General features: G+C 38.8%; 5 protein-coding genes across 5 annotated transcripts in view; 2 read left to right on the top strand and 3 right to left on the bottom strand.

Annotated features, from left to right (window-relative positions):
- The window catches only part of slc26a11 (solute carrier family 26 member 11), an 11,648-nt gene extending 1,014 nt beyond the window's left edge, over positions 1-10,634 (bottom strand). The window contains exons 1-15 of the mRNA XM_052124203.1: positions 10,487-10,634; positions 8,939-9,424; positions 7,502-7,694; positions 5,190-5,275; positions 5,000-5,079; positions 4,592-4,734; positions 4,325-4,503; positions 2,339-2,411; positions 2,187-2,237; positions 2,053-2,113; positions 1,897-1,952; positions 1,679-1,819; positions 1,471-1,598; positions 1,202-1,301; positions 871-1,004 (exon numbers count right to left, since the gene is read on the bottom strand). Of these exons, the coding sequence (XP_051980163.1) occupies positions 871-1,004; positions 1,202-1,301; positions 1,471-1,598; positions 1,679-1,819; positions 1,897-1,952; positions 2,053-2,113; positions 2,187-2,237; positions 2,339-2,411; positions 4,325-4,503; positions 4,592-4,734; positions 5,000-5,079; positions 5,190-5,275; positions 7,502-7,694; positions 8,939-9,136 (1,623 nt within the window). The 5' untranslated portion in view covers positions 9,137-9,424; positions 10,487-10,634. The remainder of the gene's footprint in view (positions 1-870; positions 1,005-1,201; positions 1,302-1,470; positions 1,599-1,678; positions 1,820-1,896; positions 1,953-2,052; positions 2,114-2,186; positions 2,238-2,338; positions 2,412-4,324; positions 4,504-4,591; positions 4,735-4,999; positions 5,080-5,189; positions 5,276-7,501; positions 7,695-8,938; positions 9,425-10,486) is intronic.
- A 70-nt stretch (positions 10,635-10,704) lies between these two features.
- On the top strand, positions 10,705-16,200 carry LOC127641239 (N-sulphoglucosamine sulphohydrolase-like). Its single transcript, XM_052124072.1, has 7 exons — positions 10,705-10,865; positions 11,904-12,064; positions 12,145-12,250; positions 12,426-12,772; positions 12,857-12,938; positions 13,157-13,360; positions 13,652-16,200. The coding sequence occupies exons 1-7, from the start codon at positions 10,775-10,777 to the stop codon at positions 14,209-14,211; spliced, it is 1,551 nt and encodes a 516-aa protein (XP_051980032.1). The 5' UTR covers positions 10,705-10,774; the 3' UTR covers positions 14,212-16,200.
- A 680-nt stretch (positions 16,201-16,880) lies between these two features.
- On the top strand, positions 16,881-19,296 carry npb (neuropeptide B). The gene is made up of 2 exons (XM_052124416.1): positions 16,881-17,669; positions 19,151-19,296. The coding sequence occupies exons 1-2, from the start codon at positions 17,400-17,402 to the stop codon at positions 19,277-19,279; spliced, it is 399 nt and encodes a 132-aa protein (XP_051980376.1). The 5' UTR covers positions 16,881-17,399; the 3' UTR covers positions 19,280-19,296.
- Positions 19,297-21,555: 2,259 nt separating this feature from the next.
- Positions 21,556-56,508, bottom strand: gnav1 (guanine nucleotide binding protein (G protein) alpha v1). Its single transcript, XM_052124415.1, has 9 exons — positions 55,891-56,508; positions 53,801-53,892; positions 46,582-46,674; positions 43,648-43,808; positions 36,285-36,413; positions 27,298-27,427; positions 25,718-25,789; positions 24,722-24,809; positions 21,556-21,757 (listed from the first exon to the last, which is right to left on the bottom strand). The coding sequence occupies exons 1-9, from the start codon at positions 56,018-56,020 to the stop codon at positions 21,567-21,569; spliced, it is 1,086 nt and encodes a 361-aa protein (XP_051980375.1). The 5' UTR covers positions 56,021-56,508; the 3' UTR covers positions 21,556-21,566.
- A 6,106-nt stretch (positions 56,509-62,614) lies between these two features.
- The window catches only part of LOC127641258 (ethanolamine-phosphate cytidylyltransferase-like), a 9,556-nt gene continuing 81 nt past the window's right edge, over positions 62,615-72,089 (bottom strand). The window contains exons 1-13 of the mRNA XM_052124099.1: positions 71,951-72,089; positions 70,776-70,864; positions 70,475-70,636; positions 69,972-70,038; positions 69,786-69,870; positions 69,655-69,696; positions 69,078-69,216; positions 68,672-68,754; positions 68,494-68,571; positions 66,250-66,315; positions 64,506-64,571; positions 64,322-64,410; positions 62,615-63,766 (exon numbers count right to left, since the gene is read on the bottom strand). The exon at positions 71,951-72,089 is cut by the window's right edge and continues 81 nt beyond it. Of these exons, the coding sequence (XP_051980059.1) occupies positions 63,625-63,766; positions 64,322-64,410; positions 64,506-64,571; positions 66,250-66,315; positions 68,494-68,571; positions 68,672-68,754; positions 69,078-69,216; positions 69,655-69,696; positions 69,786-69,870; positions 69,972-70,038; positions 70,475-70,636; positions 70,776-70,864; positions 71,951-72,078 (1,236 nt within the window). The 5' untranslated portion in view covers positions 72,079-72,089 and the 3' untranslated portion in view covers positions 62,615-63,624. The remainder of the gene's footprint in view (positions 63,767-64,321; positions 64,411-64,505; positions 64,572-66,249; positions 66,316-68,493; positions 68,572-68,671; positions 68,755-69,077; positions 69,217-69,654; positions 69,697-69,785; positions 69,871-69,971; positions 70,039-70,474; positions 70,637-70,775; positions 70,865-71,950) is intronic.

Here is a 72,089-nt window from a genome sequence, read left to right as displayed (position 1 = left end):
CCGAATTAAAACTCAAATTTAAATTGCAATTATACAAATATTAATGACTTAAACTTGACATATAAATATTATGTATAAAATGATATATATGTATACTGTTTAAAGCAATTACTATTTTAAGGAAACCACAATATTTATCTAATTAATATTAAATCACATTTTATAAACAAACTCTCACACTTAATTTGACTTAATTATTATCATCAAATAAATATGTTAACTTTGGCATCTTTAACTACTAATATCTCAAGCACATACGTATAAAACCGTCACCTGATTTTATAGTTATATGAATAATTATATGAATATATGATATACTGTACATAAATGTATGATGCATTATATAAATAATTCATAATATCTAAATATTCATAATAATTTATTACTCTCATTTGTAAGTCACTTAACTGACATGTAAAGGTAAATATATTAATAACTGGACTATCAATAGAAAATAATTTAATCACTAGTAATTTATAAATACATTTTGAATCATAACATCTTTCATAAAATGTGTAGAAATATAATTCATTTTAATATGTAATACTTTGTTGCTTAATCTGACCTTTAAAAATGTGGTATTATATATAGTTATGTATTTTGTATATTATAATAATGAATGCTTTTTAATGCAGTTCTTAATATAAGAAAACCATAATATTCATTTCAGTTATATTAAATAATATATTAAACAATAGTTTTAAATTATATTTCATAATACAAATCCTCTTAAGTAATATTAATCATATATTTTATAATACACATTTAAATACACATATTTAATTATTCTCATAAATTAACAAGTTAAAACTGGCATCTAGAGCTAATAATATCTCAAACATAAATATCAGTTCTTCAGATAAACTTTACCTTTAGTCCTGCAAAGACCAGCGATACTCCTCCGAGTTCAAACTGTTTGAGCAGCTCTGCGAGTTCATGGACGACAGTGTAGTCTATAACGCTGATGTGAGAACAATCTAGAACCAGACAGCGCGGAGGAGAAACTAAGAGACAAAATACAAGATTAAAACTCAAAGACATCAGCAGTAGGAAACATAAATGTGTCTCTTGCACTGAAAATGTGAGTGTGTGTCTGTGTATGTACTGCAACAGCAAGCTGACAAAAACCTCTCTTGGTGGACATTCTGGGACAAGCTCATTTAGAAAAACAACTCATAAGCATATAATGCAAGTGTCTCACCCTGAAGCGCATGAGTGTATACGAGTCTGCTGAGATGTTCAGTGACAGGGTAGTTCAGCCCACTGTCCAACTCCAGGACCACAACACCATGATCAGACACCTGAAAACATCCAAAGAGGACAAGCCGTCCAAGTGTCACGCTTTCAGATGAAGATTTTCAATGAAGAATACTCCGTCATGCCTTTTTGCTAATTGTTGCATTACTTCACAGTGCTAAAAGTGCCCAAAATTTAAGAAACACCCTTAAATAAATTCAAAGTTCTACTCACTTTGACTTTGGGTCTGGCCATTACGTACAAAAGCATGAAACTAGAAACAACAACACCTCCCACAATGCCGTATTGCACTTCCCAGAAGCTGACCAGAAACGTGATCAAGAAAGGCAGTAGATCAAGTCCTGAGGTAGACAGAAAGATAGACTCGGTGACATTTTTCTAAAAATAAAGGTTCATGCAAATATCAGCTAAAGTGTCTCACTCTTGACTCTCCAGAGCTGGACTGGCACACTGAAGTCCACCATGGGACTCACGGCACAGATGATGACGGCAGCGAGTGAAGCTTTAGGAATGTAGAAGAACAGCGGCATGAGGAATGCCAACGACAGCAGCACTATAACACCTGCAGAACAAACAAAGTGATCATGGAGCACTTCAGACACATTCAGATCATCCATGTCATCATAAAGTGTGTGTTACCTGTGACTATCCCACCAGCAGGTGTACACACTCCAGTCTGAGAGTTAACTGCAGTTCTGGTAGACACGCAATAAACAAACAGACACTGTTTTCAGTTCAACTATTAGGGCCAAACGGGAATTAATATTAGAGAGAGAGAGAGACAGGAAGACCGACCTTCCGAAACTGCCTGTGACGGGATATGCCGACACAAATGAGCCCATGATGTTAGTTAGCCCTGCAGAAACATCAGAGTAATGAGACAGTCGATTTACACTTCGTTAACATTTGATACGGTAGGAAAAACTCACCAATGGCGAAGAGCTCTTGGTTAGCATCAATTCTGTAGTTGTTCTTGCTACCTGTGTGGAGAAAAGACAGTGAATCGTATATATAAACAGTGCCCGTTTTGAGATATTTAAAGTGAAGCATGCTTCTAACTAAGTTAGCGTGCCATTCTTACCGAACGCCTTAGCAATAGCGATGCTTTCTAGAACACCCATTAAAGGAATGACAGCCAGACCGCCACCCAAATCCTGAAAACACATTTTGTTGGTCAGTACTGCTCAAGTGTGCAAAATGATAGCAGCTTAAAGCAATAATACACTACACCACACATACCACACTGTACTACCAATACTACACTATTTAGTACTATACTTTGCTATGCCACATACTATAATTTATTAGAGTGTAGTGTAGTATGATATAGTATAATGCATGATACTACTGTATATAACGGCTCAGTACTATACTATAGTGCACTACAAGATAGTATACTACCATTCCATACCACATTAGAATACACCAAACTATACTTTACTGCAAATTAGTACACCACTACACTGCACCACACTTTACATGATACTAGTGCTGCACGATTAATCGTATCGCAATCACAATGTTAGCCTGTGCGATTATATGACGGCAAATGCTGCGATTTTATTAAATAAATAAGTGCATCTGTGGACGTGACAGCCCATTCTCTCTCAGAGCTGTTTGCCCATTTTCTACACCGCTAATAAAAAGATGACCAGTCAGTCGCAGTTTAGGGAGTGGCACGTGTGGTCATGTGAGTTTCCGGTGTTCAGTGTGGAAATCAGGTGAAGATGGACGCCGAGCAAACCGACACTGAACTGGTGGTCAGAAAAAATAACACAGATCACAGCTTGGCGATATGACTTTATTTAATCAATAATTAAAGTTAATATAATACGGGAGCGTGACATGTAAATAAACACAAACTCCAAAACTGTCATTCTCTGTGCGGTCAGAGCTGCTTCAGCCAGTCGCGGAAGAGACCCAATCTGAGTGGGAGTCGAGACCGGGAGAGATTTAAAGTTCCGCCGGCTGATGCGCACTCGAACACGAGACGCTCGTCTCTCACCCCCGCGGTCTGCAGCTTGCGACGTGTTGCATCACTGATGAAATCATCATAAGAGTAGGATGACAAAATATTCTCTATATTAAGACACAGTGTCAAACTGAAGACAAACTGATAACCCATAGGTGCAGTTAAACTTAATGTGACATTTTTGGTTATTTCATCCATCCATCCATCCATCTTCAACCGCTTATCCGAAGTCGGGTCGTGGGGGCAGCTGCTCCAGCAGGGGGCCCCAAACTTCCCTATCCCAAGCCACATTAACCAGCTCTGACTGGGGGACCCCGAGGCATTCCCAGGACAGTGTGTAATCTCTCCACCTAATCCTGGGTCTTCCCCGAGGCCTCCTCCCAGCTGGACGTGCCCGAAACACCTCCCTAGGGAGGCGTCCAGGGGGCATCCTAACCAGATGCCCAAACCACCTCAACTGACTCCTTTCGATGCAAAGGAGCAGCGGCTCTACTCCGAGCTCCTCACGGATGACTGAGCTCCTCACCCTATCTCTAAGGGAGAAGCCCGCCACCCTTCTGAGGAAGCCCATTTCAGCCGCTTGTACTCGCGACCTAGTTCTTTCGGTCATGACCCAACCTTCATGACCATAGGTGAGAGTAGGAACAAAAATTGACCGGTAGATCGAGAGCTTTGCCTTTCGGCTCAGCTCTCTTTTCGTGACAAAGATGCAATAGAGCGAGTGCAATACCGCCCCCGCTGCCCCGATTCTCCGGCCAACCTCCCGCTCCATTGTCCCCTCACTCGTGAACAAGACCCCGAGGTACTTGAACGCCTTCACTTGGGGCAAAACCTCCTTTCCTACCTGGAGTACGCACTCCATCGGTTTCCTGCTGAGAACCATGGCCTCAGATTTAGAGGTGCTAATACTCTATATATAATCCTGCAATTATTTCATATAATTATTATTATTATTACTCATTAAGGATCGATATCGTTCAAATGAAGATGGTGATGCTTTTACCCACCCCTATAATATACTATATTTTAATACATGATTCCATACAATACTATAATACAAAATACTACACTATTGTCTTATCACTTGGAACTCACCTTCACAATGTCACTAAAAGTGACAACCGTGCCATTGGATATTGTCTCAGAGACAGGCGGAGCTTTGAATGGAGGTAGTCCTTCGGTGGTTTTCCCTGTGAGACTGAAGAAATGGCACCCCATGACCTCTGCAGAGTATGCAACGCCCGTCGCTGCTATGACCACCAGAGCGTTACGGACTGTGGACAGAAGAATGTGCATTAATAACTGTTTTGCAAAATTTCAGATCTCTACAATGTGTTTTCAGAGGGCTTCTCAAGCACTCACTAGTAGCTAAACTCCACACCATTCCTCTAGCTGCTCGGACAAGGCGAGGAGACTCCTCTTCAACTAAAGGTAGAGAATTCTTCATCACCATCATCATGACCAAGAAAAACAAGCAGCATAGGCCGAGAACCACATCCCCTACTCTGAGAAAACAAGAGCAGAGATCATTTAGCTAAGTACATAAAAGAAGTTTGGTATGCAAAGTCCATTATGGACAATCTCTCAAGTGGAACTTTAGGTGGATCAAACCTTGCAGAGTTCAAACATTCAACATTATGGTTTTCAGCTCATATCATTAACCAGTAGACCACACCAACCAGGTGCGAGATGCTGGTTTGTATCTCCAAAATGTTTATAAATAGCTGCAATTATGTATTTGCATGTCAAACGAGAAAAAAGGGAGCCCACCTGGCCTGAGGTATCTTGTGAAAGGTGTAGTACACTTGTAAAAAGAACTGCTGTGGGATATCCTTCAAACCCAGAATATTCTATAGAAAATAATGAAAAAGATCTCTGAAACACACCAACATTCACAACAATAAATATCTAAAAATAACCTAAAATAAGAGATGGTTAAACTACCCAGTGAGAGTCTTACCTTGACCTGTCCAAAGCCGATGGTGACCGCTGCAGCACAGGTGAACCCTTTAATTACTGGATATGAGATAAAATCCAAGAGAAACCCTAAACAACAAAAACAGAGTATGAATCAATATCAAATGAGTTTGGAGATACAACGTCATTAAAATAAAGTTGACAACACACCTATTTAATAAAACATGAAGCTTAAAAAAAACCTTAAGTTAAGAAAACCGTTAGCGTCAAACACCCTTACAATTATAATGAAGGGTTTTCTCAATTTAAGGAATTTGTCCCAACTGGGCGCCATTTTCTGTGTACACATTACATTTATTTTCATTCATTTGAAAAGCAACTTTTCAGCTATTATTGAGTTATTGGGGGTTCATTTTGAGGTGGGGATTAATAGTTTAAACCAATCCACAACAACAAAAATGTGTTGCTGCATTTTGGGGTGCGACTTCACAGTTATGAACAGGAAGGTGTACAGGAAGTCATACAATCTGATAGTTATATGACAGTGCCAAAACCACCAACTTCCTGTTTTCAAGACCGTTCTGATTTACAGACAGCTGATTAAGCGTTCTCTTTAGTTCCAAGAAGTGTCATTCAAATACCTCAAGATATAAATCTTTACATCTGAATTAAGTCATTTACTGCAGAAAGTCTAGATTTGCTCAATTTTATTTGTTATATTAACACAAGTCTGTTCATGACAACCTACAATGGCAAGAAAAACAACGTGAACCCTTTTGAATTCGCTGGTTTTCTGCATTAATTAGTCATAAAATGTGATCTTTTCATCAAAGTCACAAGTATAGACAAAAACTATTTGCTGAAGCTAATGACACAAATAATTACAATCTTTCATGTCTTTATTGAACAAACCCCCCATTAGACATTCACTGTGATGTGGGAAAAAGTAAGTGAACCCTTGGATTTAATAACTGGTTGATCCACGTTTGGCGGCAATGACTTCAACCAAGCGTTTCCAGTAAACGAAGATTAGACCTGCACAACGTTCAGAAGAACTTTTAGACCATTCTTCCTTACAACTGCTTCAGCTCAGCCATTTTCTTAGGATGTCTGGTGTAAACAGCTCTCTTGAGGTCATTCCACAGCAACTCTATTGGGTTAAGGTCTGGGCTCTGACTGGGACACTCCAAAAGGTGGATTTTCTTTATTTGAAGCCATTCTGTAGTGGGTTTACTTCCATGTTTAGGGTCATTGTCCTGCTACAGCCACCCTTACAATATCCTGTAGGACATCTTGATAAACTTGGGGATTAATTTTTCCCTCAATGATGGCAAGCTGTCCAGGCCCAAAGCAGCAAAGCAGCCCTAAATCATGATGCTCCCTACACCGCAATTCACCGTTGGGATGATGTTTTCATGTTGGTATGCGGTGCCCTTTTACGCCATATGTAGTGCTGCGTGTACTTCCCAAACATTTCAACCTTTTCAAAAGTTTCACCAGTTCACAAAACATTTTCCCAGTAGCATTGTAGATTGTCAAGGTGGTCTTTGACAAACTTCAGGCATGCAGTAATGTTTTTATTGGAAAGCAAATTCTTCATTCAAGCTGCCTACCATGGACAAATTGCCTGTTTAATGTTTTCTGTATAGTAGATTCATGAACAGAGATGTTAACCAGTTCCAGTGAAACCTTCAAGTCTTTATCGGTCACTCTAGGGTTCTTTTATTACCTCATTGAGCATTCTGTGGTGACCCTTTTCAGTCAACTTGGCAGGACGGCCACTTCTAGTGAGAGTAGCTATAGTACTAAATCATCTCCATTTATAGACAGTTTGTCTAACTGTGGACAGATGAATATCTAAACTCTTAGATATAACTTTGTAACTCTTTCCAGATTATGCAGAGCAACCATTCTTGATCATAGGTCTTCTGAGATCTCTTTTTTGCAAGGCATGGTCCACGTCAGCAGATGCATCTTGTGAATAGCAAACTCAAAATGTTTCAGTGATTTTTACAAGTCAGAGTAGCTCTAACCCACACCTCCGATCTCGTTTCTTTAATCGGATGCCAGGTTTGTCAACTCCTGACTCTAATAAGATTTTGGTGATGTCATTAGCCAAGGATTTCACATACTTTTTCAACCTACACTATGAATGTTTGAATAACGTATTCAATATTTACCAGAACAATACAATACTTTGTATGTTATTAGTTAAAACAGATTGTGTCTGTTCATTATTGTAACTTAGATGAACAACAAAACCAGATTTTAAGACACATTTATTTATACATAAACGCAGGTAACTCCAAAGGGTTCAAATACTTTTTCTTGCCAATGTAGTTTACTCTGTCTTACCCAGCCTCAGTAAGGCCATTCCTGCCTGGATAACCCCGCACAGCAGGGTAAGCACCACGGCAAAAACAGGATCTCCACCAATGTATGATGAACACAGCAGAGACATGATGGCAGTGGGACCAAGTGTGATGTCTTTTGATGTTCCAAATATACAGTAGATGAACCCGCCCATGAAAGCAGAATACATGCCGTACTGTAGAACAATACAACATAAGACAGGATGAGCATATAAGAAAATTTTCTACAGGATGTTCAAAGATTCTCAACTTTCAAGATGCTGTATTTGTGCATATAACTGTGGTTGAGGGAGAAATTATTATTAGTGTGTATGTGGTCATGGGGCCAGTGGTGGCTCAGCGGTTAAGGCTCTGGGTTACTGACCAAAAGGTTGGGGGTTCAAGCCCCAGCACTGCCAAGATAACACTGTTGGGCCCTTGAACACGGCCCTTGATCCTATCTGCTCCAGGGGGCGCCGTTTCATGGCTGACCCTGCGTTCTGACCCCGCGTTCTGACCCCAGCTTAGTTGGGATTATGCAAAAACAACTGCATTTCATTTACATTTATGCATTTGGCAGATGCTTTTATCCAAAGCGACTTACAGAGACCTTATTACAGGGACAATCCCCCCGGAGCAACCTGGAGTTAAGTGCCTTACTCAAGGACACAATGGTGGTGGCTGAGGGGCTCGAACCAGCATCCTTCTGATTACCAGATTACCAGTTATGTGCTTAGACCACCAAGCATTTCAGTGGCTCTGTACCTGTACTCTGCACAATGACAATAAAGTTGAATCTTAATCTTAATAGGAGAACATTTTTAAGTTCCACAAATAACATTTTATTCTCTAGTTCTTTGGAAAACCATCTATGCACTAGTGTTTTATAAAACCAAGAAACCATTACACCGATCATGATTCACTCTTGGCCCAATTTTACATTCGGTCAATATACGCCTATGGAATTTTTGGCCAATTTGAAAGTCCAAAACAGGAAAACTGATCAGTTTGGACCAAATTTGGTGGGTGTAGCTTGAAAGCTCTAAGAGGAGTTACAGTCCAAATTTTGGGATTTTTAAGAAAACTGAAGTTTGTGGAATAATACTTGGCTTTGCCAAGCTAACATTATGACTGTTTTCAAATAGGCTTCCTAAACAATACCCTGTCTTTCACTGGTCAACCAAATGCATAGTCCCTCCCAAACTCAAATCATTGGTTGAGCCAATGTTGTTTTGTCGGGTTGGACGAGCTGATGCAAGTTCTTCATCTAAATCCATTTTATTCTTCTAAAACTCTTGCAAAACAGCTACTGTAAGGAACAGCATGATGCATTAGCTTAATTACATATTAATTATCTACACATTACATTTGACATGGAAGTAAAAAATGAGTAAGGTGTCAGATATCTGCTTCACACACCATGTTAGGTACATGGTCTTACCTGCACAGGTAAACCAGCCACCTCTGCATAAGCCAGGGCCTGAGGAACCACAGTCAACCCAACCGTCAGACCAGCGATCAGGTCCATCTTCAACCAGGTGAGACTGTACACGGGCAGCCAGGTGAGAATGGGAAAACAGGTGCGCAGGGTGCCATATGAGCAGCGGGCAGGTGAGCTCCCACACGTCAACGGCTCCATCAGAATTCACATTCACAACAAAGATACAACGTACCTATGACCTTGCTCTGAAAGAATCAGGTCTGCCAATGTGTTGCTTTAAGTCAACACTGGTTTAAGTTTAGAGTCAGTCAGAAATAATGAATGGAGTTGTTGATCCAGGGTTAGTGTTTTATCCAGGATGTTCAAAGGAAGGGTGAAGCAATTACGGATCTCGTGCTCAGACAAGTTCTCCTGGGCCATGACGCAGTCAAAACCCTGAGATCCATAAAACCTTGATTCTTCTCCATAAGTGTCATATGGATGTACCTACGGACAACACAAAACAATAAAATAACTACAAACTACATAGTATGATCACAAGTAGAAGTAGACTGATATATCGGTTTTACCGATTAATCGGTGCAGATAGTTGCTTTTTGGAACAACCGGTTTAAAGGCAAATATCTATGCCGATAGTTACCGATAGTTTATTTGTATTCCTGATCAATAAACCTCATCTAGTGAAATTATTATAGAGCATTAACAGAGCAAAGTCTCACCCCAGTGCATTTCAGGCTTGTTTATAGTTAAAAGTCCCACGTTATGCACTAAATCTTACATTTTCGGGTTATTATTCGAATTTTGATTGCACAGTAAACTGCTTTTGGGACTTTATTCATTTTGGACGTAGTAAGGAAAGACAATAAATCGATTTTAAAATACTATCGGCCTTTTCCACCACAATCGTTCGACCTCGAATCACAAATATTTTGTGTATCTACTCTTTGAAACAAGTCTATGGCTCAAAATGTATTAAAAAAAATAAAAATAAGGAATTGTATTTTGCATAAAGAAAATGAAGCCTTTTTCATGCCCATTAAGTGAAGTCAATTTTTTGACATTCTCATTATTCTTAGTGATGATTCTTATTACTCTAATAGAGTCCTAAAAATCATCCTGACACCTGAAAGTGACATAGCATAAAAACAATACTACCAAAATGTAAATGTATTTTATTCACATTTAAAATCATATTAATTTCATGTTCCTGTAATAAAAAAATTTGTGTGGAATTCTTTTAATTGTTCTTAACTGTCATTCAAATAATATTACAACAAAACACCTTAAAACAGACTTAAAACGAATTCGTACAGAGTTTTGAGAGGAGTCACATGACATAAAAAGATCCCATGATTTGATGGTCAATATTAAACCAAAGACTGAATAAAAGGTATTGACACAATAAACACTGAGGTAACAATAACCATGTTTCTGTTTAAAAGAAAAACTGTTCTGTTTAAAAATTGTTTAATAATCCTATTTTGCTAGCCAAACTGAATGTTTAAACAAAGTAAAGCCAAAATGCGAATGTAAGTTAAAGATACAAACCTTATAGACTATTTGGCGCCACAAGCTTCATTACGCGGGACGGATCTCGTTTATAAAACAGAATATAAAGATACAATGTAACATTTGTAGAATCACAGCCCGTGACGTGCTCGCGGTTTGTTTGACACGCTGAACGACAGCTCCCGCGATGCAGCGACGCGATTGGCTGAGCTCCGCATCAGCTGAGAGCAGTCATGTGATTGGATCACATGGCGGAAGTTTGTTGAAGTCTGCGCGTAAATAAGTTTTGCAGGTGTTTAGCAAGTGGAGCAGGCAAATGTTATTGAAATGTCCTGTTTGTTTGCATGGCTTCCCTTGTGTCTCTTGGTTTGTTGTGGTGTTGGACAGTGTAAAAGAAGAAATGTGCTTTTAATCATAGGTATGAAACACCATTGTCTGTAAATACTTAACAATATTACCTATGCGTGTTGCTGTGTTTTGTATTGTTTTAATGCTGAGTTTGTATAATGTTCGTGTTTAGTTGAATTTGTATGGTGTGTTATTTTTGTGTTGTATTTGTAAGTTTTTTGTTTTGTATTGTGGTATAGTATGTTGTGTTAAGATGTTTGTATTTGTATGATGTTTGTGTTGTGTTATGATGTTTGTATTACGTTGTTTGTTTTGTATTGTGGTGTAGTGTGTTGTGTTATGATGTTTTGTATTGTGTTTGTGTTGTATGATTTTTGTGTTGTTGTTTTTGTTGTGTTAAGATGTTTGTATTTGTATGATGTTTGTGTTATGTTGTATGTTTTGTATTGTGGTATAGTGTGTTGTGTTATGATGTTTGTATTATGTGTTGTTGTTTTTGTTGTATTGTGTCAGTATGTTGTTGTGTTAAGATGTTTGTGTTGTATTTGTATGATGTTTGTGTTATGTTGTTTGTTTTGTATTGTTGTGTTATGATGTTTGTATTGTATGATGTTTGTATTATGTGTTTGTGTTGTATGATTTTTGTGTTGTTGTTTTGTTGTTGTGTTGTATGATGTTTGTGTTATGTTGTTTGTTTTGTATTGTGGTATGTTGTGTTAAGATGTTTGTGTTATGTTGTTTGTTTTGTGTTGTGATGTAGTGTATTATGTGTTTATGTTGTTGTTTTTGTTGTATTGTGTCAGTATGTTGTTGTTACAATGTTTTGGGTTGTTACTGTATATTGTGTTTGTTTCTGTATGCTGTTTGTGTTGTAGTTGTGTTATTATGTCTGTTGTGTTTGTTATTTTGTGATTGTGTTTGTTTATGTTCTATTTTGTTTGTATTTATGTTTGTGATGTGTTCTGCTATGTTGTGTTTGTATTTATGTTTGTATTGTGTTTCTGTTATGTCTGTATGGCATTTGCAGTCAATCTGTTGTGCTAATGCGTTGTATTTTTTTGTGTATATATTGTTGTTTAATGTTTTTGTGTGTCTGTGTGTAACACAGCTGATGATGGCGGGTTCGAGACAGACGTTTACAACAACACTGTTGTCCAGACTCCTCATCTACGAGCTCTTTCTCAGCACAGTGTGATCTTCAAAAATGCCTTCACATCCGTCAGCAGCTGCTCTCCAAGTCGTTCCACCATCCTGACCGGATTACCACAGGCAAACAATTCATATAATCTCTCTTACTAGCCAAACTAGTGGATAAACATGCCCTAATGGTCTTTAATTCTGATCAACAGCACCAGAATGGGATGTACGGTCTCCATCAGGGAGTTCATCACTTTAACTCATTTGATGGAGTGCAGAGTCTTCCTCTTCTGCTTAAACAAGCTAACATCCGTACAGGTACATTGAAACTCCAAAACATTCCTAATGTGAAAAGCTGGACGTGTTATTTGTTAGATGCAAGTAGGCAAAAGACCAGTATAACTTTGATTTGTTTAAAAGGAGACTTTTGGCATTAGATTGAAATTTGGGGAATTTTATGGAATTCCGATGTAATTGTTCTCCTTTTGGAAAGGTATCATCGGGAAAAAACATGTCGGTCCAGGCTCTGTCTACCCATTCGACTTTGCCTATACAGAAGAGACCAATTCCGTGCTGCAGGTGGGCCGCAATATCACCAAGATCAAGCTTCTTGTCCGGAAGTTCTTCCAGAGCCAGAAGTTAGAGGGGGAGGGGGAGCAGAGGAGAGGAACAGGTGAGGAACGTCCCTTCTTCCTCTATGTGGCGTTCCACGATCCCCATCGCTGTGGTCATTCCCAGCCTCAGTATGGAGCATTCTGTGAGAAGTTTGGAAACGGCGAGAGCGGAATGGGGAGAATTTCGGATTGGGAGCCGAAGTATTATACTCCTGACCAAGTCAAGGTGAGCCACAGAGGTAGAAACTGTTTCCCTGGACAGAGTTTTTTGGGGAAGTTCTTAATGTTTGGTGTCTTGATTGTTGTCCAGGTACCGTACTTTATTCCGGATACTCCTGCTTCCAGGTCGGATATAGCAGCTCAGTACACGACAGTCAGCAGGCTGGACCAAGGTTTGACCTTCAACCGTGTTTTTTAAACATTAATTATAATATTTGCTTGTTTGCATCTTCTGATAAAATGTTTTGTCCATTTGCCAAATATCTGGAATATCTGGGATTCAAAATCTAATTTAAACATGGAAAAAAAAGGCTAGGTAGAGAAGTAACATCATACTTTAACTGGAGAATTGTTCAGCTTTTATCTGGTGTTGGATTGGTTTTTTTCCAAGGTATCGGTCTAGTTCTGCAAGAACTGAGAGACGCTGGGTTTGAAAACGACACTCTGGTGATCTACAGCTCGGATAACGGAATTCCGTTTCCCAATGGCCGAACAAACCTGTACGGCTCAGGTGTGATGGAACCCATGCTGGTCTCCTCACCTGAACATCAGTTGCGCTGGGGACAGATCAGTCAGGCATACGTCAGTCTGCTGGGTAAGAACATCCAATAATTGAATAATCCAGGTTGATGGCAGTTTATAGAACAATCTGATCAATGTCATGATTTTTCACACATTTGGACAAAACCACACTTGTAAATCAGCTTGTGCTTCATGGTCTTGAGTTATGCAGTAACTGTTTTAACCACTAGGTGGTGTGGGAAGTCTATCATTGTCTATCAGTGTGCTGCATTGTTTTGCAGGCCAGATAATAGGAAAACTACCTTTCTACAAAATAACAGATTTGTACCAATTTAACACCAATGTACCCTATATTTTTTTCTAGATATCACTCCTACTATTCTGGACTGGTTCTCCCTGCCATATCCATCTTACAGCCTCTCGGGTGATGGTCCGGTAGAGCTGACGGGTCGGTCTCTCCTCCCGGCCCTGAGCTCGGAACCCTCCTGGATCACGGTCTACGCCAGCCAGAGTCTCCATGAGGTTACCATGTATTACCCCATGCGCTCCATCCACCAGGGCCCCTACCGGCTCCTCCACAATCTACATTACCGTATGCCGTTCCCTATAGACCAGGACTTCTATGTGTCCCCAACATTCCAGGATCTGTTAAACCGGACTCAAACGGGTCAACCCACAGGCTGGTTCAAGACTCTAAATGAATACTATTACAGGGAGAGGTGGGAGCTGTTTGACATCCGGTCCGATCCGATGGAGAGGCGGAATCTGGCTGGCGATCCGGCTTATGACACCGTTTTGGAGAGCCTGAGGGCTCAGCTGCTGAAGTGGCAGTGGCAGACGGATGATCCGTGGGTGTGCGAGCCAGATGCGGTTCTTGAGACAAAATTAGAACCGCAGTGCAGACCGCTGTACAACGGACTATAAGTGCCCAGACTTTATAAAAGACTGCATCAGAGCCTTTTGATATGGCTTGTTTTTAATGTTTAATTGGAATGTTAAAAGATTATTATCTCTATTCTTTGAACAACAAGACGTATTTGTGTCTTTCAGTTGGTTATTGTTTATAATAGTTTCATATGATCTTTTTTTATTCTAATAATGATGTGCAAAAATTTGTGTTTAATTATCTTGATTTTTCTAAATAAAGGAAATGAATCGACCATTTTATTAGGTACTCCTGCACACCTACTTAGTCATGCGATTATCTAATCAGCCAATAACGTGGTAGCAGGTCATAAAATCATGCAGATATGGGTCAGGAGCTTCAGATAATCTCCACATCAACCATCAGAATAGGGAAAAAAATTTGATTTCAATTGTGGCTGACAGAAGTGGAACCCGACGTGGTCTTCTGCTGTTGCAGCCCAGCCGCCTCAAGGTTCAACGTGTTGGGCATACTGAGATGTTATTCTGCTCACTACAGTTATACAGAGTGGTTATCCGAGTTACCGTAGCCTTTCTGTCAGCTCGAACCAGTCTGTCCAGTCTCTGATGACCTCTCTCATCAACAAGGCATTTCTGTCCACAGAACTGCCGCTCACTGGATGTTTTTTGTTTTTGGCACCATTCTGAGTAAATTCTAGAGACTGTTGTGTGTGAAAATCCCAGAAATACTCAAAAGTCTGGAACCAACAATGATGCCACGGTCCAAATCACCGAGATCACATTTTTTCCCCATTCTGATGGTTGATGTGAAGGTTAACTGAAGCTCCTTTTGTTGGAAAGCTCTCAAAGAGTAGAAAACAACCAGCCTATTTGTTGTAATCGCAGACAAAAATTTAGCAAGTAATAGCTAAGTATATTCTTTTGACAATTATGTTGGTGTTTCTTGTAGGCTGTGTTTTCACTTATAACTTCTCAAAACATAAATGGAACATAAAATATCTTATACATGGCATTATTTAAAGGAGGCGATTATCTTTCAAACGAGCCCACACACGAGGGTAATCAGATGTATAGATCATTAGATAATCCACATGAAGCACAATGTTACATATGGCCACCAGGAGATGGCGCCATGTAAATGACTCGTTAAGTAAAAAGTCACACATTCTGTTAAATCTCATCACTAAAATCATGTCTGCATGCTATGCAAACCTTTAGTCATTGTTGTGTTTGCATGTGTAATTAGTTTTTGTATTTACCATTATTATTATTATTATTAGGGCTGTCAATCGATAAACATTTTTAATCAAATTAATTACATGGTGTCCCGACTAATTAATCGCGATTAATCGCATATACAAATATTTGCTGAGAAAGCCCCTCATATAACAATAATTCAATATATAATGATGAAATAATCTTTAAATATTTAAATATCTTTAAAGTGAATTTGTCAATCAATGGGATTGTTTAAGGACACCTGCGTCAGACATGCTTGTGTAGCGTCTCGGGTGCGTTTCGCCATAAACATGAAATCTTTAGGTCAATGTGTCAAATATAGTTTAATACTCAATCTTTAAACACATCTTGAGATCCCTTAGATCGGATTTGCGCTCCAAGTGTTTTGAACCCAAGAACGTAACGCATGTCTGTGTTGTTGCTGCTGAAGTGTTTCTTCACTGTATAAACTGTGTGTTGCTCATACAGCTGAAGTTTCACTTACTGCCCTCTGGAGTAAACAGGTGGTACTACAAGCTTGCATTTCTCAGGAATCTTCCATATTACGGTCCGGGGGAATTGCGATTAATTGCGTAATTTTATTTTATGCGTTATTTTTTATAAAATTAATCGCACTGAATTAACGCATTAAATTGTCAGCCCTAATTATTATGTTGTATTTGTTTGGAGAGGCTTTTGAACACTATGATAAGTGATTTTTGTAATGTTATAACTTATGATTGCTTTGTCGTATCAACACAAAACTTTTCTCAGATAAATTTGACGTGATTCAAAACAAAACAAAAGCAGTTTTTCAGCGCCACCTTATTTACTCTCAGATATATATATATATATATATATATATATATATATATATATATATATATATATATATAATGTCAAATCAGAAAAAAGTACAATTTTGCCACAAATGTTTTTTTTTTTTGTCGAGTTATAAGCCTTTAATTTTGGGAATGCCACTGAAACAGGAAATCTTTACATTTACATTTATGCATTTGGCCAACGCTTTTATCCAAAGTGACTTACAGAGCACTTATTACAGGGACAGTCCCCCAGAGCAACCTGGAGTTAAGTGTCTTACTCAAGGACACAATGGTGGTGGCCGTGGGGTTCGAACCAACGACCTTCTGATTAACGCCACCACCACTCTTTAAAAACACCTTCAGAGCTTAAAGGAATAAGTAGGTGTACAGGTGTTCCTAATAATGTGGTAGTGAATGTATAAAATAGGGTACCCTAAAACAAATCGCTCTTCTAATGCAATAATGTAGCTGATTTGTTTATATCAGCATGAGCAAAATATCACTGTCTTCATATTTCTGCTTCATATAAATGGACTGTAACTTACTAGTTTCATTTTAGAGATGTTCACAGATTCTCAGTCCACGTGTCTTTACTTTTTCCACCCATTTCCATTTACTTCCAAAATGCATGTTTGGATTGAAAGTGCTGTTGCAAGCTTCTGTTCCAGCTGTTTGCGATTGAAATGGTCTCAGGTCTTTCAATTATTTAGAACCCACCACTAATGTTGCACTGATTTGCTCTATAGATTTGGATACATGCTGTAGACGTTGCTCAGCCTGTCAAATGCAGGTATTCATGTGGAAAAACACACCCGCCACTTGGATACAGTTATTCTGAGGTTATTACATCTGTGCCTCGTTACGCAGGGAGTTTTCTCTTTTTTAATTTGCTGTGTGACTCCAGAAAGACGTTTATTGATCGATAGAGACAAGCCCAGTAACAGAGAAAGGATATTAACCAGTCACAAGTCACATCTGCTTGACGTTAAAGGGTCCCCGACCGTCTCCAAACGCGCAAAGGAACGCAGATCAATCCTATTGGCCGGAAATATGAATCATCTAGTGGGGGACTGACGAACGAGATCACGACTGGGGGTCTATATAAACTCCAATGGTGTAGACCACTCAATCAGATAGCTACGAGGCATCATAGATCATAACACACGTTTGGGTAAAGTGCGCGTAATGGAGAGGTCCGTCAAATCCGTGCTGGTGTTCGTGGCTGTTTCCATCCTCATCTCCTGCCAACCTACAGACGCCTGGTACAAGCAGTCGACCGGTCCGAGCTATTATTCCGTAGGCAGAGCCTCGGGGTTGCTGTCCGGGATCCGGAGGTCTCCGTATGTGCGAAGATCCGAGACAGAATCAGCGCTGGACAGCAGCGAGACCCCCGGCGTCTCCAACAGCGCGATATCCGACTTTACCAGCAGACAATCTCCAGTCCTTAAAAACATGGTAAATGCAGTTTATTGGGGTGAAATTTGATCATATTTGTTTTTTTACAAATATGTAAACAAATTTGCTTTTAATTTGATAATGCAACAATTCCTGTTTTTGTTTTGTTTTGTTTGGGAACCAATTCCTAACGTTCCCAGAACATTGGAGGGAGGTTTTATGTTACATATTAAAAATAACTTAGGCTAAATGTATTCAAACGGTTATTGTAACCACTAAATAACTTTCCCAAAATGATGAAGAGTTGATTATGAACGATTCATTAAACAATAGATCAGAACACCAAAATACATTTTTAGACTTACTGCAGGGTTGAAGAGAGGATGTTGGAGTATAGAGGTTAGAAAAACGTTAGGGAAACGTTTTCCAAACCTACAGGGAATGTTCTATTTTTCGTAAAAAAAATTATAAAAAAAGATCAGTGTTGGGTAAGTTACTCTAAAAAATTCATTAATTACTAACTACATAATTACATCTTCTACAGAGTAAGTAGATTACTGTAATAATTACTCTGTCTAAAAAGTAATTGCATTACTTATTACTTTCTAAAACCCTGATCAACCTTGATCAGATGAAAAATACAAGGATTGACATGAAACTGTTCACTTAATTCTTTCAAACAAATCCTATAAAATCAAATCAATTATTCATGAACCGGCCAAATAATTTAAAGGGCCAGCGTAACATTAGAGGTTTTAAATGGATTGATTTATATAGAATTGTTCTATAGTCTATACAGTGTTTAACATAATTACATCAGAAGTAACTAAAAGTAGGGCGGCACGGTGGTGCAGCGGTTAGCACTGTCGCCTCACAGCAAGAAGGTTGTGGGTTCAAACCCTGGTTGCCCCGGCCTTTCTGTGTGGAGTTTGCATGTTCTCCCTGTGTCTGCGTGGGTTCTCTCCGGGTACTCTGGCTTCCTCCCACCATCCAAAAGCCATGCAGGCTAGGTTAATTGGTGTCTCCAAAAAAATTGCCGTGGATGGTGAGTGTATGTGTGGCTCTGCGATGGACTGGCGACCTGTCCAGGGTGTCCCCCGCCTTTCGCCCAATGTTAGCTGGGATAGGCTCCAGCCCCCTGTGACCCTGTACACAGGATAAGCGGTTGATGATGGATGGATGGTAACTAAAAGTAAAATGACTGAAAAATGAAGAGTAATCCCTTACTTTTTTAATGACAAATACATTTAAAGTAATTGATTACTTAGCAATGCGATACACCCAACACTGAAAAAAATACAAAAAACGTTTCTGGCTAACCAAAAGAGAACGTTCGAATGTCCATTCTGGAAACGTTCTGGGAACCAAAAACGAACGTTCCCGTAACGTTCGGTTTTATGATTACGCTCTGGAAGAGTTTTATTATTAACCATTTATTTATTAATTATTTTGCCAATTCAGACAGACTCCAGAATATATTTGCATTAAAAGAAAAAAATCTGAATTTCCATTCATGTTTTGTCTGATGTGTTTTCCCTCAGGCCATTTGCGTAAAGGACATTTCTCCCAACCTGCAGAGCTGCGAGTTGGTTCAGGACGGTTCGAGCACGTTTCGGTGCAAGGCAGATGTGTTCCTCTCCCTCGATTCTCTGGACTGCTTCAGTTCATGAACAGAACGCATCTCTGTCCCTCCCCAACCCGACGCCTCTTCCATTTCAGGAGTATTTACAGCCAACGCAGTGAAGCGCACGGTTGACATTGAATGTTTACTTGATTTACAGCAGGGATGTTCAGTCCTGATCACAGAGATCTACTTCATTTACAAGCTAGCGCTCATTATTTGACCGCCGCGCTGCTATAAATATATTAACAAATAATTTCCGATATTGCAGATACTTTCGTTCGATATCCGATAATATAAATCTACACGGTTTAACTACCTTAAAACGCTTCACGAATTGAGTGTCATCTCGCCGGTCTCTGTGACGGCTCTAGTCTCTGTAAACAGTAAACAAAAATGTGTCCGCGAGCCGCGACCTCTGACGCTTTCTGCCTATCAATCATATTGCACCTTCTCTTAGTGTTGTCATTGCAGCAAATTATTGAGGCTTAATGCCATATTCTGGTTAATAATTTGTAAGTTGAGGGTGTTATTTCACTACTGTTGTGTTTGACAAGTGTGGGAACATGCTTTGTGTCGGTTTCAACGGTATCGGTGCGGTACTTTGGAAAGAGGGGGCGTGGCTAAATCAGTCCGGTGGATGTTATAACTTATAATCGCTCTCTGCACCTTTAATTAATGGTTTCAGGTGTGCGTGACTAGCGTAGATGTTTGATTTAAATTCGGTAGAGAAGTAGATCTCTAGAAGCAGCACTGAGCACCGCTGGATCACACAATGTGAAGAAATCTGCTGCTTTAAATGTGTTAAAAAATGCTTTGCAACACCTGAAATCCACAAAAAGAAAAACCGAGTTATCTTTGCTGTTTTCTGAAGTATTTTTGTCCATTTGCGCCCACTCTGTACTTACTTCCAGATGTATTAAATGTTCATAAAGAGTACGCTGCTGCAAGCAGATACTTTGACAGATGTTTTCTTTATTTTATTAAACTTGACAAATATACAGTTCACCTTTGTGTTGTGTGTACTGAGAAATATTTAATTAACTTATAAATGTGAATCTGTTTGCACGATTACAAATGTTAACGTGTAATTCCCGTTCACAATGGTTTTCTTTGCATTTACAGAGCGCAACTCCAATCTGAAATGCCTTCCAAGAGAAAAGTGGCATTTAAATAGATAAATACGAATTATCAATAAAATTCCCATTAATAAATGAAACAGGAATGATGTTTGAAGCAATGTACGTACAAAAAATATGATGTTTTTATATGGAATAGCATTAACTCTTGCTACAAGTAGGATTATGGTTTATACAGATGTGTGTCAGTGTGTTTGGCTCACTTCGGCACTACAAAAACATTTCAGATCAAACACCACAAATGAAAAGTCCATCAATGTGTCCAAGACAATGGACAAATAAAATATTCATTCAGAGAGACTTCATGCTCTTTAACAACCTCAAAAGTGCAGAAATGCATTGGATCACAAAATTGTAAAACAGCAATGAACCCAAACACTGTGTGCAAATACCATGATCATCTATGCAAAAGAAGTTATAACGGACCCTTTCTGAACGGGATAGTCTTTAACCCAAAAATGAACATTTTGTTACCATTTACTCACTTAAGTTGTGCCAAACCCACATGACTTTCTTTCCTCCACTGAACACAGTCTCAGTCACCATTCACTTCCTAACATCATTGTGTTCCACAAGCAAGTCATGCAAGTTTGTAACAACATGAGGCTGCGTAAATGACAGCATTTTAATTTTTGGGTGAACTATCCCTTTAAGAGTGTTCAACTGTAGATTTACACAAGGGAAACGTTTTTTTTTTTTTTTGTTGAATGTGATTATTAATTATGGTAATGTACACACACAGGAAGAGGGAGATGCTATTTGTCAGCTGGAGTATTATGGGATGCATGGCTGAGCCCATACAGACATCACAATCACTGAGAATCCACGAGAAATCTTTCATATGTTGTCGTTGCTGCATTTCAATAAGTGTTACACATGTAGAACAGTGTATTGTGTGATTTATGAAGGTTAATTATTGAACATTAATGGGAATTATTACATTGCATGTCATTGGTCAGTTCGCTTATGTCGCATCGAGCAGAATTCAGGGGTGCTTGTTGATATTGCTTTATGCAAAATAAAAGTGAGGAATCGATTCACTTCAATAATACAGATTCTGTTCAGGGTATCATGTGTCAAAAATATCATAATTATGAATCAGTCATTTAGATAACAGCTGTATTGTCCATCAGTCTTAACTGGGTTTTTCTGTCAGTGGAAGCGTTCCAATCGGAACTCTGTGGAACTGTTTGGAACTCAAAGCAAAGAAACAGCCTCCAGGTTCTCTTTGATGATGGTGTCCATGACGACCTGGAAAACAACCTGTATGTTGGAGGTGTCGGTTGCTGTGGTGAAGTGGTGGTATAGAAGCTTTTTGGGCGTGGCGTTGAGGGACACAAACATGGCGGCGATGAACCGGGCGGCCGCATCCACATCGCAATCTGCTCCTAAAAACACAGAGGGAGGTTCATTTATTCATTTATATCATCCTGAAACCTATTCTAATGTCAGACTATTCGAAAAACAAAACAGCAAAGAACTTCAAATGTTCATCCATTAATTAAACCAAGTGAAAAGAAAATCCAGTGTATCCCGCACGTCTGATAACGGAGGGAAGGGGGTACAAAATAAAAAGGTTTTCCCCATCTTAAAGAGAAACACAATGAAGTGAGCGAGTCCATGCATACTCGGAGGAGATCTGCTTGAAAACGCTGGGATTTTATTAAACAGATCAATCTTGGAGACTTCGATGCTAAATTGATATTTGTATAATACATGCATTTCTGGCCTGTCTGAATTAATGTGTGAAATTTAGTTGTGAAAAGGTTCTGGTGCAAGGGTTTGCTGTAATCTCCGATCCAGAAGTGAATTGAGTTTGTCATATACAGTCAGTGGGATCATGAAGACACTCATGTGAAAGATTTCCAAACTCTTCCGTCTTGACCTTTTCTGCCCCAAAGAAAAAAACTACAGGATTCATTCTGGCTGATTAGACAGCCGAACATCAAACCCAAAATGACATGGTGGATTCTCTCTAAATGGAAGGACAGAGCTACTTAGGAGTCAGAAAGAAAGAAACAAAATGAATGAAAATTAACAAACAAACAAAGAACAAAAAGTGAACAAATGAAAGTGTGAAACAAATTGAAGTAAAAGAGAAAACAAACAAATGGAGCCAAGAAAACAAAAAGAAAGATGATAAACAAAATGAAAGAACAACAAAACAAAAACTAAAAAATTTACAAACGAAAGGAAGAAACAAAATGAGTGAAAAAGGAACATCAAATGGAATCAAGAAAACAAAAAGCAAGCAAGAAAAGATGATAAACAGTGAAAAAAGATCAAAAACAAACAAACATAGAATTAACAAACCAAAGAAAGAAAACAATCAAAAAGAATGAACAAAAGCAAAAAAGAAAGAATGTACAAACAATGAAACATACAAACCAAACAGTCTTGGTAATATTTTCAGCCAAACCAACACTTTTGGTGTTGTTAGTGTCTTGGGACAAGCAATCAGCAATAACATGTCCCATTTTATGGCAGTAAAACTCTCTCGTTCTTGTTTTCGAGGTGGACTGGATTTTGAAAGTGAAAACTGCAGCACAGAAACCGGTAACACTTTATTTTACGTAGTCCTTGATACAGAGTAATTACTTAGTTAATTACTTAGTAATAAACGTTGTAATTACATGTACCAAAATGTAATTAACATGTAACTAGGTTATGGTACAGCCTGTACTTACAGATTGTAATTACACACATGTAATAGGCACTACAAGCTACTGCTTGTATTTATGCTGTGAACTAGTGGGTTATTTAAGATGGATAAGGTATGTAGATACACATGAATTGCACTCAAGTACAATCTTGAAACACTATTTTATGTTACATACATGTAATGCTACAAAACGTACACATTTGCCATGTGTAACTGCAGACCTTAGTAGCCTAATATATTTAAGTACTTCTTGTTACATTGTGTGGTACTAAGTACTTTCTTACATAATTACAGTGTACCAAGTTTGTAACACGTATGTAACAGACTCGGCTTGTTACATATGTGTAACAGTAGCTGCCTATTACATGTGTGTAATTACAATCTGTAAGTACAGGCTGTACCATAACTTAGTTACATGTTAATTACATTTTGGTACATGTAATTACAACGTTTATTACTAAGTAATTAACTAATTACTCTGTATCAAGGACTACGTAAAATAAAGTGTTACCCAGAAACCTTTTCCACCTGGTCTGAACATGAGGAAATAGACCTAGAAACAAACGTTAGTGTGCGACAACACAAACCCGTCGGCTAAGACTGCTGCTGATTATGAAAAGAATAAGCAAAAAAGAACAAAGTGAAACAAAGTATGAACAAAAGAAACAAAGAAAACAAAAAGGATGAACAAATTTTATGAAGAACAAACAACAAAATGAGCAAATGAAAGAGAACAAACAAAAAGGAACAAATGAACAAAAGCAACAATGTAAAAAACAAGTGAAAAACAAACAAAAGAAAAATAACAAACCAAAGAAAGAAAACAAACAAACAAAAGATGAAAGAACAAACAAATGGAAAGCTTGATAAAAAGCCAGAAATGGAACGAACAAAACAAGATAAACAAAATGAAATTACAAAACAACGAACAATAAAAAATTAGCAATTGAACAAAAGAGAACAAATTAAAAAGGAACGAATGAACAAAATCTCATTGCAAAAACAAACAAAAGCAAAAGAAAGAAAACAAACAAAAACAAATGAAAGATACGAGAAGAAACAAATGGCAAAAAGAAAGCTAGCGAAACGAAAGAGAATGAAAAAAACATAAAAACAAACAAAACATTGAAAGAAAAATGAACAAATGAAATAAAGAAAACAAACAAAAAGGATAAACAAAATGAAATCAACAAACAAATAAAACAAAACAGAAAATGTACAAACAAGTGTGTAGCAGGGTGGAGGGCGGGGCCGGGTCGTGATCATACACACCCGGTCCCTTATCAGGCCAATTAAGCCTCCGAGAGGGATAAAGACCGATGGCAGACGGTGGTGCGATGAGAGAGAGATCATTTACGGACACGTCCGTCATGTGTGTGTTTGTCTTTTGTTTAAGTTTATCATTAAAATATTATTTATATTGACAAGCCGGTTCTCGCCGCCTCCTTTCCATTGAACTGCTTTACAAACAAAAGCAAAGAGAAATGAAAGAAAACATACAAATAGCATGAAGGAAAAATAAATAAAAGCAAGAAACAAAGAGCACAAGATCAGCCGAAGACTGAACTGACCTTTAACTCTCCACTGTAATAAAACAAGTAAAACCCTTAAATATGATCAATTAAACACACTTCCTGTAAGTGTCTGCCAAGTCAATAACTTCACGTGCAATTCTGGAACAATCTCTCACCTCTGAACTGGGGAAGGTAGTGCCGCAAATGCCTCCCGGAGTGGAGAATCTTCTCTTGGAAAAGATCAATCTTGTTCATGAATAAGATCTGTCAAACAAGAGACGCCCATCAATCAATTGTTCATTGACGTCAGTGATCTAGCACAAGTATTGATGAGTCATGCAGAAACTAAAGGGCTGCCAAACACGCTAAAAGTCCAGACGACTTCGACCATATAAGTCGATGTTCAAAGTTGTATCTCGAGTTTCGGCACAGGGGAAGATTAGTGACTTGGGTGAACCATTCCTTTAATGCGGTCCAAGTTTAACTCTGACTACAAAGACCTTTATAGAAACACAAATTATTGTTCTCAGTTTGCGGTTACAATGACCGAATTCATCTCTTAGTGTCCCGACGTGGAAAGGAAGATCACAGATTTCAGTTCGGTTTACGGACTTCATTAAGGACGTGGGCCAGTAATGAGTGATGGCGATTTTCTCCAGCGTTTAAAAACAAAAAGGATGACTAACACGGCAATGAAACGCATCTTAACAAGGGCAGTAACCGTGGCTCATTACACAGAAAGAGGTTTTCTGAGGGCGTACGATAAATAGACAAGACAACAATCAGACCACCGTCACCCACGGGGGACAACCGAAAATACGCCTGCTAGTTTAATTACCCGACAACTAAGGCAATTATAGCAAAGCCTGGGGAACTAACGCTTGTGCGCGTTCATGTAGGACATAATGAGGGCATACACCGACTCTGGAGGCGAGGTTACCAAATCAAGCTACAGTCATTGCCGAATTCTGTAAGGACATTTAGACGGATGAGATGTGTGAATGAACGATAGACTCTTTTATCAGGTGATCGCAAATGTTCTTTTGGAGTCCTACAATATAATGAGATTTTGGTCACATTTGTATCGTCTCTCGAGTGACAGCACTGATCTCCTCTCTGGCTAATGGGACGAGATTTCATTGGCTCTTGTTGTTAATTGAGCGGACTCTTACCATAGAGGTGCTTCTGAAGAAGATGTTATTGCAGATTGATGAGAACAGCTTGAGGCTCTCCTGGAGTCGATTCTAAACAAGAGGACGAAATTAATGACAAGCGCTTTTTTAAACACAAGATCCCACAATGCTCTATTGTGATGTCATACACCGATCAGGTCCTCCCATTTTGGCACCATTCGGAGTAAATTCTTGAGACTTGTGTGTGAAAATCCCCAAAATACTCAAACCAGCCCATCTGGCACCAACAATCATTCATGTGTTTAATTTACAACTTAAATTAAATTAATTAACACTTAACTGCCTTTAAGTGTTGTCAAAATGTTTTTATTAATTCTTAATATTTATTAATAATCATAAATAATTATGATTTTATTAATTTAATTTGTTCAAATATAATTGATTTTTTCTCCCAAAAATGTAACAAATAAAATGTATAAAACAAAATCTGTTTTATATTTACTGACATTAATAATTTATATTAATATTTTATTATTTAAAATAAAGCAATTTGATTTTAGTTTAATTTAAATGGGGTTAACTAACTTTAACTTTACATATAAAAATTGTACTCATTAATATAATTATTTTATATATATATATATATATATATATATATATTTAACAATAAATAATCATTTTTATTATTTAAAAAGCAATTTAATTAATTTAAAATATATTTCTGAATTGCCTTTCACTGTCTTTACAAAAATAGTATTAATTAACAATATGTATTGTATTTATACATTTTTAATAGTTATTTTTATTATTTATAATCAAATTAATAACATTGTTTAGTTATATTTAATAATTATTATTAATTTTTATTTTTTAAATAAACCAATTTAATTTGTTTAATTATATTTTTAAATTGCCTTTCTGTCTTTAAAAAAATAGAATTATTTAATACCCATTATATATATTAATATTTAATCATTATTATATCTAATAATATTTGTATTATTTTAAAAAGCAGTTACATTTGTTTAATTAAAATGTGTGTTTCATTACCTTTATATCATAGTACAGTCACAACCCTTTAGGTAAGTCCAGTTAGTGATATTAGATGGTAATATCATGATACTTAATGATTCATATATTTATTCATCATGGTATTTGCTTGAGCGGTGCCGAAATGCATTTCCAAAACAACATGGTAGATTACAACATAGTATTTTTGGATACTTTTTATATGGTTTGTCACTATGAAAATCTCCCCATATCTATAAATGTGTTGCAATCTCTGTGTGGTCATTTATAACGTTTTTTTAAGACCCCCAAAAGTCACCATTTTTATGTAAAAAAATAATATAAATGCATTTAGTGGCAGCAAAAATAACAATTCTGTGATTTCCAAACAGGTTTCCCAAACACTACCGCCATCATCCATTGGTCAGATAGCCCCGCCCCAAACACTGGTAGAGCCAATAGTACTGCCTGGGCTACATCACTGCTCAAACCAACAGAGCAATGTTCTAATAGCATCACTTCTCGGAGAAATCAACCAACGAATAATGTCTCACTTATCACCGTTTCTGCATATCAAGTTGAGTGTCAATGGAAAGGATGGATCTCCTCACCATGGACGGATCTTCCACTAACGTCATGTCGTACCCACTCAGAGACACCACGAACAGCACGGCCCTTACGTCTTCAAAACAACTGATCCACTTCCTCCTCTCCGTCCTCTGGCCCCCAACATCATACATTCTGTGGAGAGAGAGAGAGAGAGGATATAACCGCATAATTAAGAAGCTCAGCCGAATTTTCCCTCTCTCTGTTTTAGACCCCAGAACTGTATGACCTTGTTTGCTTGTTAGCGAGAAGGCGACAATCAGCTTTAAAGTTTCATAAGTGTTGTTGGTTTTCAAAGGTTTATTCATTAGAAGCAAAGGTGTTCCTCGTACAAGGTTTGTTTTTTAAACGATCTAGAGAAGCTGAGGAATCAGTCTGGAGAGGGTTTCTACAAAACAAATGACATGGTCAGTCATGCCAGTGAGTTTTGGACCATCAGATTGTTTGTTCAGATCTCACACACACATTTATTCTCATATTTCCACTTCATTTTGTCATCTCATCACTTTATTTGTGGAGAGAATTCCTCTGCACGTTTGAAATGAGGCAAGATGGCAAAACTATCAATATAAACACTTCAGCCTTGATGGAAAAATACATCTAGATGTGCTTTATGAGACACTCATAGCAACCAGTGTTTCCCGCAACAGTCAGTCAAATGCATTCAGGAATATAACTGATGATGCACCAAAATGCGTTCAAATCTGACCACGACTTTGATACATTAGATCAAGTTTACTTCTGAACGGCATAACTAGAATGCTAATGCTAATAAAAACCTCCCTTGAAGTACCTAAAACCCTAAACGCAGACCTTCAGTGACATCTATCTGTCTGTCTGTCTATCATATCTATCATTTCTGTCATTAAACTATATATCCATCAAACTATCCATCTATGTCATCTATCATATTTATCCATCTGTCTGTCTCTCAACTGAATATCAATCTATCTATCTATCATCCATCCATCCATCCAACTATCTATCATCCATCCATCCATCCAACTATCTATCATCCATCCATCCATCATCCATCCATCCAACTATCATCCATCCATCCAGCCATCATCCATCCATCAAACTATCATCCATCCATCATCCATCCAACTATCCATCCATCCATCAAACTATCATCCATCCATCATCCATTCAACTATCATCCATCCATCAAACTATCATCTATCCATCATCCATCCATCCATCCATCCATCTATCATCCATCCATCCAACTATCATCCATCAAACTATCATCCATCCATCCAAACTATCATCCATCCATCCATCCAACTATCATCCATCCATCAAACTATCATCCATCCATCATCCTCCAACTATACATCCATCCATCCATCCAACTATACATCCAACCATCCAAACTATCATCCATCCATCCATCCATCCATCCATCCATCAAACTATCATCCATCCATCATCCATCCAACTATACATCCATCCATCCAAACTATCATCCATCCATCCATCCATCCATCAAACTATCATCCATCCAACTATACATCCATCCATCCATCCATCCATCCAACTATCATCCATCCATCAAACTATCATCCATCCATCAAACTATCATCCATCCATCCAACTATCATCCATCCATCATCCATCCATCAAACTATCATCCATCCATCATCCATCCATCAAACTATCATCCATCCATCCAACTATCATCCATCCATCAAACTATCATCCATCCATCATCCATCCATCAAACTATCATCCATCCATCCAACTATCATCCATCCATCCAACTATCATCCATCAAACTATCATCCATCCATCCAAACTATCATCCATCCATCCATCCATCCAACTATCATCCATCCATCAAACTATCATCCATCCATCATCCATCCAACTATACATCCATCCATCCAAACTATCATCCATCCATCCATCCATCCAACTATACATCCAACCATCCAAACTATCATCCATCCATCCATCAAACTATCATCCATCCATCATCCATCCAACTATACATCCATCCATCCAAACTATCATCCATCCATCCATCCATCCATCCAACTATCATCCATCCATCAAACTATCATCCATCCATCATCCATCCATCAAACTATCATCCATCCATCCAACTATCATCCATCCATCAAACTATCATCCATCCATCATCCATCCATCAAACTATCATCCATCCATCATCCATCCATCAAACTATCATCCATCCATCATCCATCCATCAAACTATCATCCATCCATCCAACTATCATCCATCAAATCTATCATCCATCCATCAAACTATCATCCATCCATCCAACTATCATCCATCCATCAAACTATCATCCATCCATCATCCATCCATCAAACTATCATCCATCCATCCAACTATCATCCATCCATCCAACTAGCATCCATCCATCAAACTATCATCCATCCATCCAACTATCATCCATCCATCCATCCATCCATCCATCCATCTATCATCCATCCATCCATCCATCCAACTATCATCCATCCATCCAACTATCATCCATCCATCAAACTAGCATCCATCCATCAAACTATCATCCATCCATCCAACTATCATCCATCCATCAAACTATCATCCATCCATCCATCCATCCATCCAACTATCATCCATCCATCCATCCATCAAACTATCATCCATCCATCAAACTATCATCCATCCATCCAACTATCATCCATCCATCCAACTAGCATCCATCCACCCAACTAGCATCCATCCATCAAACTATCATCCATCCATCCATCCATCCATCAAACTATCATCCATCCATCCATCCATCCATCCATCCAACTATCATCCATCCATCCAGCTATCATCCATCCATCCAACTAGCATCCATCCATCCAACTATCATCCATCCATCCATCCATCCATCAAACTATCATCCATCCATCCATCCATCCAACTATCATCCATCCATCCAACTATCATCCATCCATCCATCCATCCATCCAACTATCATCCATCCATCCATCATCCATCCATCCATCCATCAAACTATCATCCATCCATCCATCCATCCATCCATCCATCCATCTATCCATCCATCCAACTATCCATCCATCCATCCATCCAACCAACTATCTGTCCATCTATCTATCTGTCCGTCTGTCTGTCATTAAAACTATATATCCATCTATCATATCTGTCTGTCATATCTGTCTGCCTGTGACATTAAACTATATATCCATCTATCATATCTATAAATGCATCTGTCATTCTATCCATCCATCCATCTGTCATATCTGTATAAAAAATGAAAGCCAAGTCATCTTCTAGTTGTTTTCTTCATCTTTTATTTCTGTCACATCTTTTTCAACAGCACAGAGGTTTAATGATGGCTTTGTTTAATTATGGGATATTTGGATGAGAAACGAACAGGCCAAATAATCACTGCAGGCAAGGTGAGTGTCATGCAGAGTTAAACACACTGATTAAAAATGGAAGGTCATTCTCTGATCATTACACACTGCTTATTACAGCTTCAATATCAAAGATGACCCGAAACCACCTGATATGTAAATCTGGAGAAGGAATCAGTTTGGCGATTTAGTTCACTCATTGGAAAAATTAAGTATACTGGGAGCTGCACTGACAAAAAAAAAAAAAAAAGAAAAAAAGAAAAAAGAAAAGATGTTCAGTTGCTTTTTTTCGTCCTTTTTGGAGCTTGACAGACTTTGGTCCCAATCCACATGGGGATCAAAGGGGGAATGGGGAAAAAAGCAGCTTAAACATTCTTTGGTGTTTCAGAGAAGATTGATTTTTGGGTGAACTGCCCCTTTAAGACACATACTTAGAATGCAATTGAAGGGTCCAAAGACATGGGTCAGGGGCACCGAGAGAGAGAGAGAGAAAGAGAAACAGATGGCCTAAGACCAAAGGGAGAGAGACGGGGACAAGTGTCAAACCTTTGAGCTTTGCTCCATCCGCTCTGAATTATTCAAATGACGCATTGTCCTTTTGTTCACACAGAGAAAATAAAACTTGGCGTAGAACATTGTAAAAAAGCAATGCAAACTCTCTGAATCTCAGAAATCGTTTTCTCCTTTACTATATGTTGGCGCAAGCTGAAATTTGACATATTTTGAATTATTTACATTAGAAACATTTGGTCGCATGAATAACGCATCATGTTAGAAAACACAATGGAACTAAACTATGCATTAGAAAAGATAAACAATGCAACATTAATATTTCAATCTATTGTATAACATTTACATACAGTATAGTCTACAGGGTCTGAAACTTTAAGCTCAAAAAGCATAAAAGTAACCAATAAGCCTCCAGTGGTTAAATCAATATCTTTAGAAGCGATTTGATAGATGTGGATGAGAAACAACTCAATATTGAAGTCATTTTTTTCAATAAATTCTCCTCTTTGCCCAGTAGGTGGCGATATGCACGAAGAATGTGAATCGCCAATAACAAAAGAAGAAGAGCGCTTAGAAAGGCTATTTAAAAGTGCAGATTTACAGTAAAAAAGGACTTAAATATTAATTCATATTCATGCTTCTGGTGGATTACTTTTATGATGATGCCTTCATTCGCAGTTTTGGATCCTGTTGACTTGCATAGTTTGGACCTACAGCGCTCAATTCTTCTAAAAATCTTCGTTTGTGTTCTGCAGAAGAAAAGTAACTCGCACACATCTGGGATGGCATGAGGGGGAGTAAATGAGAACATTTTCATTTTTGCGTGAACTACCCCTTTAATCATGATATAGCATCCATTAGCTCTTTAAGTCCTTTGAGATTGTGTTTACATTTGACTCGTGACTTCAGACGGTGTATGATCCAGACCCTTTTACTAACTTAGTCTGGTTTAGAGGAATGAGGAGCTTAATCCAGCATCATGTGGTTTGCTGGTCTAAGCTGGTTTAAACTGGGCTCCCAGTCTGACCATCTTAAAAGTGCCCAAAACCACCTAAAACCATCTAAATAGACCTGCTTGGGAGACCAGCTAACTGAGCTTAGGCTAGTTTAGACAAAAGAGGGTTGTAAACCAACATGGCATGAGGGGGAGAAAATGAGAACATCAAGTTTTGCGTGAACTACCCCTTTAATCATGATATAGCTCCCATTAGCTCTTTAAGACCTTCGTGATTGTGTTTACATTTGACTCGTGACTTCAGACGGTGTATGATCCAGACCCCAGGGGTGTTCTTAGAGTCTAGTGTTCTTCCCCCGTCTTAATTTCCTGATGGGATCGATTCAAATACTGCTGGGAGATTTCGCAGATGGCTTTTGCCAATAGAGGATCAGTTTGTGTGTGTGTGTGTGTGTGTGTGTGTGTGTGTGTGGGAACGGTTCTTTATGACAGACAGAGGATTATAATAAAGACTAATGCCATTATGACAACATAATCATCACATACAAAATTATAATATAGAAGCAACATTAAACGAAAAGTAGAATTTTACATTTTCTGAACATAATTTGAGTGGTGCTTGCATGAAAAACTTAATGATGGGAAAAAATCCAACAGGGTTTTTCAAACATTGCCATGACCACTATTTTATGTCAAGTCCCCTTGTTTTGATTTTACAACGGTGAAGATGCGCTTATGAATAACTGTCATGAAAGCCTATGAAAGATTGATCATAATGCCAAGTAATGCGGTTTAAAGGCTGTTGGAGAGCAACTTAAAAGCCAATAACTTGGCAGACTCTGTGGGCAGAAAGATTTGAAGAAAAGGTGATTGATAGAATAGAAAAAGACGGTTGCTTTCCATCAAATGCCACAACACTCATCTCTGAGTGCGATCTGAAATGGTCGATGGCGTCTCATAGCTTTAAATGTCTCTATTAACATAGAAAATGGCCAGTAAAACCTGCCAAGGAGAAAATTACTCACAACTCCCATGAAACCATTCAATCGTTTTATTGGTTGTCCTACGTTTGCGTGAGATGGAACTCGAGAGGACAATAAGCATGAAGGGAAACGTTCTTCATTCCGACAGTTTGAGGAACAAGCATAATTTTGTACAGCAACTGTGAGTAGTTGACCAATGAAACCTGAATAACTGTTGCAAAGTTGTAGAAATAAAAACTGGGGCCCATATATAGGAGGAGTCTCTTGCTTCTATTTTATATCCAAATGATGCCAAACCTTTGACTGGTAGAGTCCGTGAACCTGTACCAGAAGTTCACACAACTCAGACGAGTCTAAACAAGCCTTGCATTCAAATCATAAAGACGGCGTCAAAGCTGAACATGTGCTTGTTGTTGATAACGCCAGATAAGTTATTGACGTATGGAACGATGCTTCAAAACGTAAAGCAAAGCTGACATTTCACAAGATAGCGAGATGGAGACGTTGACTAGGTCAATATGACAGAATTGTGTATTTTATTGGGAGGGATCAGCCATCTGTCAATTATCAATTTTCCTGAGTGATGTTTGTTTGCTAGATTTGGTTAAACGTACTGTTTTTATCTGTGATAAGAAACATGAGCAAACCCTGGTGAAAAGACCAGTTTAACCCAGCCTATGTTTTTTCCTTGTTTAAGCTGGCCTGGACAAGCTGGTATTTAGCTGGTTTAGATGGTCTCCCAATCTGAGCAGCTGACAAGTGCCCAAAACCCTTTAAAATCATCAGCTATGGCCTATGCTTATAATGAAAGAGGAGCTTGAACTAACCACAGGTGGCTTACTGGTTTTTGCTGGTCTCTCAGCCTGGCAAAGCTGTTGTTTAGTTGTTCAGCCAGCTGGTCTCCCAGCCGACAAGTGTCCAAAATCCCTCTAAAACCACCAAAAGAGACCAGCCTAATCCGAAGCAGAACAGTTTGGGAGACCAACTAACTGAGCTTAGGCTAGTTTAGACGAAAGAGGGTTGCAAACCAGCATCAGCTGATTTGGTGGTCTTCACTGGTTTTAGCTGGGCTCCCAGTCTGATCATCATAAAAGTGCAAAACCATAAAAAAAAGAGCTTTACCAGCTTGGGAGACTAGCAAACTAACCTTAGGCTTGTTTAGGAGGACCGAGGAGGTTAAACCAGCATCAGGTGGTTCATCATTTAAGCTCGTTTAAGATGGGCTCCCAGTCTGACCATCTTAAAATTGTCCAAAACCACCTAAAACCAACAGACCAGCCTTACCAGCATGGGAGGCCAGATAACTAAACTTAGGCTGGTTTAGAGGAAAGAGGAGGATAAACCAGCATCAGGTGGTTCATCATCTAAAGTGGGTTAAGATAAGCTTCCAGTCTGACCAGCCTAAAAGTGCCCAAAACCAGCCTGGACAATCTGGAGTTTAGCAGATTGGTCAGCAGGTCTCCCAGCCTGACCAGTTGACAAGTGCCCAAACCTGCTCTGAAACCATCAACACAGAACAGCCTAACCATTTTCATAAGCCCTGGACATCAGTTTACCACCTTACAACCCTGGTCAAGCTAGTGTTTAGTGGGTTGGTCAGCAGGTGTCCCAGCCTTACCAGCGGACAAGTGCCTGAGAGCCCTATAAAACCATCAAAACAGACCAGCCTAACTAGAGGTCGACCGATATTGGTTTTTTCAGGCCGATGCCGATCTTTTGAAATCCGGGTCGGCTGATGGCCGATTAATGCTGCCGATTTATTTTGGCCGATATTTGGCCGATATGTGCTTGTTTTTAACCTTTTATTCGAAAGATAAAATGTAACACAAATAATTACTTAAGATAGACAACATTTCTCAACAAATACATTTATTGAACACTTGACCGATCTGCACTTGTACACTTAAAATTAAAAATGTATAATGTAAAAACATATTGTATAAATAATGTATAACAAATATATTAAATAAACAAAGCAGGTGTTACGAACTGCTCCGAGACACGAAGGTTGAGATCCAAATGCAGCTTTAATTAAGGGGCAATCCAGAGACGTAATCCAATATTCAGAGCATCCAAGAGAAGCACAGGCATAACTAGGGATGGGTATCGTTAAGGTTTTAATGGTATTACTATCTTACCGATACTGCTTATCGTACTTTAACGGTACTTTAACAGTATTCTTAAAGGTTCTTTTTGTTTTATATATTACACAAATATAAACGTTATATAGGCACAGTGATTTAATTTCAGGAAGGTCTGCTCTCTCTCTCTCTCTCTCTCTCTCTCTCTCTCTCTCTCTCTCTCTCTCTCGAATAGCTAAATTGCATCACAGATGAATGGTTTCATATTATTATACATAGAAATGGCTGGCGAGATAAAATAACTTTCTCTTTATAGCAATAAAGAATGTATTTTCTTAATTTCTTCAGTACCGACAGCAGAACCGATAACGTCCGAGCTTACCAAAGCCAGTCCTTCACTAGCCTATACTGCGTTGGTATATTTTTATTACTTATTTATCTGCATTGAGTGACAACCCTCTCAAATATAAGACACACAAACAGAACAAAGTCTCAGATTCACTGTCTCTAATTGCAAAATTCTTGCTTACTTATTGTGACATGCTGTGATAATGCAACTTCAACTACGCTATCAATATCCAAAGTAGCCGAACGTCATGTCAACTATCGCGTTTGTCACGTTTTTCTTGAAGTTGGCAGTAACATATCAAAAGTTTTTAATTAAATCTAAAGAACTTATACAAATTTAACCCTTACTGTTTTCTCCAAGGAACTTAGCTCCTTCCTTAGGCACTGGATGAGGTCAGCTCACTCTGCTGGAGAATGACTCTAGGGGCAGCGTGCGTCGAACACGTGTTCCACAACAACACTAGGCTGCCCACAGATGCGCCTGCCTAATAATTGCGTGGATATTGGCCGATGCCGATTATGTAAAAAATGCAAAAAAATCGGCCGATTAATCGGTAGACCTCTAAGCCTAACCATCTTGGCCAGACTGGGAGGCCAGCTAACCACCCTGACCTGGGACTAACAATTTCTTGATTCATAGAAGACGGTACTGAGAACGGTTAACAAAGCTGTCCACCTGCAACTACAATTTTCATATTGGTACGACTTCTTGTCTTACAACTGTGGAAAGTATTGATAAAGAGACTGTATACCTGAAGACTAGGTGCTTCACTTTGAACTGAGTTTCGATCACACCTGTGGTCCTTAATCGAACTCTCAAAACATCGGTCTCTGTTGGCATATATTCAGGGGCGATGATCCGACTGATATGCTCAAAAAAACTAAGAGAAAGAGGAAAAAAGATATAGAAAATGTTATTACATACTTGGATTGTACAATTGTATTGATACATTATCATACAACATTTCCTGCAATTATAACCTGCCCACAAACAAATAAGCCACATCAAGGTCTTCGTAGTTTTAAGGATATATTTTTACATCCAAAATAATTTGATTCAGCATCTGTATGTGATCACATTTTGATGCATGGTCAGAAATATTGAAATGTATAACGAATAAACGCCATAGCAATGAATTCACACATACAATATTATGTTGAACTGCTGAGATGTGTTAGCAACTACTTAATATTACTTCTCAAAAATGTCGCCACAGTCACGTAACTTTCCTGAGATCAGGCTTTCAATGCGACATATACAGCAAAGCGATGTTCCGCAACTGAACTTATCGCCACATCAACCGTTTCCAGTGTAAACTGCTTTGTTGAATATAACCGGAGCGATCTAGTTTGCCAAACCGAGGAGTTGTTCTGAAAACTTTGTGGTGCGAACATTTTCCCGATTCCTGATCTCTAATGCTAGTAATTCTGTCTTCCAAGACCATCAGCTTCAGATCAGGTGGGGCCTCCAGCGCACTGTCGGTAGAAACGTGCCTCGTGACCATTTCTCTTCACCTCCTCTCCTGTAATCAGGTCTGCTTGAATAGGCCTAGTCCTTAAGGACCATCCCGCATTGTCTCGGTAAGCAGCTTTACCTCTGACTGCAGTTTACAGCTGAAGCTGTGATAAGACTAGCTTGAGGGAGCATGCCAAATACGCTAATTACCATCAAGAATATAAAAACAGAGCGATACAGTATTAGGCAATCTGTGGGGGGATTTCTGTACGTGAATGTGTTAAAGATAGGGATTATTCGGGAGGGTGCGCTGTGTATTGATATACACTCCTTGCAGAGTTTGCCAAACACCCCAGAGAGAGAATTAGCCAAACAAACATGTGCAGAGTTCCGAAGCTAAAACCTTGGCGCAAACATATGTGGAGCATTATTTTTGATTAGGAGTGTGTGTTGGGTGTATGCCAACTTTTCCTTCACCGATAAGACCATTTTATCAATCCAATTATGCGCATTCACATTCCCAAAACTCAACGCAAATACGTAATTGCTGACACTCGTTTTCACATGCGCCAGAGTCCATTTCAAAACGCAATGCACGTGCATGTTGCCACAAGGGGTGCTAAAGAGGCCATTGGTGTAAACAGTCTACTTGTATCGGTTAATGTCTACATGCGAACTGTTGAAATGTTTATAGCTAGCTACCTGAATAACAACATCCGATTCGATGGTAACTACCACACCATTGAGTTCTGAGGTTTGTTTTGCCACAGTAACACTAGATCGCATGAAATACATTAACACGCACACTCATACACCAAATGGCGGCAGAGCTGCCATGCAAGGCACAAGCCAGCCATTGGGAGCAACTTGGGGTTCAGTGTCTTGCCCAAGGACACTTCGTCACGTGGAGTCATGTGGGCCGGGAACCCTGCGATTAGCGGTCGACCAGCTCTACCACCTGAGCCACAGCCTGCCCATATGTACAATGGTACCATCACAAAGGCTACTTTTACTTTGCCTAAACGTTATAACGAAATGCTCTGCCGTTTTTGTTCTGCTAAGGCGTTCGTTTGTTAATATGTTTTCTGTGTATTCCAGCTGTCAATTTGTCTAGATACTCAGGTGACTTTTCACCCCACACTTCCTGTAGCACTTGCCATAGATGTGACTGTCTTGTCGGGCACTTCTCACACACCTCACAGTCTAGCTGATCCCACAAAAGCTCAATGGGGTTAAGATCCATAACACTCTTTTCCAATTATCTGTTGTCCAATGTCTGTGTTTCTTTGCCCACTCGAACCTTTTCTTTTAGTTTTTCTGTTTCAAAAAAATTATTTGCAATTCTTCCCATAAGCGTCTTCTCTTTACTGTTGTTCATGAAACTGGTGTTGAGCGGGTAGGATTCAATGAAGCTGTCAGCGGAGGACATGTGAGGCGTCTATTTCTCAAACTAGAGACTCTGATGTACTTATCCTCTTGTTTAGTTGCACATCTGGTCTTCCACATCTCTTTCTGTCAAGAAAACAGTTGTGCTTTGTCTTTGAAGACTGTAGTGACACCTTTGGATGAAATCTTCAGTTTTTTGGCAATTTCAAGCATTGTATAGCCTTCATTCCTCAAAACAATGATTGACTGAGGAGTTTCTAGAGAAAGTGGTTTATTTTTTGCCATTTTTTACCTAATATTGACCTTAAGACATGCCAGTTTATTGCATACTCAAAAACAACACAAAGACAATGTTAAGCTTCATTTAATGAACCAAATAGCTTCAACTGTGTTTGATATAATGGAAAGTGATTTTCTAGAAGCAAAATATCAATATAGCACGATTACTCAAGGATAAGGTGTTGGAGTGATGCTGCCGTCTAGATTTGATCAAAAATGACTTTTTTCAAATAGTGATGGGGTTGTTTTTTACATCAGTAATGTCCCGACTATACTTTGTGATCAGTTGAATGCCACTTTGGTGAATTAAAGTACCAATTTCCTTCTGAAACAGCAAAATCTTTTTATTATTCCAAACTTCTGACCACCAGAGTGTGTGTGTGTGTGTGTGTGTGTATATATATATATATATATATATACACACACATATCTATCTTTTTAATAATTGACAGCCCTATTATTTATTTTCCTCAGCTAACTAAATCAATGTTGCATGTTGTTTACGCAGGCTTCATTTGCCTAGCAGGCTTTAGTTCACTTAGTTGAAAAAAGGTCACCGTTTTCCATTGTACTGCATGTAAAATGGGGTCACTTGCTTGCAATGTGTTGGCCAAGTATGTGTGTCTGTGCTTGCGCACTTGCGTAGAAAATGTTCCTGGATTTAGTGGCAGCCATACTGACAGACAATATCTCCTCAGCGCCAATGTGATTCCTTGGCATTCCAGCTTGTAAACCCCCCGGGCCGCGGTTCACGCTCTGAGGGAGATATAAACACCGCACTGCGGAAACCTCAGATTAGATGTGAGACTTTCACGTGTGTGAGGTTTGTTTCTTTAAGCGTGTTTGGCTGACAGACATGCCAATACGTGCAACTAGATGCAACTTCCTGTCGCTATTGGCCTTCAAATCCCAGCAGGAACCAAAGGCCCTGTCGCTCTCAATCTGTCTTACTCTCTAAAGCTCTCAAACACAGGGGGGAGAAGAGAGGAAGAGGACCAGCCAGCAGTGCTGGGGACGCTTCTCCAAAAAAACTCAGTAGTTACTCGTTCATTTTTACTTCGATTGCAATGGATGCCTTTATTAATTTCTCTGCCTACTAATTACTAACCCAATTACCTATTAATACATTTTTAAAACCCCTATAAAGTTTTACCTAATTGATTATACAACGACATGTCCATTCAATTCTTTGTTTAAAACAGGTCTCTCGTCACTCTTCCAATGTTTCATATGCTACCCTGAAAACGTACTTTATGTAGGCTAAGAGTATTACTCTTGGATTGATTTTGACACCAGTTTGACCTCTCATTATCATCCTTTCCACTGTATTCTATTGACTCCATTTCTGTTAGAAATGACATTTAAGGTATGTTTTTCCGCACAATTGAATTTAGTGAAAAGATGTGGGCCAGGCTTTCAGGGTTCAGGGTTTCGTGAATGAATTTCAGTTGAGAAACACAAATGAAAAAAGGCGCTTCGGAGAGATGAACTGAAAATAGATTGAGAGATAAGAGAGATGGACATGAGCAGGTGAGGAGCTCCAACCTGGCCTGCAGAGGAAGGAAATGCCCTCTGATAAATCTGACCTTTAGCAAGAGAATGAGTGTGAGTGTGTGTGTAAGGGTGATGGAGTCATGCAGATACAACATGACAGGTTGGAAGAAAACGTTTCAAATTTTGGAGAGCAGAACATGGAAAACCTCCATGACTTAAAGTAATCAACTTTTATGACTGTTACAGACCGAGAGAATGTCCCAAAAAAATAACATCCACAAAGATGAGCATTTGCAACATCTAATTTTATGCTGCATTTACACAGTTAAACCAATTCCGCTTTATTGTGAAAATTGTACGTGATAATTAGATATATACACTAATTAGCCAAAATATTATGACCATCTGCCTAATATGCTGTTGGTCCTCCGTGTGCCGCCAAAACAGCGCCGACCTGCCGAGGCATGGACTCTACAAGACCCCTGAAGGTGTCCTGTTGTATCCGGCACCAAGACATTAGCAGAAGGTCCTTCAAGTCCTGTAAGTTGCGAGATGGAGCCGCTTTGGAATGGACTTGTTGGTCCAGCACATCCCACAGATGCTGAACCAGATTGAGATCTGGGGAATTTGGAGGCCAGGGCAACACCTTGAACACTTCATCATGTTCCTCAAATCGTTCCTGAACAATGTGTACAGTGTGGCATTATCCTGCTGAAAAAGGCCACTGCCATCAGGGACTACCATTGCCATGAAGGGGTGTACCTGGTCTGCAACTATGTTTAGGTAGGCTGCATGTGTTAAATTGACGTCCACGTGAATGGCCGGACTCAGGGTTTCCCAGCAGAACATTGCCCAGAGCATCACACTCCCTCCCTTGGCGTCTTCCCACAGTGCATCCTGGTACATTCACTTTCTCAGGTAAACAATGCACACGTACGCAGCCATCCATGTGATGTAAAAGAAAACGGGACTCATTGGACCAGGCGACCTTCTTCCATTTCTCCAAGGTCCAGTTCCGATACTCGTGTGCCCATTGTAGGCGCTTTCAACGGTGGACAGGGGTCATCATAGGCACTACGCAGCCCCATACGCAGCAGGTTGTGACATTCCTCCCATAACATCATTACAATTTTCTGTGACTTTTGCAACAGTAGACCTTCTGTCAGTTTGGACCAGATGGTTTTGCCTTCATTGCCCGCACACATTGATGAGACTTGGGCGCCCAACACCCTGTCGCCTGTTTGTGGTTTGTCCCTCCTCGGACCACTGTCGGTAGGTACTCACCACTGCTGACCAGGAGCACCCCACAAGCCTTGCCATTTCAGAGATGCTCTGATCCAGTCGTCTGGCCATAACAATCTGTCCCTTGTCAAAGTCACTCAGGTCTTCACTCCTGCCTATTTCTCCCGCATTCAACACGTTGACTACGAGAACTGATTGTTCACTTACCATCTAAATCTACCCAAACCTTGTTAGGAGATGATCAACGTTATTCGCTTCACCTGCGAGTTACATTTTTTTGTACTTTTAACAATGATACATTTTCCATTATGCGTCATGCGTGTGCATTGTTTTAAACTCTTATCTAAATGCAACACAAATCAGCGTCATGGATATAATTGAATTGCTCTGGGTGAAAAGTGCGTTATTGATTGAAGTGTCTGGAGGGGCCCGTGGCTCAGGGGGCCATCAGTGGGCAGGAATACCCGTCACTCAAAATCACACAGACAGGCTTATACTGTGATATGTTTTCAGTCCTTTACTATCGATGATTGTCAGACTGTATGATATGAGCCCAGCGCAAACGTAGCTGAAAGTCAAAGCGGACTGTGCAACAAACGGTTTTGTCAAAAACTGCCAAACTGTACGTTAAACATCATAGTTAAGACTTAGCGATACCTGGAATGTAGCAGTGAAATGTTTTGCCTGGAAAAGAAAAATTACGAGAATTTAAGTTTTTTTTTTTTACGAATTCAGCACGAATGGAAGGAAATGATACAACACGAATCCAAACAAGCACCTTCACTAATGTTGTAATGTTTTGCCAGGAAAAGCAAAAAATTGCGTGACTGAAAGTTTTAGCAAGAAAAAAAAGATTCATTGCAAAGGTACTTTAGTGAGTCTCACACGAAGCGATCCAAAGCTGCCAAATTTTGCGCTACGATTAAACAATTGCTTTACGATAAAATGTATCTTACACGTTCACATTGTGCCAAACATCTCCTTTGGTGTTCCACAGAAGATAGAAAGTCAAATGGGTTTGGAAAAACATGAGGATGAGTAAAGAAAATTAATTTTTAAGAAGATATATAAGTGTGAGAATTCAGTGGAGGTGCGATGTGTGGGCTTTAATGTCAAAAGCATTCGGTATGGACAACTTAAATCGTTTATAGTACCTCACATCTTTCTCGCCTCCATAGTTTTATCATTCTCACCAACCTACTCTGGGTGACCTGCGTGCTAATCAAAGAGACATGCCATCATGTCAAACCTAAATGTGTCTTCCTGTATTGGGGGTGATGTCCCAGCATGCACTGCTGCAAACACTGCTGATACTGGCTCCAGGCTTTGAGGTATGACTGCTTTCTAATTGCCGTTTAAGAGTTAACACACACACACACACACACAGCAGCATTTGAGGTTCATTCGCTGTGGCACACACCACACGTCGGCGACACGGGTGACCCTCTCCGCTTAATTTAAATAATCACCCTCCTGGTGTTTTGGTTTTCCTTTGCACATGCACATAATTGCATGACTTGGTGTTTGAATATCTTGTTAATAAGCTATTATACACAGTGGGAGTGTCGGACCGAGTCACAGATCAACGGCTATTATGGCTCAAGATATGGGGAGCCGATGAGTGGCAGTTACATATTAGTTCCTGTACACCTACATAGAAGCTTCAGAAACTGCACAAGGAAGTGCCATTTTTTTATATTTTGTGTTATTTAAACTTGTATTTTAGTTATCTAAGGGAAAGTGCAAGAAAATCGAAAAACAAACATTGAATAGGTGGCACTAGATTGCTTAATAGACTGACTACAAATTGGCATCAGGACATTTTATTTTATTTTTTTAAAGTAAATGCAAACCTGAGAGAGCCATGTTTGACGTTCTAAACAAGCGATGGTTCCGCTTAAGACATTGTGTAAAATTCCTCAATGTGGAACGTTATCAGGATACGGGGTAAATTGCTTAGGTCATCGCCTATGTCAAATGACCAATTAGAATAGAATAAAACATGTATTGATGTATTTAAATGAAACGCAAAGCATTTGGGGTGCCCATTCCAGATGAAATTATAAACCATGACCAAACGATCAGGCACTTATTAGAACTGCAAACACAATATAACAAAATATAAATGATAAGCATCGAAGAAATTGTGTGTGTTCTGGGACCTGTAAAAGCTGTAAATTACAACTGTGTTAGGGACTATGTGTAAGTAGATATGGTGACTAATTAGCAATTAGAAATTAATTAGAAATCTCACTCACTATAGTGCTGAGTCATTAAGTTCGTATTCGTATCCTCGTGCTGCAGCAGCCCGCACCCCCTGATCTGCCCACAAACAGCAGAGGGCATGGCCTATGAACGGGAACAGCACCTGGTCTTCATCAAAGCAACGGCCACACGAGAGGACAGAGTGAGCGTGGACCTGGACAAACACCACACAATCATGTATAAATGCATTTGTTTATTAGCTGTTGGGTCTGATCGGAGTAGTGAGAAGTAAAGGAAGTTGGGGTTATGGAAGTAGAGGAAGTGGGGGTTATGGGAAGTACAGGAAGTTGGGGTTATGGGAAGTACGGGAAGTTGGGGTTATGGGAAGTAGAGAAAGTTAGGGTTATGGGAAGTAGAGAAAGTTAGGGTTAAGGGAAGTAGAGAAAGTTAGGGTTAAGGGAAGTAGAGGAAGTTGGGGTTATGGGAAGTAGATGGGAAGTAGAGGAAGTTGGGGTTAAGGGAAGTAGAGGAAGTTGGGGTTATGGGAAGTAGAGGAAGTTGGGGTTAAGGGAAGTAGAGGAAGTTGGGGTTAAGGGAAGTAGAGGAAGTTGGGGTTATGGGAAGTAGAGGACGTTGGGGTTATGGGAAGTAGAGGAAGTTAGGGTTATGGGAAGTAGAGGACGTTGGGGTTATGGGAAGTAGAGGACGTTGGGGTTATGGGAAGTAGAGGACGTTGGGGTTATGGGAAGTAGAGGAAGTTGGGGTTATGAAAAGTAGAGAAAGTTAGGGTTATGAAAAGTAGAGAAAGTTGGGGTTATGAAAAGTAGAGAAAGTTAGGGTTATGGGAAGTAGAGGAAGTTAGGGTTATGGGAGTAGAGGAAGTTAGGGTTATGGGAAGTAGAGGAAGTTAGGGTTAAGGGAAGTAGAGAAAGTTATGGTTATGGAAAGTAGAGGAAGTTGGGGTTATGAAAAGTAGAGAAAGTTAGGGTTATGAAAAGTAGAGAAAGTTGGGGTTATGGGAAGTAGAGAAAGTTGGGGTTATGGGAAGTAGAGAAAGTTGGGGTTATGGGAAGAAGAGAAAGTTGGGGTTATGGGAAGTAGAGGAAGTTGGGGTTATGAAAAGTAGAGAAAGTTAGGGTTATGAAAAGTAGAGAAAGTTAGGGTTATGAAAAGTAGAGAAAGTTAGGGTTATGAAAAGTAGAGAAAGTTAGGGTTATGGGAAGTAGAGGAAGTTAGGGTTATGAAAAGTAGAGAAAGTTGGGGTTATGAGAAGTAGAGAAAGTTGGGGTTATGGGAAGTAGAGAAAGTTAGGGTTATGGGAAGTAGAGAAAGTTAGGGTTATGGGAAGAAGAGAAAGTTAGGGTTATGGGAAGTAGAGAAAGTTAGGGTTATGGAAAGTAGAGAAAGTTAGGGTTATGAAAAGTAGAGAAAGTTGGGGTTATGAAAAGTAGAGAAAGTTGGGGTTATGGGAAGTAGAGAAAGTTAGGGTTATGGAAAGTAGAGAAAGTTGGGGTTATGGGAAGAAGAGAAAGTTGGGGTTATGGGAAGTAGAGAAAGTTAGGGTTATGAAAAGTAGAGAAAGTTAGGGTTATGAAAAGTAGAAAGTTGGGGTTATGAGAAGTAGAAAGTTAGGGTTATGGGAAGTAGAGGAAGTTAGGGTTATGGGAAGTAGAGGAAGTTAGGGTTATGGGAAGTAGAGAAAGTTATGGTTATGGAAAGTAGAGGAAGTTAGGGTTATGAAAAGTAGAAAGTTGGGGTTATGGGAAGTAGAAAGTTGGGGTTATGAGAAGTAAGAAAGTTAGGGTTATGAAAAGTAGAAAGTTGGGGTTATGAAAAGTAGAGAAAGTTAGGGTTATGAAAAGTAGAGAAAGTTAGGGTTATGAAAAGTAGAGGAAGTTGGGGTTATGAAAAGTAGAGAAAGTTAGGGTTATGAAAAGTAGAGAAAGTTGGGGTTATGAAAAGTAGAGAAAGTTAGGGTTATGAAAAGTAGAGAAAGTTAGGGTTATGAAAAGTAGAGAAAGTTGGGGTTATGGGAAGTAGAGAAAGTTGGGGTTATGGGAAGAAGAGAAAGTTGGGGTTATGGGAAGAAGAGAAAGTTGGGGTTATGGGAAGTAGAGAAAGTTGGGGTTATGGGAAGTAGAGAAAGTTGGGGTTATGGGAAGTAGAGAAAGTTGGGGTTATGGGAAGTAGAGAAAGTTAGGGATATGGGAAGATTAGGAAGTTGGGGTTATGGAAAGTAGAGGACATTAGGTTTAGGAGAAATAGAAGAAACTTGGGTTACAGGAAGGGGGAAATATTAATTATGGAGAAAAATATGAGTATGGAAATATGAGGACAGTACAATTATTATGAAAAAATTATTATATGGTTATACAGCATCAAACACAATTCTTAAAATTACACACACTGTAAAAAAAACAAAAAACATTAAACTCAAAGAAAATTAACAACCAGTCTGCTTGTCTGACCCAAAGGATACATGTCTCTACTAGCACTGTATTAAATAAGAATAGTGCTCTAAAACGTTGATCTCTCTAATTACAGTAAAAGTGTTTGAAAGCATTAATCACATGACCCGTTGTCACATCATTAATGTAGTAATAACTGTAATATTCTATTATAAAAGCAGACAACCTTTGTGCAATTGAGTTCATACAGAACAAGATAATAACTGTTTAAGGAACTTTTGTAATACACCGGATTTTAGGGTGAATTCTAATAGCACACAACAGACAGGTGAGTTTTGATTGTATCTGTGCTTGCTTGCATGTCTAAGTGCATGATTCTTAAAGGCTTCTGCCACCTAGTGGATGCTGAAAGTACTGCAAGAAAGCCAGTTTGTTTACAGCAGGCACAAAGCCACAAGCCTAAAAAATAGTGTAATGCTGTAAAACTGTTCTAATCTTTAATTAGAACAAAATCAAGTTTAGATACAGTTCAGATGCACAGACAGACAGTCAATGAAATAGAGAGACACACGATCAGACCTTGTTCTTGATGTTGGAGAGGTTGATTCTAAGGATGCCCATTCCATGCAGGACAAACTTCATAGAGGTCATGAGGTTATCCAACACTGCAGGCTACAAAAACAGAAGCTATATTACTTAAAGGATAACAAAGGAAAATGGGTTACAATGTATGAAAGGGAGATCAATCAATGATGCTTATATTCTAAGCCAGGTGTTCACAACCTTACACACACATGCCAATTTAAGCATTTGGCATGCTATTTCCCCAAAGTGAATCCACTCTAATTACTGGTATTTGAGTGGTGCATAGTAGTGCGCTACTCAAATACTTCCCCTAGTTCAGCCGGCCAGATCCTCTAGCCAACACAAATGCATTCCTGCACTTTATTAACAGTGTTTGTTTGCTGGAGCGTAGATCAGAGACAAACGCATTCCAGGAATGAGCAGGACAGCGAGTGGACACTCAAAAGGCTTTCGGTGTTGTTTTTAGGGGGAGCAGCCCAAAGTTCTGTGGCTCTCTGAGATGATGTATTTTTATTGATTTCCTGTGGTTGCAAACACATGCTCAAAGTGCAGTAGAGCATTGAAGGAGGTAAAGTTCAGGAGTGAATCACATACTTTTAAAACAATAAAGCGCTGTGTTAGTGTGTTTGTTACGAATAAGTCACACCCTTTGTGGCTGAAAACTTGGGAAAACTGTTAAGGAATATGTTACCCAAAATTGAAAAACCCATTTGCGCATAAGCATTATCAAACTTAGCGCTTAGCTAACCCCAAGCACATCCTTGACCTTTTAAGAGGACTTCATTAGAGCACAACAGTGCCCGCACATTTTTTCACCTGTCTTTATTCTAGAATAGGGATGTTAAAGTTGAAACGATAATCAATTCATTGTTGTTAAAAACGTAATCGATTAAGCTCATCAGATGTCGGTAAACAATTTTTTGGAATAAATGGGTTCAGTAATCATGGCGGTAGACGTTGATATGGCCGTCTATACAGTCTTCCGCCACTAGAGGGCGTTTGCACGTGGCATGTAACGTGTTGTCCGCATCGCATAAGAAGAACCGCAGTCAGTGTTGGAGCGTTTCTCTACAAATGCACAATAATAATGTTAAAACGACATGAATAATGTTTTCTGCACACACTGTGATAGTGTGTTATAGTACAACATGGAAACAAGCACAGTTGATCTGCCGGTCTCCTTGTTTCCTTTATCAGAGTAGTATAAGACTTGGTGACTTTTCCTATATTAGCTATCTGAACATACACAATTTTTTTTTAATAAAATAAATAATGGGCTTGATATGAAAAGTCTAAGTGGTCATACAATTTAAAAAGCACCACCTTTGATTTTCACGGTCAAAATTGATCGACCATTGAATATGAATGTTAAAAACCAAAAATGGAGCATTTGATATTTTCTGTCAAATACAAACAATAAATCAGCCACAATGCTATCCCTTTAAGCGCTCAACTTGAGTTCTAGAATCCTCCATTACATTTCAGGAATGTACACAAATGAAAGTTCTAGAACTTTCAGACAACAAAGGACACTGAATTTTAGAACTCTGGTTACAATCCTGAACATTCCTGGCAACGCCATCTTTTGGATGGTTGTTAAAGGACAACAAATTCTAGAACTCTATTTGGGTCAAGCCCAAATCCTAGACCACATCCAACGGCAGTCAAAAGCCTCATGTGTCACGTTTGCAACGAATCACTTCATCAAAAGAGACAAAGAGTCATAGTAAGGTCAAGGAAATGAAAAGATGAAAGCCAGCTGTTAGTTACGTAATGTCGTGCCAGAAAAAAGGACCACCAGTGGAAAACGGCAATAAAGCTGACATAAGTTAAATGGTGATAAAAATGTTAAATATTTGTAAAATATCTAGTTAAAAAAAAAACTATTTAAATGATTAAAAAAATGTAAAGTGGTGTAACCCTCAATTAAAACTTTAATCATGAAATCCGAAAAACATTTCAAACATATTTTGATGTAAAATTATAATAATTTTTTTATTTACCAATATTATGATTTTTTTCCGTTTAACTCAAGCGCATAAACTTCGATAAAAGTCGATACATAAAATGTTGTGAAAAAATATTGTTGATAAAATTGGCATTAACGCAAAAATGTAGTATCACATGACCAATCGATAGCGAAGCAGTGGTGGCGGCGTAGTGGTCTAAAGCACATAACTTGGAAACTGGTAATCAGAAGGTCGCTGGTTCGATCCCCACAGCCGCCACCATTGTATCCTTGAGCAAGGCACTTAACTCCAGGTTGCTCCGGGGGGATTGTCCCTGTAATAAGTGCTCTGCAAGTCACTTTGGATAAAAGCGTCTGCCAAATGCATAAATGTAAATGTAGTGTTAATCATGACGACCGTATTGAAAGCCAATTTATTGTACGTGATAATGGATTGATCTTTACGGCATATAGATCCGATCTGCAAACGTGACACTTCCAGGAGTGCCAACACATATCTCGTGCACGTTGAACAAATGAACGGCCACTCTTTCCGATTAATTTAAATCACCGTATCCATCCGTTTATTTATTAAATAAATTCCTTTTGATTGCAATTCCTCCTCTTCTGATTGCTTTTATTTGGGAAATTAAAACTATAGTAAACTGGCTAATTTTAATGAATTGTCTCAATACTCTCCCCATTTTACCCAAACTTCAGAGGAAAGAAATTAGGGACATCTGGGAGGCAAATTATCGATAAACACACATTTCTGAATGGAAACGGCTGAAGGGCAGATTACTTTTGCGCTAAACCAAAACTTATGCGACAGTGTTTTTTTAGTCATGACATCATCACGCACAACACTTTTATCGATAAAAGGCCATTTGAATGGAAACGTATTTCGCCTTTTCACTTTGTCGATAAGAAAAAAGCACGAAAGTTGGATGGAAACTAGGCTATTGATCTTAACGCCAACATTTAAACATTCACAATGCATTTTAATTCTGAAATTGCACATACTTCTGAGTAAAACAAATATTCAAGGACAAAATAAGTGGGCGGGACTTTATTTTGATTGACTGGATTGGGGAAAGTGGGCGTCACCAGAATAAAACTCAACCTTAATGCGAGATTGCAGTATATTGTGGAGGACTACTTTATTACATTAACCACCATTAATTACAGCGTTAAAAAAAATATTTAATTACCGAAGTAGCCTTTATTACAACAGTAGCCTAAAGCGACTCGGTCGATCTCTACATGCAAAACTAAAAAAAAGATTACAAAAGACAACTATTCTCTTTGGAAAGACATGCACTGATAAATCATACACAATAAGACCAGGAAAGGACATTTTGATTTGATGTTGACTTTAAAGAGGAGTGGCAGCTTTGGGTGAGGAGGAGAACAAGGACAAACAGAGAGCAAAGAGTAAGGTGAGAAAGTTAAATGAGGAAACCGTAAAAGACTAAATGTGGTTTAGGTCCGCAACGACACTTTGTAAAGAAGCAGAAAAGAGAAACGTGTTAAAAAGGGGGACACTCCTACGACGCTCAAGTTGGGACACGCTCCCATTCATCCCTAAAAGCTTTACTGTTCCCTTTACATTTATGATTCACATACAGTATACCACACCCTTTCCAGGCCTCTTTCTGACAGTCGACGATCCCCCATGTGTGACACGTTGTCCAAGTCAACCAAGGCCATCCTGATTACAGACTGTGCTTATGTCTGCAATAGTGTACAAAGTGAAACTAGCCATAATTATGGGTCTGTCCATGAGCAGCATGCATACGCGAGTGCGTGACCCTTTATGAAACAGTCCAACAAAAACTGGCGAAGCAGAAACTGGGTTTAACTGGACTTTTAAACATTAAAACACAACCCGTGACCAGTAGCATACATTTCATATAGCATAATAATGACATTTTAGCTTTCAAAAACAAAGACTTTTTATTCAATATACAGCCCAAAAGTCTGAATCCACATTAAAATTCTGCGACTGTAATTTAAACATGATTTTGTTTAATGTCACTAATCAAATAAGCACATTTACGACACTGACCATGTTAACTCCTTGGTACAAAAGCTCATATTTTCTTTTGGGATGCAATGAAATTTCAGCCACTGAAAAAGAAATAAGGCCAAAAATCTTGACTGAAAGCGCTAAATTCGATAACAAGCATTGACATGGAGAAAAAGCAACATTCATGTTAAAAGATCCGGGTTTAATTACATTTAATTGCATTTAATTAATAAATATAGGCTGACGGTTGATTATATATGGTAACAAAGTTGCACTAGAAATGGAAAATTTGCTCTTGTTTACTTGTTTAAAGTACTTTTTATAGACAAAATCAGTTTTTTATTTTACAAATATTATATAAATGTTATGGCAGTAATTCTACCTGTAGGAAGATCAAGTGTAATCACTTAATATAATATCATATATTATAATTTGTTTAATCCACAAAGTCAAACTTAGAATAATCTTTTTAGTTTTTTTTGACACCGCTTGTCCAGGATTTTCAGTTTGAGCCAAAAGTTTTTTTTACTTTTGGTGCATCACTAATTTCCTTTCATTGACGCACGCAGGATGCTGTTTGGAACATTCTCAAATAATGCTGTATAACACGATCATCAGGTTTTGCAAAAACCTGCGTAGTACATGCCAGCTCAAGTGCATGCTGACAATAAAGCAAAAGTGGAACATCCCAAATCCTAAGTTGACTTTTCATTTCAACTTTTCACTCAAATTATAATGCTAGTTATGCAGTTATTAAAATAAAAAACTGTATTTGATTAGAAAAAAAAAATGCAAAATAGAAGCACGTTCACAAGTGGACTCAAGGCTATTAAACCCCAAAACACATCTAACTTTGCCGAGTACTGAGCCTTGCGGTATACCAAACTCAAGACATGATTTAACACGGCTTGTCTGCGCTTCCAAGCCATTTTTAAATGATGCTATTGTATGCTAATATCCGCTAGCTTCAAGGCACTGTGTATTTAGTCACTAGAACAATGGGAGAAGTTAGCATAAAGCAAACGACTGTTTTGTTCTTTCTGTTCCGCAGACAGATTTTAGGCCATTAACTGCCGTGAATCATTAACTATGGTGCAAACAACCAAACACTGCTTCTCTAGTCAGCTGATTTATACAAGGGCTGATGACCACAAACTATGTATCAACATAGCTAATATAACGTTAGTCATCTTTAGACCTTTGTTTGGTCACGTAAAGGAGATACAGTACCTTTATACACTAGAGTCTAGACGCTGCCTGTTAAGTCATTGACTGCTTTAGGTTTCAAACACAATCATGATGTAATTCAATTCAGTGCCTCCAGCGCTTGATAAAAGATGTCAATGAACATCATAGCAATTAGTTAGCAATTTTACCAGACAGCTCCTTTGATTTACATTCATAAGGGTTAAAAGGGAAAACTACAAGCCTGATGTTAATGCCTGAAATGTTGCACCTACTGACAAAAGCGTGCGTTATTAACTAAATTCGATAAACTTGCCACCTAATAAGAACGTCAACAATGTTGGTCATCAGTCTATGTAGTTCCCTAGGGTTTCAGTTTCTTCCCACAAAGAACCCTGGGGAGTTTTTCAGAAGAGCGCAACTCTATCTGCATGACTGCAGAGCTTGCATATGCAGGTAGAATGCGATTTACAAAAGCCTGATGTTCAGATTTGTGAACTATATGGGTATAGCATGACAAAGTGCAGTATTACATCATTCTAACATGCACAAACATTCCCACATTTTCAAACACTCTTTGTGCTTTGCTTTAAAGATAATGAGGCCTGGTTACTTTTAAAAAAGTATTCCGCAACGGATTACAAAATACATGCTGTAAAATGTAATTTGTAATGTATTCCATTAGATTACTCAAAGTAATCTAAATACTTTGGATTACTTCTTCAGTACTGGCACATTTTTTACTTGTTTTGATTATAAACAAGTAAATAAAGTAAGAAAATTCACTTAAATTTGTCTTGCTTCATGGATGTTTGACTCGATTTGAAGTCTGACTGCAACAAATCGTCTTGAAATTAATAGTTTAGGTGGCGAATGTTATAAAAGCGAGCTTTGATGCCTGTAGTGGCAGTGTTTTAAACTTCTCAAATAAGGTTTTAGCGTGCTCACAATCTGTTAACAAGGTTGCCTTGTTTAAGTCTAGTGAGGTCTGAAGAGAAAAAGTGGTATCGGTGCATCAGCCGATTAATAAAACAACAGGAGAAAGATTTGAGAGGACATGTGGGTTAACGTTTCGTAATAGCTTGATACTGCAAGTATCACTCCTCAAATGTTTATTCATAAATATCCCCTTTTCTCCTCAATAAGGAACGCCCAATTCCCAATGCGCTCGAAGTCCTCATGATGGCGTAGTGACTCGCCTCAATCCGGGTGACGGAGGACGAATCTCAGTTGCCTTCACGTCTGAGACCGTCAATCCGCGCATCTTATCACGTGACTTGTTGAGCGCGTTACCACGGAGACATAGCGCGTGTAGAGGCTTCACGCTATTCTCTGCGGCATCCACGGATAACTCACCACGCGCCCCACCGAGAGCAAGAACCACACTATAGCGACCACGAGGATGTTACCCCATGTGACTCTACCCTCCCTAGCAACCGGGCCAATTTGGTTGCTTAGGAGTCATTCAGCAGCATTCTTTTTATTAGTCAGCATTCTGAAGTACTTGCCAACGGTAGGGCTGCCTGTAAATAACGTAAACATTTGTCAATCGGAACAAATTTAGCAATACTGTTTATGCCACGGTAGATATACTACATTTGTTAGTGGGCGAGACCGATTTACGACAAAAAAACCAAACATGGATTAACTCACAAATACAGAGCGGAAAGTGTCCCAAACAAGTCAAGACGAGGAAGAATGTGTTATTTAAAGGTGCATCGCTGTATTCAGGACAGCACTGTATTCTCTCACACTCATTTTCCTCTGTTTTGTCAACTTATAATGTTTCCTCCCCCCTCCCTTTTCTCTCTTCCTAACAGGACGAAAAAAACATGCTGATGCAAGAACCAGTCTTCCTTTCAACTGAGGTCTTGTTACACAGCTGAACCACCGACTCTTTAAACTTTTAATACTCCCAAAACACACACAACCACAGTGGCTTGATTTCCCAGACGGCAGAGGAAACACAGAGTGCAGAGACAAAATACAATGCTGAACACATATTAAACTATTGTATGCAAATGAATCTTCAGAACTGTTGTTTGTCTTACCTTAAAGCTGGTCAGCTCCTGCTTGGTGAAACCGTGACTGTGAATAATCTTCATCTGTTTGACCAGCGTACTCTTCCCACTTTCTGCAGCACCTGGAGTTTTACGTCAAAAGAGGCACAACATCTTTAGCCATAAAAACTGGCCTAGTCCACCCAAAGATTTCAATTCTCTCATCGTTTAATCACCCTCATGTTCTTCCAAACCCATTTGATTTTTCCCCCTCAGTAGAACAAACAATGAAATGATAGTCTTAGTCTCTATTCCCTTTCATTGCATGTGGACAAAAGCACTGAAACTGAAAGGTTTCGGAGGCTAACATTTTGCTTAACATCTCCGTTTGTGTTCCACAGAAGAAATTAACTCAGGTTGAGACAACATTAGGGCGAGTAAATGTTGTCAGAATCGTTATTTTTGGGTGAACTTTACCCTTTCAGTTTGAACCTACAATCTTTCAGTAGCTCGCTCTATAAGGTTTAAATCCCACTTTTCAATTTAAACCCAGATCTGGGGTTCAAACCAACAACCTTTTCATTGTTAGGCCAACAATGGGGTTTAACCCCACAAACATCCAGGTTTAACCCAGATCTGGGGTTTGAACCCACAACCTTTTCATTGTTAGGCCAACAATGGGGTTTAACCCCACAAACATCCAGGTTTAACCCAGATCTGGGGTTTAAACCCACAACCTTTTCATTGTTAGGCCAACAATGGGGTTTAACCCCACAACCATCCAGGTTTAACCCAGATCTGGGGTTTGAACCAACAACCTTTTAGATTTTAGGCCAACAATGGGGTTTAACCCCACAACCATCCAGGTTTAACCCAGATCTGGGGTTTGAACCCACAACCTTTTAGATTTTAGGCCAACAATGGGGTTTAACCCCACAACCATCCAGGTTTAACCCAGATCTGGGGTTTGAACCCACAACCTTTTAGTTATTGGGCCAACAATGGGGTTTAACCCCACAACTGTCCAGGTTTAACCCAGATCTGGGGTTTGAACCCACAACCTTTTCGTTATTGGGCCAACAATGGGGTTTAACCCCACAACCATCCAGGTTTAACCCAGATCTGGGGTTTGAACCCACAACCTTTTAGTTTTTAGGCCAACAATGGGGTTTAACCCCACAACCTGTCCAGGTTTAACCCAGATCTGGGGTTTGAACCCACAACCTTTTAGTTTTTAGGCCAACAATGGGGTTTAACCCCACAACCATCCAGGTTTAACCCAGATCTGGGGTTTGAACCCACAACCTTTTAGTTTTTAGGCCAACAATGGGGTTTAACCCCACAACTGTCCAGGTTTAACCCAGATCTGGGGTTTGAACTCACAACCTTTTAGTTTTTAGGCCAACAATGGGGTTTAACCCCACAACTGTCCAGGTTTAACCCAGATCTGGGGTTTGAACTCACAACCTTTTCGTTGTTGGGCCAACAATGGAGTTTAACCCCACAAACATCCAGGTTTAACCCAGATCTGGGGTTTGAACCCACAACCTTTTCGTTATTGGGCCAACAATGGGGTTTAACCCCACAAACATCCAGGTTTAACCCAGATCTGGGGTTTGAACCCACAACCTTTTAGTTTTTAGGCCAACAATGGGGTTTAACCCAGATCTGGGGTTTGAACCCACAACCTTTTAGTTGTTAGGCCAACAATGGGGTTTAACCCCACAACTGTCCAGGTTTAACCCAGATCTGGGGTTTGAACCCACAACCTTTTAGTTTTTAGGCCAACAATGGGGTTTAACCCCACAACCATCCAGGTTTAACCCAGATCTGGGGTTTGAACCCACAACCTTTTAGTTTTTAGGCCAACAATGGGGTTTAACCCCACAACCATCCAGGTTTAAACCAGATCTGGGGTTTGAACCCACAAACGTTTAGTTTTCAGCCCAGATCTGATAGTCAAACCTACAGTACAATGTTACAAACCAGACCAAAACTACACTAAACTACACCACCCAAAAACGATAGGATATTTTAAATGTAGACGCAGGTTCGTGTCAACTATTTTAAACAGAATCTAAGTCTGATCAAACATAAGTACTGCTCAGATAAACAATCCTTCAGGATCAGAGGTCTCTTACCCAGCATGAGTATCTTCACCACGTTCAACTCTCTCTTGGCGTATTCGTACAGATCTCGGTCTATCTGTGCGCTGAGGATCTTCGACTTCTTGTCTTCCTCCGTCACCTCTGAGCCCAGACACAGACCCATATCCAGAGCTCATGTCTTTCCCATACGGAGCTAAAGAACCAGGAGAAAGCCCAGGATTACTGTTGGAGTAGAAGAACGGTTGTTAAAGTCGCGTAAAAACATTGCGGTTGGTGCGCATGCGAGATCTCCGTGCGCTCTCCAAAGTTGCACCGGTAATGCGTAAAAATAACTCCAAAGCTTATGTTGTTGGAGAGCTCGTCCTCCAAGTGTTTTGTAAAGAGAACGAGAGAGAGAGAGAACAGAGAGGGTGGCTGGGATGGTCCCGGTCGAACAAGAGGAAAATGAAAAAAGTTTCAAATGTGTGTGTTCGCGGTTCCTTTCGTCAGACTCGGGTTGTGTTGGTGAAGTACTCGGTTGTGTTGGTGAAGTATTATTGTATCCACCGAGAGTGAGTCAGAACACAAACGCTGCGCAAACCTTCCTAACGCACAACACGCCCGTACGCGCCTGTTACGGGTCAAACACACAGTCTAATTCGCGTCTGTTTGTGAGAGGCGTCCGCTTTCTTTAGGAAGGAAGTGACGTCAGGTTTGTGGAATTTTGTCACCTGAGATGAGTTTTGATCGTGGAGTTGTTCAGGGGCTACATTTAAAAGAAAAGAAAATGAAGAAATGAAAAGTAAAACAAAATACAAATGAACAATATAATATCAATGAAATGAAGTAAGAGAAAATCAAATAAACATAAATTAACAAAATTAAATAAAAAAATTAAAAACAGACAAAAAAACAAAAAACAATATAGGGCCTATATATATATATATATATGTGTGTGTGTGTGTGTGTGTGTGTTTGCGAACAAATTACTATATTATTGAAATATAATGTTATTCTATACTTAAAAATTAAATATAGTATTGTAAAATTTGTTTTAACATAAAATAAAAAATATATGAAAATTAAGAAATCTATAATAAAATAAAATTAACAAAAAAAAACAGAATAAAATTAACAAATTAACAACATATAAAAAAGACTAAAAGAAAAAAAATATATATTTTTGAATAATTTATAAATATGTGTGTGTATGAAAAAATTACTATATTATTGATATATAATATCATTCTATACTTAAAAATTAAATATAGTACAGCAAAAAAAATATTTTACATAAAATAATAAAATAAAGCAAAACAAAATAATAAAAAAATAAGAAACCTATAATAAAATGAAATGAACAAACAATAACAGGATGAAATGGAACAGTTAAAAAAAAAAATAAAACAAACAAATTAAAAACATAAAATAAAAAAATTAAGTAAAAAAATACAAAATTATATTTTTTAATTTATATATATATATATATATATATATATGTGTGTGTGTGTGTGTGTGTGAACATATTACTATATTATTGATATATAATATTATTCTATACTTAAAAATTTTATGTAGTAAAGTTAAATCATTTTTACATAAAATAATAAAGTAAAACAAAACAATAAAAACATTAAGAAAACTATAAAAAAAAATGAACAAACAATATCATAAAATAAAAAAATGAACAGACAATATCATAAAATAAAAAAAATGAACAGACAATATCATAAAATAAAAAAAATGTATACAGTAAAACTAAATAAAACATAAAATGAAATGGTCAAAACAAAATTAATGTAAGATAATAAAATTAAGTTAAACAAACCATTTTTATTATATAATATAATAGAAAACTAAACATATAAACTATTACTTTTGCATATTATTGATATATAATATTATACATTAAATGTAATGTAAACAAAATTATAATAGTAATAAAATTAAGTAAAACAAAACAAATGGAAAGAAAACTAAACAGAACAAAAACTTTTTTTATATAATATATATTTATATATACACACACAAATTACTATGAAATTACTATATTATTGATTTTATGTGTATTATAAATAAAATATGAAAAAAGACAAACAAAAATGTGTAATTAATATCATGATAATCAAATCAAATAGAATCAAGTATCAACTGGAAATAAATGTATGTAATATAAGTGAGATTATATACAGCATGTACATTTATAAATGTAAGTATAAGCCTTGAGGTCAAAGGGGTTTTTAAGATAATCCAAATTCAGAAAGAAATTAAATCAAGTGCATCCACACTTTTAATGATTAAAAATACCTAAATTATAACATAATTGAACCCTGATTTATCATTTGACTGAACACTTTCAGTCAAATGATGTGTTAAAACATCTACACAATAATAAAACCAAGGACATGGAGTTGATCTGATACTTTTTATTTTCTTTGATACTTTTTAATTGCAATCTAGTTTGCAGTTATTTCATGTGTTTTGATTATTTACAGTACGCAGTTATGGTTTCTGATGAAATTAAATTTTAGATTGTCTGAGGACGTTAACAACACACCAACATTCAGCATCAAACACGTACATTCAAAACTGGTCACTCAACATTTCTACAATGTAGAGACTTTAAATTAGTGTTACATACATTTTCTAAAACATTTTACTCTAAATGTGCAATCACTTTTAATTTAAAATAACATGTGCTACAATTGCAAGGTGCCTTGACATTAATTACAATGCACAACACACGTCAAATTGCATAAAAACATATAAGCAAACATTTTTTAAAGTTTGACTGGGTTTAATCTCAGCTGATATTGACATATGTTACACACTGACATTCATACAGAATATTTATGTTAAAATAGCTGAGAGAGTACATCACGGTAACCGTTCTGACATCTAAAAATCACCTGAGGTCAAAGGTCAAACAAACTTTAGTAATGCCTTTCACTTGGGTAGGGGAAGTTAATGGCAAGACAAGATATTTGGCAAAAGTTGTAAACTTCAGTCAAAGTCCCAAAACTAAATTAAAGAGTAAAACCACAATAGCACCTCTAGAATATAAAATACCCTGGTGGATCCCATGAAACCTGCAAAGAACACGTTCAGGTAATAATTTGCATCCAAAATCAAAATATACATTTTTTAGTTTATTTTTGTAAAAAATCAAAGAAGCCAGTTTTTAGGACAATTAACAGTTTTTGCACTGTGTCAATTAAGCATATTTTACTGTAACGTGAAAAAAAATTAACTATTTATATAGTGAAGTCAGTGTCGGGTAAATTACTCAAACATAGCAATCCACTACAAATTACTAGAGATTTCTCTCCGATTGTAATCAGATTACTTTACTAATTACTTTACTTTCACGATACTTTCTAAAACACTTTTCCGCTCAAACTCAAAATAATGTCTACATTTATTTTTCTTCATTGTCCACACAACACCTCACGTTTCTCCTTCACAATGGCTCGTTTCACGCCCATAATTCATGCATTCTTCATAAACAATATTTTAGAAATAAGCATTAACTTATAATGTACTAAAAAGTATTTAATTAATTAATTAAAAAGTTAGTAACTGTAATCTGATTACAAGAATTTAAAATGTAATGCATTACATTAGGGTTTTTTAAACTAAAAAAGTAAGTAATTACTTTGTAATTGGATTACACCCAACACTGCTGTACGTAATGGTAATGTTTGTTGTTCTGTCTTTAATCAATGCCGATCTAAATAAAAGGAAAATCATTGGATTAGCATTAAGAATCTCAACTGAGAATGATGGGAATTACAAAAACTCACAAATTAAAACATCCAGACTAGTTGTGAGACTTTGGGCAGAAATGTGCTTAATTATCATTAAAATAATGTCACAATGTAATCAGAATCAGAATCAGAATCAGAATCAGCTTTATTGCCAAGTATGCTTACACATACAAGGAATTTGTCTAGGTGACAGGAGCTTCCAGTCAACAACAATACAAACAATACCAAAAAAACAGCAGCAAGGCATAGGTAATTAAAAACAAAAAGAACACAAAATAAATAATTATACATATACGTACATAAACTCACCTTCATACATACCCACATACACACACGTAGTTCAAATCTAATACAATCTGTATATAAAGAACAAAAAACAGTATATTATGTACAGAGCAATGTAAGTAATGGCAGAAGTGGATAAGTTGGATAATATAATTTAAATTAAAATTAAACTGTGTATTGCACATAATTATTGCTCAATGGGGGTAATTTAACTGTTCATTAGATGGATGGCCTGAGGGAAAAAACTGTTCCTGTGTCTGGCGGTTCTGGTGCTCAGTGCTCTGAGCGCCCGGCCAGAAGGCAACAGTTCAAAAAGGTAGTGGGCAGGGTGAGTGGGGTCCAGAGTGATTTTACCAGCCTTTTTCCTCACTCTGGAAGTGTATAGTTCTTGAAGGGAGGGCAGGGGGCAACCAATAATCCTCTCAGCAGACCGAACTGTCCTTTGTAGTCTTCTGATGTCTAATTTCGGTGGCTGCACCAAACCAGACAGTTACTGAAGTGCAGAGGACAGACTCAATGACCGCTGAGTAGAACTGTTTCAGCAGCACTGGTGGCAGGTTGAATTTCCTCAGTTGGCGAAGGAAGTACAACCTCTGCTGGGCCTTTTTCACAATGGAGTCGATGTGTATCTCCCACTTCAGGTCCTGTGAGATGGTAGTGCCCAGGAACCTGAATGACTCCACTGCTGACACAGTGCTGTTTAGAATGGTGAGGGGGGACAATGTTGGGGTGTTCCTCCTAAAGTCCACAATCATCTCCACTGTTTTGGCGTGTTCAGCTCCAGGTTGTTTTGACTGCACCAGACAGCCAGCCGTTCAACCTCCTTTCTATCACGCAGACTCATCATCATCTCGGATGAGGCCGATGACAGTGGTGTCGATCTGCAAACTTCAGGAGCTTGACAGAGTGGTCCTTGGTGGTGCAGTCATTGGTGTACAGGGAGAAGAGTAGTGGGAGAGCACACATCCCTGGGGGCACCAGTGCTGATGGTACAGGTGGTGGAAGTGAATTTTCCCTGCCTCACAAGCTGCTGCCTGTCCGTCAGAAAGCTGGTAATCCACTGACAGGTAGAGGTGGGAACAGGGAGTTGGTTTAACTTAGTCCGGAGTATATCTGGTATGATTGTGTTGAAAGCCGAGCTGAAGTCCACAAAAGGATCCTAGCGTATGTCCCGGTCTGTCCAGATGTTGCAGGATATGATGCAAACCCATGTTGACTGCATCATCCACAGACCTGTTTGCTCGATAAGCAAATTGAAGGGGGTCCAGAAAGGGTCCAGTGATGTCCTTCAGGTGGGCCAACACCAGTCTCTCAAATGACTTCATGACCACAGATGTCAGGGCGACAGGTCTGTAGTCATTAAGTCCTGTGATTTTTGGTTTCTTAGGGGCGGGGATAATGACTGGCGTTTGAAGCAGCATGGGACTTCACATTGCTCCAGTGATCTATTGAAGATCTGAGTGAAGATGGGGGCCAGTTGGTTAGCACAGGAGCGAAGGCAAGCTGGTGAGATGCCATCTGGTCCTGGAGCCTTCCTTGTCCTTTGCTTCCGAAAGACACGGCACACATCGTCCTCACAGATCTTTAGTGCAGGTAGTGTAGCAGGAGGGGGAGGAGGGGGTTGCAGGAGGTGTTAATGGTTGTGTGAAATGAAGGTCCGAGTGCATGTGGGGTGTGAAATCGGGCCTTTCAAATCTGCAGTAAAACACATTCAGGTCGTCAGCCAGTCGTTGGTCCGCCACAGGGTTGGGGGTAGGAGTCCTGTAATTAGTAAGTTGTTTCAGGCCACTCCACACTGATGCTGGGTCGTTAGCTGAAAACTTGTTTTCAGCTTCTCAGAAGTAACTTCTTTTAGCCACTCTGATTTCCCTATTCAGTGTGTTCCTGGCCTGATTATACAAGACTCTATCCCCACCCCTGTAAGCCTCCTCTTTGGCATGACGAAGCTGTCTGAGTTTTCCTGTGAACCATGGTTTATCATTGTTGAATGACAAAAATGTCCTAGTAGGGATGCACATATCCTCACAGAAACTGATGTATGATGTAACAGTATCTGTGAGCTCGTCCAGGTCTGTAGCTGCAGCTTCAAAAACACTCCAATCAGTGCAGTCAAAGCAGGCTTGTAGTTCCAGCTCTGCTTCAATAGTCCATCTCCTTATAGTCCTTACAACTGGCTTGGTTGATTTTAATTTCTGCCTGTAGGTCGGGAGAAGATGAACCAGACAGTGATCAGAGAGACCCAAAGCTGCACGTGGGACAGAGCGATATGCATCCTTTAATGTAGTATAGCAGTGGTCCAGTATATTCCTGTCTCTGGTGGGGCATGTAATGTGCTGTCTGTATTTGGGCAGTTCGCGTGTGAGATTTGTTTTGTTAAAGTCCCCAAGAATAATAATGACTGAGTCCGGGTATTGTTGTTCTGTGTCTGAGATTTGATCAGCCAGCTGTTGCAGCGCTAAGTTCCCAGACGCGTTTGGAGGAATGTAAACACTCACCAGAATAAACGAAGAAAACTCCCGCGGCGAGTAGAGCGGCTTACAGTTAATAAAGAGCGCTTCCAGATTAGGACAGCACATCCTCTTTAGTGTTGTTACATCTGTACACCAACTTTCGTTGATGTAAAAGCATGTTCCACCACCTCTCGTTTTCCCGTTAACTCCGCGATGCGATCCGCTCTGAACAGCTGGAAGCCCGGCAGATGTAATGCGCTGTCGGAATGGCTTCACTCAACCAGGTTTCAGTGAAGCACAGTGCAGCAGAGTTTGAAAAGTCCTTATTAGTATGTGTGAGGAGATGTAGTTCGTCCGTTTTGTTGGGAAGAGAGCGGAGATTCGCGAGATGAATGCTCGGCAGTGCTGTTCGAACGCCGCGCTGACGGAGTTTAACCAGCGCGCCAGCTCGTCTCCCTCGCCTGCGTCTCGTAGCGCATCTAAACAACACAGCAGCGCCTCCAACTAAAATGTCCAGCAAAACGTCCGAATATTGAAAAACCGGGAAAAGATTATCTGGTATGTGCTGCTGAATGTTCAGCAGTTCGTCCCTGGTAAAACTGATTGGTAAAAGATTGCTAAACACAGGACAAACTAACAAAAACAACAAAAGAATTGAAGAGCTCCACACCGAGGCGGCCATCTGCGGCGCCATGTTGTATCCATGTTGTAATCAAACGTAACAGCCCTGAACAAAGGCTTAATTTTCATTACGCAATCATTTTTTCCATTTGATTGGGGGAATGTGACCTGGACTTCTTTACGTACGATTGACTCCCCTAGAAAACACACAGAGTACCTTTATAGTGTGTGTTTTCAGAAAACAGCTGCCAATCCCAATGTAGAATCCTAAAAAGCTTTTTGACTGTTTCAAGTATGCATACTAACGTTAAAAAAACACTTTAAAAAAAGCGTTCCTTTATCAGACATTTCTTGATGGATCGCAAAGGTAAAAAACATTGAAATGACACAATCTTCCCATTAACTTCTTAAACAACACAAATCATTTGCTGAATGTTTGAGAGTCTGTCAATCCATTTAAAGGTATCATACAAACTCAAACAAAGTCCTTTTGTCGTCAAACAAAAGTCGTTACATTTAAAAACAATTCCTTGTTACTTTGCCGTCTTCGATTAAATCGATTCGCAGTTCAGTTATGCATTGTACGTTAAAAGACGCCATTAAATCAAGCTTTGGAGGGGGCTAAACGTTTTTTAACAGTCCTGGGGAATTTGGGGGGGGAGGTTCTACGAAGACCGTGATTTGTTCGGTTTGGACAGTTCTGTATGGTTCATTTCGGTCCTCACAGAATCTTCTTGGTGCTTCATAGCCTCAATAACGGCCATCTCCTTAGCTTCTTTCTTCTGGTTTCTGGCCTCAAATTGCAGCCTAGAGGACAAAAATAAACGCAAATATAAGTTATAACATTTTCGACAACATTGCAGGGCGTTTGTACTCTAGAGATTTCGAGTGCGTTTGACGCCAATGTTTGGTTCATGAAGTCCGTTTGAAAATGGCCAAATAATATAATGTGAAAACACCTTTGTGGGCAGGTGCGAAGGCGAGATATCGAACACGGGTTCGGACAAAACAACGAATCAAACAACTACACCTTGAACGCGAAACTGCTGCGTGACGTGGTACAATCGCAGCCAATGAAAGCATATTCGATATTTAAATGTACAATTATGACGAGCAGGATTGTGGACCAATGAGATTTCACTGTGGGCGGGGCTACCAGTACAACGACGCAAAAACAGAATCGCAACTATCGACAAAATGTTCCGTCGCTCAGTGTTATGCCACCTTTAGGATTTTCAGAAAACTTCAAGAGCACTTTTTCACATTTTTCATGTATTATTCAATTCAACCCTCGATGCATTTCACTCAAAAGCGGCATATGACTTAAAAAAACAATCCGACACTTGTAAGTGATTCGCACACCTGTTCTCGATGATTCTCTTCACGATGTCGTCAGTAGTGAGATTGTTACCGCTGTCCAGAACACGGAAGATACCTCGCTTTTTCGGTTCCTGAGAAGACAGCAAACAGGTAGGTGGAAATAATTGTAGATCTTTAAAATAAAAACATTTGAAGATGCAGAACAAGACAAGCAGCCTCGACTTACAGCATAGGGGTCTGTACCGTCTGCATCAGGAAACACCTCCGTCTTTCCATGGCACACCAAATCCACCTACAAGCAGATGGTACAGATGTTTGTTACAGCATTAATTCTCATTTCCAGTTTTTAAACTTTACTCTCTTAAGGGAAATGATCTGAGGTCCCAGGAGAAAAAAACGAAATCCCTGTTCTTTAGGGATGCCCCGAGACAGAAACTTTGACAGATGCCAATAACTGATCATTTAGAAACGTCTAAATATCTAAAAAAAACTAAATATCTAATCGATGCTTTTAAAACCTGGCACAGAAAAATAAACGTATTCAATTGGAACTGGAAAATTTATCTGCTCTTATTATTGGCCTAATCAGCCTGATATCAAATAATAATGTAACAAAGATAAAGATCCCCCATTTAGCCTTAACACACTGTAGGGGCAAGTGCTGTTAGCGAGCGCCTATGAAGGCTGGAACAGGACACAAGGGGGTGGGTGGCCAGCACCACGCCCGACCGCCTTTGTCTCCCCAGTGGCAATGTTTACCCACTGCAACAGGTACTCATTTTAGGCTGAGTCGACCTAGGGGAGGCCCGGGACCGGTTCAGATAATCATCACTGATGTTGCCCATGAGCGGGAATTGAACTCAGGTCGCCAGGTTCGTAGCGCTGATACTGTTATGGCCACCAATATATTGTATTCACAGTATACTTTTATTAAGACTGGGAACATGTCTGTCCTCTGAAACCAAACTTTTATGCATGCTTGAACTCTGTGTCTCTACATTGTTTCCAAACAATAAGGGCACATAACTACTGAAATAATGGTCTGTCACTAAAGTCTGGCTGCTGTCCCAGAGAATTACAAAACACACACAAACACTAAAGATTTACATGCATTTGAGACTAACATGCAGTGAGAATCACACACACACACACACACACACACACACAGACTCTCTCACACACACACACACACACACACACACACACACACACACACACACACACACAGACTCTCTCTCGCGTACACACACACACACATGTGCGCGCACACACACACTCATGCGCACACTCTCGCGCACATTCACACACACTCTTGCACACACTGACACACTCTCTCAAGCACTCACACTTACACACACTTGCACACTCTCTCACACACTCTCTCACGCTCACACACACACTCACGCACACTCATGCACAAACATGCACACACTATCTCACACACACGCACACTAACTCTCTCTCGCACACACAAACAAACTCAAACACACATTCTCACACTTACACACACTCATGCGCACACTCTCGCGCACATTCACACACACTCTCGCACACACTCTCTCAAGCACTCACACACACACACTTGCACACTCTCTCACACACTCTCTCATGCTCACACACACACACACACACTCACGCACACTCATGCAGAAACATGCACACACTATCTCACACACACGCACACTAACTCTCTCTCGCACACACATGCACACACAAACTCACACACACACTCTCTCCCTCTCTCACACTCACACACACAAACAAACTCACACACACTCTCTCACACTCACAAACAAACTCACACACACACTCTCTCCCTCTCTCACAAACAAACACCCCTTTCTCTTCACGCTGAAAGCCTCTTATTGTGTTATTGTGTCTGGAAGGGATTTACATCAGTTTATTGCGCTTCTAAAGTAGTTTAATATTCCCTACAATTGATTTAAAGAAAAACTGGTTTAGTACAATACCTTAAAATTATCCAGAAGATCTTTGCCTACTGCATACGGCGCCCCGATCACAACCTCTGACACATACTGAAGAAAAGAATACGAAAACTCAGTTATTCACAGAACAAAAGGAAGAATAGACGTAAGTTCTTAAGTTTTAAGCTCTAAAGTTCAACAGTTGTAATTGTCCACTACTATGTTCGAATCTTCTAATGGACTACTTGCACAACTGCTTCCATGTTCTAAGTAGTGCGGCTCAGGGGCAGACATTTAATAAAACAGGGAAATCTTTCCCCTCCCTCACACATGGAACATACAGTAGCAGTACATAGTTGTTTAATTCAAAGAGCGCCACGGTTCCTGACACCCTTTGTCTCCTTCCAGCTTTGTCATTTGCATTTCGAGCTGATCTGTGGTTAAATGTCTGCCACAGACCTCTGTGTGAGAAGAAACAGTCAAATGTGCTTTTTAAAGTGCCGTTTCGAGAACTAGGTAACTACAGCGCATGTAAACACATTCAACCAGAAACTAGCGGGCCGCACTATTTCAAAGCGGATGTTTGTCATGAGGCTCAGAGCAAGTAGTCCATTTCTAAAGTTCTCTCATTTCTAAGTTCTGCAGCAGTCATTTGTGGAGTTCCATATTCTCAAAGTAATAACTTCTGTAAGTTTTATGTTCTAAATTTCTAAGTACTAAAGTTCTCTCATTTTGAAAGTTATCATTTCTAAGTTCTACGTTAGTCATTTCTAAAGTTCTATGTTCTAAGTTCTGCAGCAGTCATTTGTGAAGTTCTAACTTCCAAATTCTCAAAGTAATAACTTCTGTAAGTTTTAGGTTCTAAAGTTCTAAGTACTTCAGTTTTATTAAGTTAAAAGTTCTAAAGTTCTCATTTGTAAGTTCTACATTTATCACTTCTGAAGTTCTAAGTTCAAATTTTTAAGTTCTAAAGTGGTATTTTTGGAATTCAGAGTTCCAAGTTCTCCAAGTAAAAACTTCTACAGTTGGAATTTCATTGCAAAAAAAGTTTTAATATTCAAGGTTATTTATTAACTTAAGTTATAAACGTTCTGAAGTTCTAATTTTTAAGTTCTACAGTAATAATTCTGGAGTTCAAAGTTCCGGGTTCCCTATGTAAAAACTTGTGTACGTTTTAGGTTATAAAAATCGAAAGTTCTAAATTCTAGAGTTGCAATTTTTGAAGTTCAAAGTTCTAATGTTCAAGGTTCTCTACAAACTTAGTTCTAAAGTTCTAAATTTTGAAGTTCTCTCAATTTTAAAGTTCTAATTTCTACATGAATAATTTGTAAAGTTAAAAGGTCAAAAGTTCCAAATCCTCAAAGTAATACTTTAAGTTCTAAGAACTTTTAACTTAAAAAGTTCAGTCCAACATTCTCAACAAACTTGGTTCTAAAGTTTTAATGTTAAAAGTTCAAATTTATTAGTTCTATTTGTAATTTCTGGCGTTCTTAAGTTCCAAATTCTGTACTGCTCTGCAATTCTGTTCTGCAATTTTAGTTTATAAAGTTCTAAGTTCTACAGATGCAATTTCTGAAGTTCAAATGTATAATTAAAAAAAATACTTTAAAGCTATCATTCTTGAAGTTCCAAGTTCTAAAATGTTCTCAATGCTCTTAGTTCTCCAAGTTCTTAAATATTACATTCTAAACACTTTTAAATCAGAACCATCAATTGAAATGTTTTGGTTTATTGGAGATGTCTTCTGGAATACATGTGATTGTGGTTTTCATTGATATTTCAGTGTAAGGGAGGTCTGGAGTTTCAATGCATGTTTCTGATACGGCACATCAACGTGGGTTCTGTCTGAATGCTACGTCATGCATTAGGGATGCTGTTATGTGTCGGAACCATGAGAGACTGTGTGTTTTGGATGAATGAGAGGGTTTGTGAACTGGGATATGGTTTGGATTAGCTCAAGGTATTGAGTTTGTTGGCTGGTTTAGATTTTTAATAGGCATGCAATAAACATGCGGTTTAAAACAAAACAATATATTTTTCTTGACCTTGAAATGTTCTCCTTGTCCTCCCTCTCACTCCCTTACTTTCTCCTTTTCATAATCTGTCTCTCTCTCTCTCTCTCTCGGAGCACAGTGGTCTATTGTTTTGAGACAATAAAGTTAAGAATAGGAGGACATAAAAAGGGATTGGAAGAGGCAGTAATGTATACACAATGCTGTGATGCATATTAATGTGTTTGTGAGCACAAGTACATTTCTGGGAATGTATGACAACAGTGTGTGTACTTACTCGGCAGGCCAGCACACTCAAAGTTCTCTCATGAATATTCATGATGGGGTAGTTCTTCCCTTTGTAGCGATTCACTTCCTACACCACATTTAAACAATTAATAAACACATGAGGTTTTTGATTAAGTTCATGTTCATCAGCTGTTCGACGTGTTTGTTTGTGTATATTTGAAACACACCTGGTCAAAGTGCAGTCCAACAATTACGTAAGGCTTTTCTGCTTGTTTGTGAATGGTCTCTAGAAAATCCACATGACCGATGTCTATATGGGACAGATGGTTAAGGCTAAAGACACACCACCCAAAAATACAAACTGACACTACAAGAGCTCCCTTCTTGAAAGGGATAGTCCCAAAAATGTTTCTCCAAATTCATTTGAACACAACAGTGTTAAAAGCTAATCTCAGTCACCATTCACTTTTCAAGGAAAAAAAAAGATGTAATGCAAGTGAATAGCAAATAAAGGATAACTTCAAATAAAGGACCGCACTCAAAACATTGTATAGTCATTGCATTATATAAAAAACGATCAAACCAAGTAGCATTTGTTCAAATTGGAGCCATGGGTGGCTCTTCAAAGGATACGGAAGAGATCGAAAGCACCCGCCACATATATGATGGTGTCTCCCGGCTGTGGCTCTTTTCCCGAGGCAAACTGGATGATCTTTTGAGATGTTTGAAGGAACTGGGAGACGCCAGTCCAAGGACTATGACCTTTAGGGCCCTGAGAAAAGATAAATGAGATTAAAAAATATTGAAGTTACTGATGTATTTCAGTTTTTGAATTCATCCCACAGATTAAATTTGCAGTATGTTTCGCAACTGGAATACAAAACAACATGTGAGTAAGTTAGGATATTATTATTATTATTATCTTTCTTTAATTAAAATTGTCTTCACTATTAATTACACATAAAAGTTGTCTTATCAGAAAGATTATGAAAACAAACATTTTCATTAGGATCACATGCACCAATTAATCGTGAACAATAAGACCAGAAACTATTATTAAGAAAGTAAATAAGGTGATTTCATGTTAACTTTAAGGTGCACCCTGATCTCTAGTGGCCACATCTGTGTATGACAACATATTAAAACATGTTCAACTATATAATAACTGTGTCAGTCTTTGGATGTAAGCTGTGTTAAATCATCAACTCACCTTCCCAAAATTATCTGTGTGTTGTTGGTAGGCTGTGTTATCCTGAGAGAGAGCGGGACATTCTGCATTAGGCATTGTCGGAATGAAACTTAATTACATAATGCATATCCACACACATAAAGTATACTCACAATATTACTGTGGTGCGCTTTTGTCAACAAGAGCATACGACCCACCAGGTCTGTCGTTGACACTCCCTGTGTGCGTTTGCACTCCCTGTGGACACGCACAATGCATATGAGAACCATTACATCTACTTTAGGCAACAAGTTCAGCGGTGTACCGCAAGTGTCTGTCTTAGGCCCTTTTTTGTTTACCTGTATCTGTCCATTCTCTTCACTTCTTCGTAAGTATCCTTTCCATCCACGGTCAAGGTGATGTCATCTACCAAAATAAATGAAATGATTTCATATTCAACTCAATGTCAGTATGATTTCAATAAAGTTGTGTTTTAAAGGGGCCAGATGATGAAACCGGGGTTTTTGTTGCACTTTCGAAATGAGTTTGATGTATTATGTAGACATAATCTAACATCCACAATGCAAAACTCCCTCGAAGGTCACTGTGAGCTACTCAAGTATGTAGAGGTTAGAAAATAACAACAGAGATCATTAACCATAGAAGTCTTAAAGGTACAGTAGCGAAAACAACCGGTTTAATTCTAAGGGTCAAAGAGAGAGTGGAAAATTGTCATAAAAAGCTAAATTATGATTTGACTAACATAATAAGTGAATTTAGAGGAATAAAAGTCTACAATGTAATCTTAAAGGTGTTCAAGTGATTATGATGTGGCTGCAGGTGTCTAAAAGAGGCCCCTCACCTCCATGCACACAGAAATCACAGTTGTATTTGTCCAGCGTTTCCAGTGTGGTGACGTATGGCGCCCCCTCTACGATTTCGTCCACCCATTTTATCGCCCGGATCATTTTATAACGCTCAGCCTGCGTGAACACTGGAGGACCCTTGTGCTTGGCTATTTCCTCTGAACGTGAGAGAAAGAGTATTTTAGATTTCACTTAAGTGTCTAAATACATTTGGAGGCAACTTTACATGCAGTACAAAGCATTTGTATGAGATGTGAAGGATTGAATCAAGTGTATAATGTGTATCGTCAAGCATACCATCTGTGTGAACTCCAACTGCGAGATAATCTCCCATTGCTTTGGCCTGCCGCAATTGGTTAGAATGACCGTAGTGCACCATGTCATAGCTGTTGATTAAGAGAATTAAACTTTAAAAACAGAACTGATCTCCACTAAATGATATGAGAGAGAACACAAAGGTGATGTAATGAATAGCTGCTATTACTAGAATAAAATAGTGCTCAATAATATGCACTGACTTGGCACACTGACATGTGTGCATGGCGGTAACCTGAAACAGTGTGTGCGCGAGCGAGTGTGTTATCCAAGCGAGGCCTTTCCCCCAGTAAGATCATTAGCCAGACCGATGGGATTACATGAAGACATAAGATCCAGATTCATTTCCCTTGATCCTTTACTAACCACCACATTTCAGCCAATGAGTTAGACATTTATAACATTAGATTCATCACCCTATGATGTAATAAAGCAAATGTGGATTTTGTGGAACCTTGGTGAAATATTTGGACACGACACCATGGTATTCTTGGAAGTACATTGGTGAACCATGTAAATACCATTAATTTTATTACCATGTTATAGATCATACAGCTATGCAATTACCATCTAATGCCATCACTGCACCATAGTACCATCACAATACTAATTTATAAGGCTATATGGAATATTTTAGACATGGTACCATGCAAATACATGTACTTTTGAACATGTACCATGGTGGCATGATAATGTACATTTACTACAGTATAATACGTAACAAAAATGCCACAATAATTCCATATTTTTGGGGTAATTTGCCATTGTAATACCATGTTTTTGGACATGGCGCCATTTTTATGGTATTCAGTTCCATGGTAAATATTGAAGTACCATTACTGTACCATTATATTGGCCTGACAATCTTAATAACATGGACTTTTGGACTTGTAACATGATAATCATTCAGAACCATGGTATATATTAAAGTACCATGGTATTACCATGGTAATGGCATGGTATTATTTGAATTAGCTTACTATGTAAAGACCACGACACGTGAATATGTTAACAATTCAGTACTTTTGAACTTTTTTCTCGGTTCATATATTATTAGCATGTTGTTGAAATACATTACAAATTTTTTGCATTAATGTAAACCAAAAAGAAACAATATATAACTTTATAGCCCGATATACCGGTTCGATCTCACTCACCAGCCATCACACCACACCCGGATCAACCGCTTCCTCTTCACCGGGCTGCAGGCTAACCCTCCCTGGCTGGAGGAGCTCGACTTTCCCCAGTCTTCCTCTTCCACCGCATGGCTTCCGTTTCTGATCATGTTTTCAGGCT

The sequence above is a fragment of the Xyrauchen texanus genome, chromosome 50, assembly GCF_025860055.1.
Source record: "Xyrauchen texanus isolate HMW12.3.18 chromosome 50, RBS_HiC_50CHRs, whole genome shotgun sequence".
Taxonomy (NCBI): Eukaryota; Metazoa; Chordata; class Actinopteri; order Cypriniformes; family Catostomidae; genus Xyrauchen; species Xyrauchen texanus.
This window is presented reverse-complemented; position numbering and strand designations above follow the sequence as displayed.

Bases quoted from the DNA above. Each gene is read 5' to 3' on its own strand.
- LOC127641239 (XM_052124072.1), top strand. From the start codon at position 10,775: ATGTCCTGTTTGTTTGCATGGCTTCCCTTGTGTCTCTTGGTTTGTTGT. The intron at 12,251-12,425 runs GTACATTGAAAC...CCTTTTGGAAAG, and splicing joins ACAAGCTAACATCCGTACAG to GTATCATCGGGAAAAAACAT. The intron at 12,773-12,856 runs GTGAGCCACAGA...ATTGTTGTCCAG, and splicing joins ATACTCCTGACCAAGTCAAG to GTACCGTACTTTATTCCGGA.
- npb (XM_052124416.1), top strand. From the start codon at position 17,400: ATGGAGAGGTCCGTCAAATCCGTGCTGGTGTTCGTGGCTGTTTCCATC. The intron at 17,670-19,150 runs GTAAATGCAGTT...GTTTTCCCTCAG, and splicing joins CTCCAGTCCTTAAAAACATG to GCCATTTGCGTAAAGGACAT.
- gnav1 (XM_052124415.1), bottom strand. From the start codon at position 56,020: ATGGGTCTGTGTCTGGGCTCAGAGGTGACGGAGGAAGACAAGAAGTCG. The intron at 27,428-36,284 runs GTATACAGTCTC...CTCTCTCCACAG, and splicing joins GTGAAGCACCTAGTCTTCAG to AATGTATGATGTTGGGGGCC. The intron at 25,790-27,297 runs GTGAGGAGATCC...CCTCTTGTTTAG, and splicing joins TAGTGGAAGATCCGTCCATG to AATCGACTCCAGGAGAGCCT.